Source organism: Pinus tabuliformis, chromosome 5_2, assembly GCF_031772625.1.
Source record: "Pinus tabuliformis cultivar Carrire ecotype Pingquan chromosome 5_2, CPIR1, whole genome shotgun sequence".
NCBI classification, from domain to species: Eukaryota; Viridiplantae; Streptophyta; class Pinopsida; order Pinales; family Pinaceae; genus Pinus; species Pinus tabuliformis.
In genome coordinates this window covers 887125154-887197242 of record NC_142306.1, presented here as the reverse complement: position 1 = coordinate 887197242, position 72089 = coordinate 887125154, and the positions used below count along the sequence as shown (strand labels likewise).

The window sequence follows — 72089 nt, the reverse complement described above, 5'->3', positions numbered from 1 at the left end:
CTAGTGATTCATAGGCTAAACTTTACCAGCAGATTTCCTAAATACATAACTGCAAAAACATATTACCTATATTATAGGACTTTAACAGTGGCTCCAACTAGGGATTATATCTCCCCTATGGGGCAATAAAGAACCGCAGCTCCAGTGCTTGACCACTCAATAGTTCTCACACTGCCGACCTGCAACTTGTGACCTATTTTGAAACTCAAACACTTGTACAAACTGAAAATGATACTGAATACTGTAAATCGTAAAATCTACTACAAACTGAAATTTAAACAATATGACTGAAAAATATGCTAAGAGTACTGAGCCTATTGGTATAAACTTACCTATCCTAAACTGCTAAGAAGCCATTGAATCAAATGACACAAAAATAGCAATGAAGCCAGTTAAGTAGCTGCTAAAATAAGTGGACTGCTTGACTGTGTGTCAACAAAATTAAAGCTCAAAATTGTAATAACAATTGAAACTGACAATGGATCTGGTTCTTATAGTGAAAACATGGTTGAAAAATCAAGCTGAAAAAACCCTTCATGTAGTCTGTTATGGGATCAATAAAGACATAATCTATTAGTTCATCCTCTAGGTATTCAATCACCAATTTAACATGGCTGAGCTTTCCAGTTATACCCACAATGTTAAACCATGATTTTAACTATACAGTGTCAGTCTTGTGTTAAGAAACATAACATTTATCAATCTGAAAATCAAAGGGCAGTGCAATCTCCTCTCGTTTTGGCAAAGGAAGATTTTCAAAGAACTATCTTGGATCTTAGAAACTGTAGGACTGAATCTGAGTATTTAAGAGTTCAATATCCTTATCAAGTCTTTCAGCAAATGACTCAAGAAAACAAACTTTAGTTTCAGAAGAAAATTTGCATGATTTCAAACAATAAAACATGACCGTTGAAAAAGCTTCATCAATTTGATAATCTGCAAACTCATCCCAAATTTATTTTAAAGCTTCAATAGAAAGAGAAACATTTACATATCCTGACATTGAGACTAATGTGACAACTAGCTCTACAATTTAAGCTCTGGATTCTTCAGTTAGTGGAGTCGCCATGAAAGCTTTGAGCTTCGGATTCTTGAACATGGAGTCGTGAGGTCAATGTTTCAACCTTCATATGTCCGAATGATGTCCACCTTTATCAATCAGATTTGAAATTTCATAATATTTCTTGGGGAAGATGAAACCGTTCGTTCCCCAATGTGGTCTCTGGAATGTTAGCTCTGTGTAATTTCTTAAGGATGTGAAAGAAATTGCAAAGGTAACCATAGAACCACTTTAGGAGCTGGGATTTAGCCCTACCAGCTTCAGAGAGGGATCTCTTTATCATATTTAGCTTTGTTTGCTTGGTAGGATTTTAGGCTAGTTATGAGAGTTCAATTTTTGGTTTATGAATTGGTTTGGTTGGAACAAAAGGGAAAAGCCATTGGGAAATTGAGTCAAAGAGACTTGGGGTGATCAATTTGCAGAAGTATCAAGATTAAGTGAAATAGGGCAAGGTAGACATACTACTGGATCCTTGTAGTTTATGAGATGGAGAAGGAAGAACATATTAGGATTCACTTTAAATATGGAGCAATTAATAATTCTATATTTAAAATTTAGAAGAAAATATTGATATTGTTTTAAGACAAAACAAGGTACTTTTCAAACAAATCTTGAATTTAATTTTCTTTAAAACAATAGAGAAGAGAAACACATATTAAAAATAGAGAAAAATGATTAGATTAAAAAGAACTTCAGCACATAGATATGACACAGGAATCCTGAAACAACTTGCTTGTATTAATGCAAATGGCCACTAAATCTCAATGTGAATTGGCTTTACAATTATGGTAGTCTTTCACAATACAAGTCCCAACCCTTTGTCTATTACAAATTAAACAATATATAGAATAAAAATTCTCCTAAACTATTGCAATAATTCTGGAATTTACTCCTCAATAATAACTAAAAATACAATAATACCTCCAATTTAATTGCTGGAAACATTGAAACGTTTGCAAGTATCTTGTACTGAAATATGGAATTGGTTTTATGAATATTGGAAATATGTAAAAAGGTCCTCAATCTACTGATCTTCTACTGCTAGGTGTCATAGACTTATCTTCATGCCCTTGAAGTCTAGAAAAGGTTGAAACTATCTCCACAAAATCACCTAACTACCCTCTTAAATATGATTTCTGCCTTTGAGTTGTATTTCTGTCATTTTTTCTTTTCATCATCTTTTGAATACTTTATTTTGTCATAAAATATTTGGGGAAATATATATTTGAAATAATATTTCCAAATATTTTGATTAAACCCTTAAATGAAATTTATAATTAAAATTTCAATATATTCATTTCAACGATTTAATAAATCATCCTGTTTTGAAATCCATGTGTTGTTTTCCCTTCCCATGGATTTTGAAAAACTGTGTGTTGTTTGGTAAATCCATGGCTAGTAAAGTATTTTTATTTTTCCTTTTACCCCTCTGGAATATTCGAATCGATTTCCAAAACCGTTGTTTCTACTAGCCTTCCTTTTGATTTTCACATGCAAATACAAATTCAAATTCACGTGTACCTAAAAATTATTTTTACATCTGTAACTCTTGTTTTAGTTATCCTCCTATCTGTAAAACTAGTTTACATGAAGCTCATTTTTTCTCACCTGTACATTACTTTTATAAACTTATGATTGCGAAATCTTTCTTTTATTTTAGTTCCTCCTATCCCTAAAACTCGTTTACATGAAGCTCATTTTTTCTCACATGTACATTATTTTTATAAACTTATTATCGCGAAATCTTTCTTTTATTTTCTCTTGTAAATTCATTTTCTTGCACCATGACCTTGTAGCTGTAAATTTCCTTTTACCTTAGTCAATTTTTTCTCATCCTCCTTCATTCGTAACCATATTTCATAGCATATGAAAATTTTCTTTATATACCTTCCCACCATAATTTAAATGTAATAGGAAAAGTGGTTGTTAGAGGGATAGGTGGTGAGAGGTTTTGAGCAGGGGCGGTCCAATTTAACAGGAGGATGACGACTATAAAACTCGGTAAGAATGAAAACAAATATTCGGACCCCCCCTTGGCAAATGTCAGAGGTGTTGGGGTCCAAAACATACTACTAACTGTCAATATATTTATTCACAGATCGCGAGGATTTTACATTTGGGAAATTTAATAGTTAAGTGCGGGGTGGGCCATAAGCCTGGACTTTTTGATTTACAACTTTCGCTGATGTATGATGAATAAATGTGGTTCTCATGTTTTAGAGTTTTGATTTATTTATTATTTTTGAAATAATTCAAAATAAATAATTTCTCACTTAGGAATTCTTTGCTTTCTAGCGTAGACTTCAACTTGCTCTTTCTTTTGATCCCGATGTCAGTTTGAAGCACCAGATATACCGTTGGAAAGTTTCTCCGAAGACCTTTGCGATGACAACACCTGCAACATGATCTCATCTTGAATTTATATGTAAAAAATCTCCCAAACATCCATACTTTGTTATGGCCACCAGACTTCAAGAACTAAATGGCTCCTTGGACAAGAAAACATTTAGGCCATGACACCTAGTGATTCATAGGCTAAACTTTACTAGCAGATTCCCAAAATAGATAAATTCAGAAACAAATTACCTATATTATAGGACCCTAAGAGGCCCATTGATGCCAGTGTATCATGTATTTAGCTCAAAAATCAAATTTCTAATAAATGCTCAAAACCTCGCTGACCACATCCATCTTGGCGATACAATCCCAACACAATTCGTTTCACTCAAAACCAAGTTCGTATGAGGAAGATATTGCATTCTGTCCACTTTGCCAAATAGAGGAATTTTTGCAAAAAAGGTACAGTCACTGCACAATCAGAAATTCATACTATTGACATGGTAGATGACTAGGTAGGTCAAGGTTGTTCAATGTCTAGTGTGGTTTCGCCAAGTGGTGCATTGAAATTGGTCCACAGGTGTGGTGATTTGGCATGTTTTTACTGGTCAGAGGATGGACCAATGAGGAGGTGACAAGTGGCAAGCCTAGAGGCTACCATGTGTCCCTCCCCAAAGGTCAGTTTATCAATGCACTGTGGAAAATTAATGGGCAAGTCCGCAGAGTCGAACCCACCACCTCGCCCAAATAAACTCCAAGTCTTACCGTTATACCACTACTGTGGTTCTTAACATATTATGGTTACAATGCATATATAAACTATAATACATTTGTGGTTGGGGGGAGGAGGGATCTAGCCTGCAGGCCAACCCCCTCCCATGTGAACACCACTGTAATAGCTAACAGCTAACGGTTATGGCTAACCAAAAACTACGAGTGTAATTGTTTTCATTTACTACGACATGTGACCTCTACCACGAAGACTGGAGAACTGATGGTTAGCCTAACCATGCTTAAATGCGCTAACTACGGAAAGTCCATAATTAATACACACTTAACATTTAATTAAACAACAGTTAGTATGGAGGAAAAGTTGGCGGTCCCTCCAAAATAGGTGCTAACTCTAGATTTAGTGGATTTAACTGGAGTTCCTCCAGTTTTATGGGAGGTTTACTACGAGAAACAACGTTTGTCATAACTTTTGCAAAATTTGACCAAATTGGGATTGGGAAAAGGCGTTCCTAGATGATTTTGATTTTCTGGGCACATTGAAGCAAGTTTCAGGAGTATTAAAGCATTGTAAACAACACGTTTTCCATTATTGAGATAATACAGAGGCCCAAGCCATGGAAGCTGGACCAAGGAGATGTAGCCCAGGAGGGGCGAAATCCTTCATCAGAACATTGTGTTAAGTGTTCATTTTGATGGGTTGCTATACATTTGATTATTGTTGTTATTCACTTGTTATTCATGCTATTTTTCCCATGAATTTAACATAAAACTTGATAAATTTACTTGTTATCATTCACATACACCATAAGGAAACTTATGCATATGAAGCAAATGTTAAGCAATTTTTTTTAAATATGAAGTTGAAATTAGCATAGAAAAACTAACATTCAAAAATAGATCAAGTTGGTATCAGAGCAAAGGTTATTTTCTTCGTTCCTTGAGTTTTGTGAAAGTATGGTTTTAATGGTTGCAAATTTGTGATGCTTACAAGGTTAAAGTTGTAGATAGGAAAAGGGAAGCTATTGGTTGCAACTCCGCAGGTAATTCCCAGAAGAAGGAGAGCCACAAGGTCACAATCTCCACCCAAAGTTCCAATCCCAATTGCACTTGAAGCACCTCAAGTTTTACCTCCAATTGAGATTGAGGAGGTAAAAGCAGTACTAGAAGCTGAGCTTGAATCGAAAGCTGTCATGTTTGGAGCAGGAGAGATTGGAGGTCCTTCAGAAGAGGAATCATTCAAGAAATATTTCTATGACTTAACGACATGGTTAGAGTCGTCTATGAAGAAAGGAATACTAGAATGGCTAGAGAGATTTCTAAGCACCCACATGGAGAGGGGAGCACAGGAGATAAAAAAGATGAAAATAAGGATTCAAAGGGTAATGGAGGAAAGCCTCGTCCATCTCCACCATCTTCATCACCCTCCTCATCATCTTCATCATCCTCAATATCTCAAACAACATCATCTTCCACTTCCACCACAAAATCTGTTCATACTCATTCAAAAATCCCAAAGGAAAAAACTCCCTTACTCAAATTGGACATTAAGTTTGAACTTCCCATGTACAATGGTGAGGTGAAGGCAGAAAAGTTAGACAATTCGATTCGACAATTGGAGGTTTATTTCATAATTCAAAACCTTCAAGAAGATGACATAAAGATCCAGTTGGCTTCATTGATGCTAGAAGGAGCAGCACTAGTCTGTTGGGAAGTAAAGACTCAAGAGGAGATGAGAATTTATGGTAAGATATCCATTTCTTGTGTTGAATTTGTTTATGCAATTAAAAGACAATTTTATCCTTTAGCCTATATGCAAAACTCCATTATGAGTTGGAAAAATTTTAGGCAACTCAAGGGCCAAACAATTCAAGAATACACCTAGGATTTTAGGAAGAGGGTTTTGTTGTTAGGAGTAAATTTGATCTCCCAAGATACACTGTTCAAATATATTGGGGGTTTACATTCCTACTTAAAAACAGACTATCCTTATGTTCAATCCAAGAAATTTGGATGAGGTATGTGTACAATCCACACACCTTGAAGCAAGAGGAAAGAACATTTAGGAATAGGGTAGTAAGAAGAAGCCATTCAAGGGTAAGGAAAAAGAGAAGGGTGGAAAATGTAAGGGAAATAAGAATGCAAGTGTGAAGAAAGAAGGGGAGAAATCTATATCCAAACATTGTTCCAAAGCGAGGCATGATGAAACCCATTGTTGGAAATTACATCCCAAACTAAGGCCTAAGAAACCAAATAATAATGGAAAACAAAAGACGACCGCTACCACACAACATGATCTTGGATCAGATTTTGGTGATGAGACTAAGATTTCAGCCATGGTCACAAAAGGAAAAGAAGATATTGTAGGCACTAGTTCCTCACATAGTCACAACAACACTCCAAATGAAGAATCAAGAATAGAGTTGTTCCATGTAAGGATAATTTCAAATCATACAAATATTTATGCATTATTTGATAGTGGGTCACAATCAAACTTAATTTCGGAAGACTTGGTTAAAAATATTAAACTTGAAATTGTACCTCATCACAAGCCATATCCCTTGGGTTGGATAGTCAGTAATGAAAATTTATAGGTTATAAGAAAATGCTTATTCAGGTTTATCATTACTGAAAAATTCATTAATGAAGTTGAGTTGGATGTAGTTCCACCTAACATCTCAGGAATCATTTTGGGAAGCCCATATTTGTATGATAGGAAAGAAGTATTTTATCACCATGAGAACAAATACCTATTGCTTAAGGATGGGGTGGAGTATATTGTGATAGCCCATCACAAAATGTTAAATATTTCTTTGGTTAATGCAGGGCAGATGAAGAGACTCGTAAATGCAAGTAAAAATTTTGTGCTTCTCATGATCAAGAAAAAGAATGATATTGATTATGAATATTTTGAAGGTTGTGATGAAAAAATAAAATCTGATTTATTTGATGTGGTAATCAAGAATGGCGATATGTTTCAGGAACAGAAGGGGTTACCTCCCAAGAGGGGAATTCGGCATGAGATACAGCTAGAGCAGGATGTTCCACTTCCAAACATTGGTATGTATCACATGTCTATTATGGAGAGCATGGAAATGAAGAAGAAAATTCAAGAATTGTTGAACAAAGGTATCATACACCCATCTACTTCACCATGTGGTTCACCCATTGTCTTGGTGCTAAAGAAGGACAAGACTTGGCACATGTGTGTGGATTTCCATGCACTAAACAAAATAATGGTAAAGAATCGTTATCCACTCCCAAGAATTTATGATTTTCGTGTTCAATTGAGGTAAGCAAAGTATTTCGCTAAGTTAGACTTACGAAGTGGTTATCATCAAGTTAGAATAGCTGAAGAGGACATTTGGAAAACCAAATTTAAAACTAAACAAGGATTTCTTGAGTGGCTTGTTATGCCTTTCGATCTTAGAAATGCTCTAGCTACTTTCATGAGAGTTATGAATGATGCATTGAGACCATTTCCAGATGAATTTGTCATTGTTTACTTAGATGATATTCTCGTATTCAGAAAATCCAGAGATGAACATGTCATGCATGTGAACGAATTACTTGATGTCTTGAGAAAATTTTTAAAGATGTCGAAGTGTGAATTTGGAAAGACTTATTTAGTGTATTTTGGACACATTTTTGGAGGAGGTGAGCTGAAGATAGACCCCTCGAAGGTTGAGTTCATTCTGAACTAGCCCAAGCCCAATACAAATACAGAGGTAAGAAGCTTTCTAGGGGCAACACAATATTGGAGGAAATTTATTGCTAATTTTTCTTCCATTGCACATCCACTACATGCAATGACTAGTGTCAAGAAAGTCTTCAATTGGGGATATGTACAATGGAAATCATTTGATGCTTTAAAACAAAAGATTAGTTCAACACTAGTATTGGATCTTCTGGATCTTACATGGCCATTTGAGATTCAAACAGATGCTATTGATTACACCATGGGAGAAGTTTTTATGCAGTATGGTAAGCCCATTTCATTTCATTTTTAAATTTTTAATGGAGTTGTGACTAACTATCCCACTTATGACAAAGAACTTTACTCATTGGTAAAAAGTGTCAAAAAATGGAAACACTACTTGATGGGGAAGGAGACCATTATCCATACTGACCATCAACCATTGTAGTACTTATAGTCATAGTCAAAGTTGCAACAATCACAAAACTTCAGAAAGATGGGTTTTCTACAATAGTTTCATTTGGTTATCAAGTACAAAAAGGGAATCTACAATAAGGTAGATGATATGATTTCTAGGCCTATTGTAAATTCATCTATTTTACTCAAGCAAAATTATGTTTTACATGAAATTTATATTGAGATATATGCATATGATAATGACTTTCAAGATGTTTATGTGTTGACGGTGCTGGACCTGCCAACATGTCAAGGGGATCTCCCCAGTAAGAAGTACCAATTAGACCTCAGACCATTTGGTGTAGGAGTCCCAACAGTGGGTCATAAGGTAATGCCTTGACCGCGATGTCGCACAGAGCCAAGTAAGATAACTTTGTCAGTAGCAATGGTGTGACTGTTGTAGTGAGTCAAGGAAGGTGAATGAGAGGTTTTAATACATGGGGGGTGAGATGAGTGCACCCCTTAGAAACCTGTAGTAGTACTCAGCTGAGAAGGGAACACATGGGTAAAGATGCATCAAAAGATGGAAAGCAGATCAATCGACAATCTAAAGTGATGGTTAAAACAATAGCACATCTTCAACAAGATTCATATAATTGCATATGAAGCAGTTGATACAAAAGTACGTAAGTTAAACAACATATATTTCTAATCAACCAAAGTAGTCCAACTACAATAACAACATATGCTGGAAAATGTGTTGGATCTTATTATATAGAGAAGTGTAAGTACCAATCATACAATACATCCATGTAAACCTGCTAGCCCTAATAGTGAAGCGTTACAGCCACATCCGCCTTCTCCTCCAAAGAGATGAACTAGCTTCGTGCAGTGGAGAAGCCAAGGCGCGTTACAATATTGTCCAAGATTTCTCTAAGATAATCTTATTAGAAGATTGGCTGAGCAAAAGCCTATATAATGAGTTATGAGGGACTATTTACAGCAAAGGGTGCGGTGGTCCTTGACATTCCCCTTTGTGACTATTCAACTACCCTCATGACTCTTCACCTACTCTATGAATGTTACATTCACTTTTGACACTTGACTTACACTTGACATGACTCAACATTACAATGCACATGTACCCATGTGAACACAATGGCTTCACCAAGACAAACTAGACATCACTCTGACTTAGAAAACTATAGAAGTCCAACTGCTCAACATCCTCATGTTGATCAACAGTAACATATTGATGCCAATCTCTGTAGTCTATGATAGTGTTCGTGTGTTCCGCGGTGACATCCATCTGAAACTTGACCTTTCCCTCCATAGCATCTGGGTACACTGCTCGGGCTCCTTTGTCTAACTCATCTAAAAGAATGTGCATCATTGTCTTCACTGTGACTGGACCAGCAACATACTTGTGCACGATCTCTGCATTGATAGGCAAGTGTGGGCTGGTGGCGACACACATCAACTCGTCGAAGTATGAGTCAAGCTCTAGTCAGACCTGCTTCTTGGTCTTCGCCTGGGTGAGAGTCCCAAGTGATGGGATCGCATGTGTGCACACCACAACATACATGCTCTTGAATACTCATGCATGGGAAGCCTACATGCTAGTGATGAGTTGCGAGAGGTCCTCATAGTTCTAGATCTGACTCCGGATACGTGCTTTCAGCTCGACTGCATTTGGCCTCATCATCTTTGGCAAGTGAAGTGCGGCTCCCTTGTACTTCATCGTCCATGTTTTCATGTCATCAACAACAGCCTGTATGTTTGTCAAGATGCGTTCTCTCCTAGCACATCACTACTGCCATCCATTGAGATGGATGACCGCCTTGTGCATGGTACCAAACTTGGCATACACTTGTAATGTGGAATTTTGCATCTACGGATAAATACAATTTCCCTAGGTGGGCAGCTACACCTAGAACAACAGATTTAAAGTGTTTATCCTTTTTATATAGAAGATAAATAAGATAAGGGACCTACTTGTTATCTTTCACTTTCCCTTTGTCTCCTTTGTTTGGCTCCCGTTGCTCCTTCTCGAACTTAATCCGCTCGACCAAGTACTTGCAATCATAAACAAAGGACAAAAACCAATAAAAGCAAGAGATCTATCTACTATAAGCAAATGGAATTGAAAGAATTTACTCATATAATCATCATAGATAAGGACAAGAATATGGGAAAAGGTGTAAACAACTTTATTAAGTAGAAGGAAGAAATACAACCCTGAAGTCTGATCCATTGTCACTCTTCTAGCTTGGGTTCCAACCAACATCACATCAGAAGCACAACACTTCAGTAGCATAAGAACACTTTCTTACAATCTCAAACCTCACACCAATAGTATCTCCTTACAAATTATCAAAGTCCAGCCCCTGATCACTTAGATGAGTGCTCCATTTATGGGAAAATGGAGGAGGTTTGGTCATAAATGAGGGTATTGAATGGCCTTCCAGACTTAGAGTTAGTTTCCATGGAGGAAGGGATGGGAGGATAGGAGGTTACTTAACTCATTCCCTATCTAATTTCAAGCTCATAGGAGATGATAAGTGTGGGAATCTTCTATAAGGCTCTAGAAGATAAGAATATTCCCAAAACCCATGAGGATTTCACTCAATCTCGCCCAACGAAGGTCAAAGTTGGCCTAGGTGCTCTAAAATGCGCCCTAACATGGGCTTACCTACACTGAAGCGCACTGACCCCTGACCAAGACTACGTTGGTCCCTCAAGGAGGAATTTCTGGAGGGACTCAAGCCAAGAAATTCTTAGGGAAGGAGAAATTCAAAGTGATGACTTGTTTATGGCATGTAGCAACTAAATTAGGGTTTGATGAGCCCTAAAGTACTGATTTGAATGATTGGAGCGTTGTGCCCAAATATAACTGTAACAGTTTCCCCCTAAAGCATGAAGTTGAAAATGTTGATGTCGAGTGATATGCTTTATGATGTGATGGTGAGGTTCTGAGGTGGATGGTGACCTGCATCAATTACAATACATAATAACATGATATGTTGATTTTTTTCTCATGAATTGCTGAGGGAAGGCATACCCATGCTCAACATATAAACTTTCAATAAAATTACATAGATAGTCTTCTACAGATATAGACCCATGATGGGATGACCATCATTGTAAAGCCATTGTACAAGTGATTTGGTACTTTCTTGAAATCGCACTCCGAATGGATGAAACTAGATTCGGGGTCTTCTATCTCGTTTAGTCATTCTCTCAAGTACGAGTCTAACCATGTGAATGTGTGATCTAAAGTAGAACATGGGAAGGCACCATCTAATTACCAGCCAATGATGTAAGCCATTAATAAATGTAAGAGAAATCATCGATAATGATAATGATCCTCAAGGTCTCAACTTTTTCCACTTCTACCATGTTTGATGGTGACGGTAGTGAAAAAGTACCCATTAGGGAAGGATCCTTCAAGATAACTACACCAATGTTTTGAAGAGATAACGGGGGTATGTGTACTAATGGAATGCTTCCAGTAGCCTATGAACTAGAGGCGAAGAAGGCGAGTTGGTCAATAACTATGATCCTGCCCTTATGAGGGAATGAAATCGTACAAAAGTATGTTGAAACCACAACAACCATAGCACAAACCCATGGTCTTCCTAGAAAAATGTTGTAGTCAAGGGGTCCATCAAAAATCTCAACTTCAATAGTTATTGTTTTTCCCCCTAGTTCACTTTGCAGATTACTCAATATTCCACAAGGCATATATGTGTGACTATTAAAAGCTTTTAGAGTTGTTGGTGAATGTGACAAAGGCAATGAGCCAAGTGTTTTCCAGAAATTCATAGACATAATGCAAGTAGATGTGCCCTCGTCAATAATGGTTCAATGAATGAGTTTATTCAAGTCATTTACTTGAATCAGAAATGCTAATTGTGCTAGTAATTGCAGTGTATAACCCGCATGGTTGAAAACCACAAGATTGGAATCAGTTGGATCGATTCCAACAATTGGTGACAACAAAGCTTGCTTTTGGGAGGGACAATTTTGAAGCACCTCAAGTGTCGACATAGCAGAAGGTGATTGAGCCAAATCTTCTACTATGTTATAGTTCTATGCAGCTTGAGCTCGAGGGTTAAATGTCAATTTATGTACAACTCTCTTAGGCGATTTTATTATTAAGTCTGGTGCAATAGGTGGTGGAATAGGATTAGATGATGTTGAAGGGTTAGGTTGATTAGCTTGGTTATTCGAAGATGACGGTTGGTTTCCATTATCTTTACTTTGTGTTGACACCAAAACTTCAATTTTAGGCTTAGAGGCAGATAGCACAAACACTTGGGAAGTGGAAGCATGGTTTGTAGCAACCATATTTGTCTCCAGTTTTGGAAAATGGTCAGTTAATACTGCAGATGTACCAGAAGTCTTAAGAAGCTTTGAGACTTCTGAGCAGTGAGGACAATATCGCATAAAATGCTCATTATTATAGATCAAACATGGGTAACAAGGCTTACTAGCCGAAGGAGAGGAATCAAATGATTTCTCTTGAGGGGAATTATTTTGTTTCTTCTTGTTTTTCCCCTTCTTCTTACTTCTTGCTTTCTTTTCTATTCTTGCCTTTGTCAGATGACACAACATTGATTTTGGAAGCAAGAGTGTTGTCAGGTGTATTTGTAGTTTGATTGGAAATGGCAAGTTTTTGAGTAGATGGTCTACCTGTGGTTTGTGTGCTCGAAGAACCAATCACAATGTCACCGGCATGAGAGTCCTTACTTGATGGTGGTGGAGGAACAATGAAAGCTGGTCAGGGTGCATTCGGGATCTTGTTATAGAGTGTGCCAGACTATGTGTAAATCACGTCCAAATATTGGGCACGAGAAATTACATGCACTTCAATGACAATTTTACCCTTCGCCACATCCTCAGTGATAGATGTCAACAAGGATTTTATAAACCACTCAGCAAAAAGCTGATCAGGAACATAAGTTTTAACCATTTGACGATGATGGCACCACTCATGAATATGATTAGAGATATGAGTAGTAGTAGTCTATTTAAATTTGGTTAATAGTTTCGTTCCAGTTTCATATCGTATGGGTAACTAGAAGTGGGTTAAAAACATGGTAGCTAAGGTAGTAAAGTTATCAAAAGAAGCTCGTGGTAACTCAATGTACCACGTAGCAGTCAGACCAGTAAGCATTCTCTGGAAAAGACGTAGTCTAACTGAATCATCATTTAAGGAGTTTGATGAACACCATAAATGAAAATTCATGACATGGTTGGATGTGTCTTCTCTAGGGTTTCCATTGAATTTTGGAATATCGAAAGGTAATTAATGAGGAATCACCAGCCACCAAGGTGCATAAAGAATTTGGTCATTGGTGAGCCGATTTAGATCTGGTAATTTAAGTGTTGCAACAAAAGGCAACTTTCTATTGAGGTTAGGTTGAGCATATCTAGGGTAAGATGGGATTTCCTGGGCAATCGGCCTCTGCATACCAACATAAGGAATCTACTATTGGTAACCTTCATAAGGGTATTTTTTTTGAGAAAATCTAGCGTAAGGTTGTTGTTGAGCACTAGGATACATTTGCTATTGTCCAAACCCAACATAGGCTTGTTGACCAGGACCTGGGTAAACTTGTTGTTGACCAAACCCAGTATAGGCCTGTTGACTAAGTCCAAGATGAGGTTGGTATTGCTGGAATTGTTGTTGTTGATATTGGGGTTGCCAAGGTTGTTGAAGCAATTGTTGTTGTTGTTTATACAACGGTTGTTGATTTAATGGTTGTTGCCCACCAATGTAAGGTTGAACAGGTTGTGAATACACTAAACCAGTGTAAGTCTGAGTCATTCCAGTAAAAGGTAAATTGGCCTGAGGTTGTTGGACTCCAGGCACAAGTGGTTGTTGTAAAAATACCTAATAAGGTTGAATCTGTAAACCTGAAACTTGGGGGTCTGCGGTTGAAGGACCATCTTGCATAGGTTGAGATACAAGAATCTGAGCTTGTGACTGTGGTAATGTTGTAACAACAAGCATTGTAGGTATGGTTGAGACATATTGCATAGGTTGTGATGGATACAGAAGCCTAGGTTGAATGGGCATTGTTGGCTACCACTGACAGACGATCATTCCAGGCTAACCCAAAGACGAAGGCATACCGATATATGGTTGCCCCCCAAGAAAATGGAGGACAAGGATATTGTGCATATTGTTCTCAGTATGGGGGTAGTCCAGTGTAAAGCGGATACATAGGATGGTAAACAGATGAACCAACTTGATATTGAATTGATGGGTCAAGTTGTTTAGTATCCATTAATGAAGAACCAGATAAAATTCTAGTAGAGGATATTGGTGAAGACCAAGGGCTAGAAGAAACACATGAGTGGGTTCCAGATAAAGATTGGTAACCCGATGGGACAGATGGAACACCATACAAGTGTGACTTAGGTGTCGTAGTAAACATCAAAGAGGTTGCAACAAAAGATTCTGCCATAGCTGTAACAGATGGTACAGTCTGGGATGTTGACTCTACCATAGTCAAATGTCCAAATAAATTTCCTAACGAATGAACGGGTGTCTGAAAGTAATCAAGATCAAAAGGAGCAGTAAAATGAGGAGTATGAGGATACATATAAAGTCCAGTTCCAAAAACGAATGGAGTTTTGGGTGTTTCTACCTAAGGTTTCTCTTCTATCGAAATCAAACCAAGTGGAATGATTTCATCGCTAGGTCCGTAATATATTTCCGGTATTTGTTCCTAAGCTAAAGAGGAAGTTTCGATAGTAACAAATGTCTGAGGATGTACCGGTCGATCTTCTTCCGATATGGTAACAACTTCTGATTGTTCAATCTCAACATCCAAGTGTTATGGTAAAAGAACAAATTCTAGTTCAAAAGTAACTTCTGATTGAACAGTGATAGGTTCAGGATCAACTTTTGGGTGAACAAATTCAGGTTTAGAAGTAATTTCTTGTTGAAAAACTTCAGGTTGAGAATCAACTTGTTGTTGAACAACTTGGGTTACTATTTCCCTATATTCAGTTCTAGTTTCCTCAGGTAATTGTGGATATTCCACTTCAGTAACAGAGGTACCAGTAACTATAGGAGTAACTAGGGTCACAGTACTTATTGTCATAGGTGTTTCTGGTAATTCAGATGAAGAACCAGAAGTTTATGAAGTACTAGATTCAGTTAAATGAGACCGCTTCGACCAGATGGGTGTAGCTTTGAGCGGTAAAGGCGGTTTACTTGCTGCTCTACGTGAATGAAAGGGTAAGGGTTGATTTTCCTCCACGATTGTTGATTGATTTTATTACAAAAAGGAAATAGAGAAAAAGGGGTAAACTAGGCAAAAGGTTTATGAAGCAACTATGAACTGAAAAATACCTCCCAACGAACTGAGAAGTATGGGCATGCAATCTCCCTGAATTCTGTGTTCAGTGTTTCATAGTGTAGAAGGCGACCGACTCAGTTACCTAAGGATGGATAGAAACCTAGTGTTGTCCTCCTATCTATACCTGAAAGTACATGGAGGCCCAATCTATATTAGTGTTGTCTAATGTGAAACTGCATAATGAGAGCATTCCCTTATACTTTACGTACTATAATACCACCCTATATACCTGAAGGTATGTGGACGAGCTATGATATACTCACTTACATGGAATGAGGTATCACACTCAGAATGTATCGCAGAAAAGTTAGCAACAAATGCTATGCTTTATGATGCCATAACATGTCTCTAGCCTAGAACCTCTAAATGTTTTTCATTAGGTGACAATGCTCCATTAGGTTATTTGAGGTTAATTTTAAGTTGATCTTGATTAAGAATTTTCCTTTCAAGGTTCACCACGTGATGTCTTTGAAATTCCTAGAATGCAACTAATATGATAAGCATCCTTTTCATTCAATTTTAACAATGAAAACCTTATATAGTAGGGATAGAGCAATCAAATTCTTTTAATCAAAGAACAAAGAACACATCTAATGCAATTTCCCTAAACTATTCCTATGAGCACACACAAACTTTTTCAATGCACAATGCAATTTTTTCTTTTCAATTCCCTTAACGTTGAGATGAACAAAAGGAAACTAATGAACATACAATCAATAATTTTTTTGGAAAAGACGAAGACTTTACGACAGTGCCTTTTCAAAAGAAATGAATACTTTTACAACACTTTATTTTTAACAAAGATTAATCGACCATAAACTAACTTTGACAAAGACTTGATAGTGATGAATAAATCATTTAAGAAACACTAAAAAATCAAGGCCAAAGTAGGGCTAGCAAAGGAAATACAAATTGATTTCAGAGAGATAACAATCATTGATCTTTCAACAAGCACAAACAGAAGGAAATTTGGGAAAAATCAAGTAAAAGGAGGGACTTTTTCCCTAAGGAGGATTAGCGTAGCCTTGAATTGGAGACAGTGCACTTCAGAGCACTTTCCTCAAGCCAAGGGTGCTCTTCAGTGCTCTGTCTCTTGACCAAACTTGTGTTGGTGCCAGAGAGGCCATCTAGGGGTTTTCAAGCACAATGTTTACCAAAAAACACTTCAAAAAGGCTGAAAAAGGATTAATGGAAGCAAGTAATGTCTACTAGGGTGTGCTAGGATGAAGGTAAACTACCCGAAATGATGATCATTCCCTAGTAGAGTCGCTAATTTTTTATGTGGAATTTTTCATCTACGGATAAATACACTTTCCCTAGGTGGGTAGCTACACCTAGAACAACAAATTTAAACTATTTTATCATTTCTCTATAGAAGATAAATAAGACAAGGGGCCTACTTTTTATCTTTCTCTTTCCCTTTGTCTCCCGTCACTCCTTCTCGAATATGATCTTCTCGACTAGTAATTGCAATCATAAATAGAGGACAAAAAGCAATCAAAGCAAGAGATCTATCTACTATAAGCAAATGGAATCAAAAAGCATTTACTTATATAATCATCATACATAAAGACAACAATATGGGAAAAGGTGTAAACAAATTTATTAATTAGAAGGAAGAATTACAACCATGAATTCTGATCCATTCTCACTCTTCCAGCTTGGGTTCCAACCAACATCACATCAAAATCACAACACTTCGACAGCATAACAATACTTGCTTACAATCTCAAACCTCACACCAATAGTATCTCCTTAGAAATTCTCAAAGTTTAGCCCCTGATCACTTAGATGAGTGCTCAATTTATAGGAAAATGGAGGAGGTTTGGTCATAAATGAGGGTATTGAATGGCCTTCCAAACTTAGAGTTAGTTTCCATGGAGGAAGGGATGAGAGGATAGGAGGTTACTTAACTCATTCCCTATCCAATTTAGAGCTCATAGGAGATGATAAGTGTGGGAATATTCTAGAAGGTTCTAGAAGATAAGAATATTCCCATAACCCTATGTGGATTTCACTCAATCTCGCCCAGTGTAGGTCAAAGTGGGCCTAGGCGCTTTGAAATGCACCCTGATATAAGCCTACCTGCATTGAAATGCACTTACCCCTGACCAAGGCTGCGCTGGTCCCTCAAGTAAACATTTCTGGAGGGACTCAGGCCAAGAAACTCTCAGGGAAGGAGGCATTCAAAGTGATGACTTGTCTGGGGCACGTAGCAACTAAATTAGGGTTTGATGAGCCCTAAAAGTACTGATTTGAATGATGGGAGTGATGTGCCCTGTTAGCACTCAGAATTAACCTCAAGGCTGAGAAAAGGAAACTCTGAGGTAACCACAGACCAAGCTTTAGGTCTAGCATCTAGCCCTTCTAGATCAAAGAGGGCTCTCTCTTTCCCAACAAAGTGTGGCTGCAATAAATAGAATTTTAGGCTAGCTATGGAGTGAAAAGACTGAAAAGTTTTGGGTCGAAACAACAAGAGAAAGGATGGTTTGGACTATGGAGTCGATGCCAGTTTCTGCCAGCAAACTTGGGGAAAATTAAGTGCCATGTTCAGCCAGATAAAGTTTGTGAATGTGAGAAGAATAGGGGAGAAAGCCCGCTGCTCAGCAGGCATCAAACAGGGGATGGATCTGCAACAACAACTTTAGATGAACGAGAATCACGAGGTTTCTCAACAGAGCATCTAGCAAAGGATGAATTTTGCAAAGAAAACCATTACATCTAACGACAAAATCATCATGAAAGGAGCATCATTACAGATGAATTCCTAACATATCTCTTAGATAACGATGAAACAAGGCAGAAAAACCAAATATGTAAGTGAATTATAGAGAAAAACATACTAAACATCAACACTGTGATGAATCCCAAGTCCAAAGGGTAGGAAACTGTTTTATTAAAATGATATTCAGGAAAACCTTACACAGTGCCAAGCAGACTCTCTACTGCCAAAATCGAACCCTTACATCTTAAAACTAATCCTATTTATAATATTACAAAATCATTTAAAATTTACTCAATATAGGAAATAAAAAATAGAAATTAAAATTAATCCTAAAAACCCTATCATAAAACAATATTATAAACTAAACAATCCTATTTTAAAACAATACTATAACTAGACAAATTAATTTGCTACTAAAACCCCAAATTGTCTCAAGAACCATGAGAAATAGTTTTTTAAAAACCCAACTTAAATGAAGGTTTTCCAAGTGGATTAATATCACGGGATCTGCTCCTTTAAGTGTGGGACCATATTCCACAAAATATGCCCTTTTACCACTGTTTCAATCTTTGACTACTGATGTTAAGCCTTAAAATATAAGATTTTCCTCAACCACTGCTAGATTTGTGCCTGGCAACTTTGACACTTCAATTTTCACCATTACTTTTCCTCGTTCAAAAGATGACCTCCATTTTTTCGAATCTGGGACTTGATCATTCGATGATTTTGATCCTAAAATATCTCACTTGTTACCAAATCTTCCACAGTCTTGAAAACAACAAATGTTGTACAATATTTGTTCTTCACAGGAGAGAATGCCTGAAATTCAACTGACAATTTCTTTGGAAAAAGATTCTGCAGTTTATCCTCAGAGGTACCAATGAGTATCTTATGAATATAAAGTTTTGAGAAGTCTGCTTCATTTACTTCAAGACATATGGTTCGCACATACTGATGCAAAGGAGGCCGAACTTTAGAAACCTTGGAAGATTTTTCAGGAGGCTTACAAAGATAATAAGCATTCTCAATTAATGTACTGTGTCGAGCATCAAGATTTTTCACATTTTTCAGTCGCATCATTATTTCTAACATGTTTTCCATGCGTATGATTGTTTCAAGTGAACGATGCAAGAAATGCCCACAGGTTTCGAGCAAATTGCTTGCAACATCAATATTGTGATGAGTGAAGTCCTATCTACGAAGGGAAACATCACCATAGTCAACCTCTCTTTGCACAAGGCCCGTTAATCTAATCGAGATAATTCTTCTCTAGAACATGTTTTCTTGTTCTCTTTCAAGCCCTGGATCTACCCACGATGATAACAACCCATTCCTATACGCGTAGTGATGAACCCAGGAGTGCGGTACCTTAGCCCCAGGAGCACTGCACCTCGCCAGGAGCGCAGTGCCACGCTTCCAGAAGCACAATGCTGCATACCAAAAAACATCTCCAACTACTTTTGTCTTTTTAAAGGGTTATTTTGCTTTTGTGAAAAAAAAATGCCAGCTCCCTAAATTATGGAGCACAAAATCATATACAAAAAATATTCACTGTCAGAAGCCAAGATGACATCATCTATTCAACTCATCAATAGATAGTCGGCATACTTGCATGGAAAACTGGAATTCCATAACAACAACTACTACATGCCAGTTTTATCCAGGAGGGCATGCTAATAATTTTCTAATTGTTCAGGCATTCAATTCACATGTACACATTTAACTTTTGGCTCATAGTGCCTTCACAAACTTGAGAAATCCCCATTCTATACGAATGCATCCAAGGGTTTAAGAATTTGCATAATTATTACAAGGATTATACAACTAAAGTGCAAACTGCAAATGCAGTTTGATATATTATTAACTGCCATATCTAATACAAATGAGGAACGATGCACTCCAATCATGTCCAAATTCTAATAAAGAGTGACCATCATTTTCCTACTGCACCGTAACCCGCACTGGCACTACATGTAAGTAATGGCCACTTAATTGTCAAATTTGTCATTTATCATATTTTAGATCATTAAAGGGCACATAAATTTTCAAATATTCTTCCTTTGCAAACCAATTAGGTATCAGCCTTGCTACATGAGGATGCAAATCCTTATAGGAGCTCCTGATTATACCCTCTGCCACTCCTGTAGCTGATGAAATGTCTCTGAGAAGCTTCTTTTCCTCTAAAAGTTGTGATATCATGCAGATTGCTGCTGCTGTCAAGCTCCTCTGATTTCTTGACAGCTTCAATGTCTACTTTAACAGCCTGGTGGCCCATACAAAGATTTGAACAAAAGCGCCTAAGGAAATCCCTTGCATGGATGGTTCCCATTTCCATGGATTTTCACATTTCCTCTTCTAGCTATTTCACATTGAACTCCTTTGCTCAACCAACTTCCTTTTTGAAGCTCCATTTGCAACTGAGCAAATCTCTTTCACTGTATGAGGTTTATCCTCTTGTCTACATACAATATAGAGGGAAGCAGCCAAGATTGCATCTTGATTTTTGCCTCTAATTGACTTTGAATCTTCAACCTTCTTATAAATTTCATTTTCTTGGTCCACCTGTACTTTATGTATAGAAGAACCCTGCCTTTTCATTGTAGCTAGAATTTGGTGCACATGCCACTGATATCGAATCTGTTTTGCAATATTTCCAGTCGCACAGTGTCCTTTCCAGACCCAGTGTACATGGAATAAGATAAAGCAATGTTAGTTGGCCATGCCCACCCATTAGGTACAAGGCAACATAAATCAGTCAGAGTCCAACTCCGTTGATTGGTCATATCTAGCAGCAACCTTTAGTCATAGCCCTTTGAAATAATGGAGATGATCTTCAAATATTTCAGCTTGTCTTATCTTTTTAACTGATCCATCATTTTCTACCCAGTATTCTGGTGGTTGTGATTTCAGGTTATAACATGATGCCATACTCATACAGTATGCTCTTGCATCATGAATTACTAATACTGCTCCTTTCACTGGAGTTGGCAGTTCACTATCCTTTCCTAAAAATCCACAGACTCGCAAACAGGGCCAACAAAATCAAAAGTTGAAATTTATGAATCCGACAAAAGCAGAGAAATGAGCTCACCATATTTTGAGATGAGGATTAGCAGCACGGTAATAAACCCCAAATGCTATTCTCTCTTCTTCTCCATCACAGTCTAGCCACAATACCAGCCACTAACATCTCCTAGCTTCTTTTGGATCATTCAATACGTGAACTGCTGCACGGGAGGGTCTTTGAGCCAATCACTCATTCGGTCATATCTTTTGATATGGAAGCTGGTTTTTGGAGTGTAATATACTGTTGGAAAGCTCTTTCCGAGCATCTCCTGATGAGTAGACTTATGAAATGTTTCGTGCTGAATATCATGTGAAAAAAATCTAACCAAACCAAACATAGTAAGAGCTCATGTTGATCCCTGGTGACAGGCTGCAAAGATTGACTCTACCATTGGCTCCATTGGGGATGGAAGCTCCTTGGAGGTGTCAAGAACACCACAGACCAAGTGCCTCATCCATTAGGCAATACGATCAAGCTGCTGCAAACTCAAAACAACTCATACCAATCCAAACATACACATACTGGAACATGTACATAACAAATACCAAAAATTGAAATGCTGCCTTTGGCAGCTTATTTATTTACAAATCTACCCTACTCGGATGCAAAACGAATAGATAAAGTAATTCTATAGTGCCAGAAGAACCAATCAAGCAACTGTGAGAATGATTTTGTTGTTTGATAGCGTTTGAACCAGAACATAGTTTGAAATCCTACCAGCAATATATACCCATAATACCTCTGGCTCTCTAAAAGGCAACTTAGTTTTTCTTTCAACTTAAAAATATATTCCATATATTTTGCTATAGGATCATAGAAACCATATTCTATCTGCTGCCCCAACTCATTAACATATGCTCTTGGCTAGAGATTGTCACATCCTCGCTATAAATCATAACATCCTTCCATCCAACCATCTATGGGCAGCCTTACCTTTTTGTCTTTGGGAGGAGGGAGAGTTTCCAAGAGCTATTTAGGGTCTTGGAATTCATGTGACATAATTTGAAGATCCAATAACTCAATTTAATTTTCCAATCTTTCAACAACTAAGCCAGGAAAACATTATTTATTCTCAGGTGTGAGTCGACTAGATTTCAAGATAAGAAGAAATGATGTTAAAAAACTCTAATCAATCTGGAATTTGGCTAACTCATCCCTTAAAATCAATAAAATTTCACTAGATAACAGATTTGCCACATACCTTGTCATCGGTGATTACCATCAACGTTTCTAAAATCTGGATTTCTTTGGAAATGAAGTCGAAGCTCAGGATATTTAACATCAGAGTCATCAGGTAGATGATTTCAGCCTTCATATGTGTCTGACTGCTGTCCACCATCAGCAATTAGATTTGTAACTTGAATGATCTTTCCTAGAGAAGATCTGTCACCTCGTCCCCGACAACGGTGCCAATATGTTAGCACTCAGAATTAACCTCAAGGCTGAGAAAAGGAAACTCTGAGGTAACCACAGACCTAGCTTTAGGTTTGGCATCTAGCCCTGCCAGACCAGAGAGGGCTCTCTCTTTGCCAACAAAGTGTGGCTGCAATAATAGAATTTTAGGCTAGCTATGGAGTGCAGGGATTGAAAAGTTTTGGGTCGAAACTACAAGAGAAAGGATGATTTGGACTATGGAGTCGATGCCAGTTTCTGCCGGCAAACCTGAGGAAAATTAAGTGCCATGTTCAGCCAAATAAAGATTGTGAATGTGAGAAGAATAGGGGAGAAATCCCACTGCTTGGCAGGCATCAAATAGTGGATAGATCTACAGCAGTGACTTTAGATGAACGAGAATCACGAGGTTTCTCAATAGAGCATCTAGCAAAGGATGAATTCTGCAAAGGAAACCATTACATCTAATAGCAAAATCATCATGAAAGGAGCATCATTATAGATGAACTCCTAACAGATCTCTTAGATAACGCTGAAACAAGGCTGAAAAACCAAATATGTAAGTGAATTACAGAGAAAAACATACTAAACATCAACACCGTGATTAATCCTAGGTCCAAAGGGCAGAAAACTGTTTTATTAAAATGATATTTAGGAAAACCTTACATAGTGCCAAGCAACCTCTCTGCTGCCAAAATCGAACCCTTACATCTTAAAACTAATCCTATTTATAATATTACAAAATCATTTAAAATTTCCTCAATATAGGAAATAAAAAATAGAAATTAAAATTAATCCTAAAATCCCTATCATAAAACAATATTATAAACTAAACAATCCTATACTAAAACAATATTAGAACTAGACAAATTAATTTGCCACTAAAACCCCAAATTGTCTCGAGAACCATGAGAAATAGACTTTTTAAAACCCAACTTAAATGAAGGTTTGCCAAGTGGATTAATATCAAGGGATCTATTCCTTTAAGTGTGGAACCATATTCCACAAAATATGCCCTTTTACTATTGTTTCAATCTTTGACTGCTGATATTAAGCCTTAAAATCTGAGATTTTCCTCAACCACTGCTGGATTTGTGCCTGGCAACTTTGACACTTCAGTTTTCACCATTACTTTTCCTCATTCAAAAGATGACCTCCATTTTTTCAAATCTGGGACTTCATCATTCGATGATTTTGATCCTAAAATATCTCACTTGTTACCAAATCTTCCATAGTCTTGAAAACAATAAATGTTGTACAATATTTGTTCTTCACAGGAGAGAATGCCTGAAATTCAACTGACAATTTCTTTGGAAAAGATTCTGCAGTTTATCTTTAGAGGTACCAACAAGTATCTTATGAATATAAAGTTTTTAGAAGTCTGCTTCATTTAATTCAAGACATATGGTTCGCACACACTGATGCAAACAAGGCCAAACTTTAGAAACCCTGGAAATTTTTTTAGGAGGCTTACAAAGATAATAAGCATTCTCAATTAATGTACTGTGTCAAGCATCAAGATTTTTCACATTTTTCAGTCGCATCATTATTTCTAACATGTTTGCCATGCATATGATTGTTTCAGGTGAACAATGCAAGGTGAACAATGCAAGAGATGCCCACAGGTTTCAAGCAAATTGCTTGCAATAGCAATATTGTGATGAGTGAAGTCCTCTCTACGAAGGGTAGCATCAATGTAGTCAACCTCTCTTTGCACAAGGCCTATTAATCTCATCAAGATAATTCTACTCTAGAACATGTTTTCTTGTTCTCTTTCAAGCCCTGGATCTACCCACGATGATAGCAACCCATTCCTCTACATGTTGTGCTGAACCCAGGAGTGTAGCACCTCAACCCCAAGAGCAAGTGGCTTAGCCAGGAGCGTAGCGCCATGCTCCCAGAAGCACAATGCCGCATACCCAAAAAACATCTCCAACTGATTTTGTCTTTCTAAAGGGTTATTTTGCTTTTGTGAAAAATAAATGCCATCTCCCTAAATTATGGAGCACAAAATCATATACAAAAAATATTCACCGTCAGAAGCCAGGATGACATCATCTATTCAACTCATCAACAGACAGTAGACATACTTGCACGGAAAACTGGAATTCCATAACAACAACTACTACATGCTAGTTTTATCCAGGAGGGCATGCTAATAATATTTTGATTGTTCAGGCATCCAATTCACATGTACACATTTAACTTTTGGCTCATAGTGCCTTCACAAATTTGAGAAAACCCCATTCTATACGAATGCATCCCAGGGTTTAAGAATTTGCAGAATTATTGCAAGGATTATACAATTAAAGTGCAAACTGCAAATACAATTTGATATTTTATTAACTGCCATCTCTGATACAAACAGACAACCATGCACTCCAATCATGTCCAAATTCTAATAAAGAGTGACCATCCTTTTCCTACTATATCATAACCCACACTAGCACTACACGTAAGTAATGGCCACTTAATTGTCGAATTTGTCATTTATCATATTTTAGATCATCAAGGGGTGCATAAATTTTCAAATCTTCTTCCTTTGCAAACCAATCAGGTATTAGTCTTGCTGCATGAGGATGCAAATCCTTATAGGAGATCTTGATTATACCCTCTGTCACTCCTGTAGCTTGTGAAATATCTCTAAGAAGCTTCTTTTCCTCTAAAAGCTGTGATATCATGTAGATTGCCGCTGCTGTCATGCTCCTCTAATATCTTGATAGCTTCAATGGATACTTTAATAGCCTGGTAGCCCATACCAAGATGTGAACAAAAGCACCTTAGGAAATCCCTTGCATGGATGGTTCCCATTTCCATGGATTTTCCCATTTCCTCTTCTAGCTATTTCAGAATGAACTCCTTTGCTCAACCAACTTCTTTTTCGAAGCTCCATTTGCAAATGAGCAAATCTCTTTCATTGTATGAGGCTTATCCTCTTATCTGCATGCAATATAGAGGCAAGCAGCCAAGATTGCATCTTGATTTCTTCATCTAATTGATTTTTAATCTTCAAACTTCTTGTAAATTTCATTTTCTCGGTCCACCTGTACTTTATGTACAGAAGAATCCTCCTTTTTCACTGTAGCTAGAATTTGGTGCAAATGCCACTGATATCGAATCCGTTTTGCAATATTTCCAGTCGCACAGTCTCCTTTCCAGACCCAGTGTACATGGAATAAGATAAAGCAATGTTAGTTGGCCATGCCCACCCATTAGGTACAAGGCAACATAAATCAGTCAGAGACCAACTCTGTTGACCGGTCATATCTAGTAGCAACCTTTAGTCATAGCCCTTTGAAATAATGGAGATGATCTTCAAATATTTCAGCTTGTCTTATCTTTTTAACTGATCCATCATTTTCTACCCAGTATTCTGGTGGTTGTGATTTCAGGTTATAACATGATGCCATACTCATACAGTATGCTCCTGCATCATGAATTACTAATCCTTCTCCTTTCAATAGAGTTGGAAGTTACCTATCCTTTCCAAAAAATCCACAAACTCGCAAATAGGGCCAAAAAAATCAAAAGTTGAAATTTGTGAATCCGGAAAAAGAAGAGAAATGAGCTCACCATATGTTGAGATGAGGATTAGCAGCATGGTAATAAACCTTAAATTCTATGTTCTCCTCTTTTCTATCACAGTCCAGCCACAAGATTAGCCACTGACATTTCCTAGCTTCCTCTCGATCTTTGAATACCTGAACTACTGCATAGGAGGGTCTTTGAGTCAATCACTCATTCGGTTATATGTTTTGATTTGGGAGCCGGTTTTTGGAGCATAATATACCATTGGAAAGCTCCTTCCAAGCTGCTCTTGATGAACAGACTTATGACATGTTTTGTGTTGAATATCATGTGCAAAAAATCTAACCAAACCAAACATAGTAAGAGCTCATGTTGATCCCTAGTGACAGGCTATGAAGACTGACTGTAACATGCCCAAATATACCTATAACAGTTGCTCCCTAAAGCATGAAGTCGAAAATGTTAATGTCGAGTGATATGCTTTACGATGCGATGTGGAGGTTCTAAAGTAGATGGTGACCTGCATCAATTACAATACATAATATCATGATATTTTGATTTTTTCTCATGAATTGCGGAGGGAAGGCATACCCATGCTCAACATATAAAATTTCATTACAAGTACATAGATATTCGTCTACAGATATAGAACCATGATGGGATGACCATCACTGTAAAGCCATTGTATGGATGATTTGGTACTTTCCTAAAATCGCAGCCTAGATGGATGAAAGTAGATCTAGGGTCTTCTATCTTGTTCAATCATTCTGTCAAGTACAAGTCTAACCATTGGAATGTGTGATCTAAAGTCAAACATGGGAAGACACTGTCTGATTACCAGCCAATGATGTAAGCCATTAACAGACGTGAGAGAAATCACCGATAATGATAATGATCCTCAAGGTACTGCATACATTTTGCATGGTGTGAATAGATGTTTTGATGTCGAACACCATACAAAGTTTTTCAGTCGAAGGTCAGTGATGTGAACCTATCATTGGAAGTGAGAAACTTGCCATTGATGTATGCAAGCCTCAAGGTACTGAAAGGGTGTTTCTAAGTCAACTTCTTGGATATTGTGTTGATGTCAACAAGAAGTGACTCGTCGCAGGAGGGCCTTGATGTATCCCAAATCAATGACACGAAACAAGTGTAATGATTTTTGGAGACAGAATGTGACCGACGACACAACGTTCAGGAATGGCAGTCATGAAAATGAAGGTTTATGAGTATTGCAAAGGATGAATTTTGACTGGGTCACTTCTCTTGAACATGTCAATGACATTGAATGCATTGGCAGCATTGACCCAAAACCAAAGCAATGGATGGTATGATAGACCAAGGTATGATGACCATCAAGCAGATTACCCAACCCAAGTAGTCACAATGATGAAGGGAAAGTGTCATGTTCAATAGCGACTTGCTGCCATAAAGTGGTTGACCCCATGTTGTACTATGAAACAACTCCCCTCCCCATTTTTAACTAACAATAGCTAGCATTTGAGTTATAAATAGGGACCCTTTTTAAGTTTTTAAGCCTAGGATAATAATGCCTAACTCTAAAGAAAAACTTAGCAAAACCTTGCAAAATGAGCTAAGGAGGAAACCTATATTGCAAATTTCATATCACACTTTTCCACATCATAATTTTATAAAACCTTTACGAAATTGTAATATGAAAAAAGATGTCCCGTTGTGATAACCTCATCTTTCCATTACGCATTTGCATTTCACAATTCACAAAAAACTTGAACATGCCTTAGGACAAACGTTAACGATTTTGCAAAATGCGATATTGCAATTTTCGCAATCACATTTTGCTTGATATATCTGATAAGAATTATACGGTACCCCCTTAAAGACCACGATCTTCGATTAAGGAGGTAAAGCATGTGAAATAATTATGTTTTAAATAATAAGAACAAATGAGTTGACATGTTATTAAATGTTTAGCAGCCTGAGGGAAGATAATCATTTTCTAGGTTATGGGTAGTTATAATTGAATATCTCATAAAAACCTTTCTCATGATCCAAAGTCATTTCACATAGGATTTCAATCTTAATTACTTGATATCGTCTACACTTATATATCTTCTCTGTTTCAAGCAAGCGACAAGAGACATGTCCTTAAGAAAGGTGATGTAGAAGAAAACTAAGAAGATTTTTGTTGAAACAGAGGATACACATATGAATCCTATCTTTGCTAATACAGTTTGTGATGTATTTGGAGTTGCAATAGCTTGGGAAGTAATTTGCAATAGACTGGAGGACGAGCATCCTAAAATCACTATTATAATAGCAACCACTGGGTCAACAAAGCCTTTAGGACCTCAATGCAGGGAAGCCTCATATTCTTTTCTTCATAAGATAGGAGCAAGAGTCAAAATCCTCCCCTACACAGACATGCTCAGATGGGTGGTTGAAAACCTTATCATTGAAGATAGGCAGTTCAAGAATTCAAGGATGGAGCTCGTAGGATCGTTCAGGGCAGAAGACTTGAAGGCAATGTATCACATACCTAACTCGCAGGAAATATGCGACAACACATTTGTGGCTAACTTCGCAAAGAATAATCCAGACCCCTTCAAGTTAATTCAGACTTGGAGAATGTTAGAAAACAAATTCAAGTATGAAAAATCAGGTATGTATGCAATAGCCTCTTTGGTGAACCCCTACAATTATGCAACAACAATGTTATGTAGACTGTATGCACTACCAAATAACACTAGGTTTTCAATAGAATGGATTCCCTTGATCAATGCTTGTGTTAATTCCTATATCATGAATTGGCCATATATCCTATCTGACAACTTAGCCACCTCCATTACTGAATATCTACAAAAGAAAAACTCCTCTTCAGATAACCTCCCTCCCTTCTATTTCTGTGCTTATATTGTGGATGCTATCTGTTTTTGTATGACATTTCCAACCATGGGTTGGAAATGGACCATACAAGATCCTTACCCAATCCATCTCATTCATAAACAAATATGGGAATCACGTTACATACCTCACTTTTATAAGATATTTCATTCTATCATGTTGCCCTTACACCAAATGATTTTCAATAAGAAAGCCCCTAGGTTTTCCCAAGAAGTTGTAGCAGACTTGCTTATTGTAGGCAAGTATTTAATTGAAGAATGGTTCACCTACATTAGGGTTTTTGGTAGCACTGCTTATCCACATGTCCTTCCTTTCTATGTTTCTGATAAGCTACTAGCAAGGGAGATTGCCTACTAGACTGTAGGAAAGGGCCTGACTAAAGTTCTTAAAGATGTTAAGAAGTCATTATGGCCTACTTTCCCTATCAAATGAACTCTTTTACTTTAGCTAATTTTGTTCATTGTACTAAGGAGTCAGTATAAATGGAAGCCCTCAAGCTTCATACATTTCCTACAAGGCAATTCGACCCAAACAAAGTGGCATACAATGTCACTACAGGACTAAAACTCAAGGCATAAAATCATGGAGATAATTAGTTTGAGGATTTGTTACAGTCAGTAGTTTCTTTCAAACAAGCACTTGAACAGGAAAAGGCGAACCTGAAACCTGAAGATTTTCAAAGATTTCAGGAATTTAGGAATGAGAGGCTTCGAGTCATTCCAATGCATCTATTAAAGCCCGAAGATAAGCCTACCCCAAGTAACACTATTGATAGCGCAGCCCCTAGCTCCCAAAAGGACTCTCAGGTAAACACTGAGAATACACCAGACATAGGGAAAATTTAGGATATAGACAACATGGCTGAGTCCAGCAGGAAGCCAACCGAAAAACAGGTAATGGATACCCTGACCATAGAGACAAGTTTAAAGGCCCAAGGCACTAGTTTGGGGCAGGAGTGGGATCAATTCAATAAGAAATTACAAGACACTCCCAAAGCTCCAAATACTCAAGAAACAAAGGAATTAAAAACTCCTCTGAACATTCATCAAGATACAGAGCCCAAGTTTGTCGATGAATAGTCTACACCTATGGATCAAGAAATAACAACATCCTAGCATGTTGAAATTATCCCTGCTTTTCCCACATCAGAAATTATTCTGAAAGTGATGGAGATACCTCCAATTGATGTATTCTATATACCTCTCCACAAGGCCTTGTGGAGAGGTATATACAATACATCAATCTCGCCGAGAACTTTGTTGGCATTATGACACAGGTTTGGCGCTATGGCATAGGTGTGGCACAGGTGTTTTCCTTGATGGAAACTCACTCTGGTGACAGATCTCAGTTCAAGCTCTTAGAATGAAAAATATATATACGCAGGTTGGTCGTGACCAAGCTGCGTATACACGCGGGTTAGACGTTCCAAATACGCGTATGCATATACACGAACTTTCATGCAAGGAAAAGCGCGTACATGTGGGAGAATTTATGTTTGGTCCATGGTATTTAGTCCTTGGTATTTGAACCTATGGTTTTGGACCATGGTATCTCGTCCGAAGTGTTGATCCCAAGTATTGGGTCCATGGTATTGATTTTTTATGGTTTTGGACTGTGGTATTGTGAAAGGCCTAAGACTATAAAAGAGGAAGGAGATCATTAGGCAAGGCAATGATTTGAATTATTGAATATCTGATAAAGTGCTAGATTTGGAATACTGGTGATTGGGGTTATGGTGCAGAGCTGGATTTGAACGAAGGAGGAACCTAAGCAAAAAGAAAAGGATAATTTATACTGATGGGTCAAAGTCTTAAGGCTTGAGTAATAGTATCTTTGTATGATTTTGATCTGTTATATGTGGCGCATGCTTAATCTATAAATATGATAATCTGGGTTAACTAATGTCTGAATATTTGAAGGAGTGAATTATCTTTATAGATATGTATGCAGGTTCAGTGAAGCAAAAGTGCATATACACGTTATTTCTGTAAGTCAAAAGTGTGTATACACAGGTTGGTCTTAACACAGAAGCGTATGCACATGGGCTTCTGAATATTGAAGTAGCGTATGTCTCTTAAATTATGTTCTAGCTGCTTCTGTTGATTACTGCAATGATCTATGTTCGTAATTGGTGTATGGTTACTGTTACTGTGTTCTGGGTGCAGCTGTCAGAGAAGTGTCTATTTGATTCAGTTTAGATTGGTGAAAAGGAGATTGCTTGATGTAGAGATTCTTGATGTTTGATTGATGTTATTCATGGATCCAGTCTAAAAATTTATGAAACGTTGTCCCTGGAAGAAAGAGAAGGTTTTAGCCTTCTGTAGGTTAGCACCTACGTACTAGTACCTCAGCTAGTACAAGAGCTAAGGGGGTTGTAGCTCCCATCCAGGAGAGGCTGGAGAATGAGAGAAGGTTGTAGCCTTCTGCAAGTTGAAGCCTGCATACTGGTATAAGTCTGCACCAGTACAGAAACATTTTAAAAATAAGTTTCTAATTAAAAGAAGATAGAGACAAATTGCAGCAGGTGGTTTTCACCCACATTGGGTTTCCACCTTATATCTTGTGTTCTTGTGTGTGATTGTTTTCTGATTTGTTTTACTCTTCCTGGTTACTGTCTATATGATTCTGATGCACAGATTAATGATCAAAATCTGTAGAATAAATTAAATTATAAGTGTGCATGATTTACGCTGGTTTCCTTGTCTGTAGTTGTGTATATACGTGGTTTTCACTAACTGAAGTAGCGTATATGATCTGTGTGTGAAAGGAAAAATAATTGACTTAATAATATTGATTCACCCCCCCCTCAGTATTATTTCCAACAATTGGAATCAGAGCAGGTCCTTCAGAAGAAGCTTGATCACTTGAAGGAAGATCTATCATCATGAGCAAATACGAGAGAGAAGAATCGATCAGGCCACCAATTTTTTATGGGACCAACTTTGTCTATTGGAAGGTAAGAATCACAGCCTACCTTCAATCTCTTGGTACAGAAGTCTGGGATATCATAGATACAGGGTACACATTTCCTTCAACAACTCCTACAGATCCGGCTGGGAAGAAGCAGTATGAAACAAATGCAAAGGCTGTCAATACTCTATTAGGGAGTCTATCTCAAACAGAATTCGTCAAGGTTATGCAGCTCAAAACTACAAAAGAAATATGGGACAAGATCATTCTGAGCTATCAAGGAGATGAACAGGTAAAACGGGCAAAACTTCAAACCCTCAGAATTCAGTATGAAAATCTCAGAATGCACAATGATGAAAGTGTGGCTAACTATTTCCTACGTATAGATGAGATTGTTAATTGTATGAAAAACTTGGGTGAAGAAATAAAAGAGGTTGTTTTGGCCGAAAAGGTTCTAAGGTCTTTGTCTTCTAAGTTTGAATCAAAAGTTTCTGCAATAGAAGAAGAACAAAATCTACAGAGCCTTACGATGTCGCAGCTACATGGAATTCTAACCACTTATGAAATGAGGAAAGGGGGACCATGAGACAGAAGAGAAGTCACATTCAAGGCCTCAGGAAAAGGAGATTCCTATGACTCAGAGCATATGTCAGAAGAAGAGGAAGAATTGAATTTTGTCAAAAACCTTCAACGGGGTGCTGGAAGATTCAGAGGTAAGTTACCTTTCAAATGTTTTGCTTGTGGAAGAGTCGGTCACTATGCTGCCAAGTGTCCTCATAAAGATAAGCTTGACAAAGGCAAGGAACCAGTTAGATGGAGCAGAAAACAGAATGTAAATAAGAAAATCTATTACACTCATGAAGACAGTGATGGACTTTCAAATAGTGATGAAGATGAACAAGGTAATAATTATAGACTTTTAATGGCTTTTGAAGATGATGATTTTTTGGATGCTATAGATGAAGAAGGTCTTTATGAAGAGATTTCTAAACTCAAAATTTGTTTAGAAGAGAAAAATATGATTATTGATACTCTGCAATTCCAACTGGCTGAAAGGGAAAAACATCATGAAAAGTTAGAATGTGAAATTGTGGGACTTAGAAAAGAGATTGAGAAAACAAAAGCTCTTAATCTTAGATTTGTTAAAGGGTATGAAACTTTAGATGAGATTATCAAAGTGCAGCATTCTCCACTAATCAAGACAGGTATGGGATATAATGAAGAAGCATCTCAAGTATAGAAACCATCCACCTCCAAAAGTTATCTTGATGCAGTGAGGAGAAGTGAGCAAAGTCCCAATGGAGATCACCAGGTAAATCAGGGACAATTTACCTCAAGAATGAATAAAGACTACCAGGTAAATCGGGGGCAATCTACTTTAAGGATGAACATAAACTACAACTAGTCACAGGTAAAACCTTCTCAATTCGCCTCAAGAATGGATGTCAATAGAAACTACAATCATTTGGTTAATCACAAGAGTTTCTTCAATTGCCAATGTTTCTCTTTTCATAACTTTGGTCACAAATCAGCTCAATGTGTTGCCTATAAGACAATCATGACTAGAGAAGCTCAAAAACAAAGAAGTATGACTGGGATCATGAAAAGGACCTAAAATAACTTTTCTGCTCTTGAAAATGAAATAGAATGTTCTATTTTTAACAACTTCGGTCATGAAGATTCTGAATGCAGAAGCAGGTTTCGCCAAACAGCTCAGAAGGAACAAGCCTCAAGTGCCAAAACATGGAGAATGAAAGAACCGCAACCAGAAAGATGTGGTATAGCCTTATATGCGGAAGGGCAGGAAAATCAATGGTACATCAACAGTGGATGTTCGAAACATATGATAGGTGATAAAGAAAAACTTCAGTCATATAGTGCCTTAGAAAAGGAGAAGAAGGTCTCATTTGGAAATGACACCCCGACACCCATAAAAGGTAAAGGTTCTATTCTTTTAAAAGAAAAGGTCAAAGCAGGAAATGTTATGTATGTTGATGGCTTAAAGCATAATCTATTGAGTGTCAGTCAAATGTGTGATCAAGGAAATGAGGTGATATTTTGATCAAATGGATGTATTGTTCGTGAGCTTGATACAGGAGAAATAGTAATCAAAGGCATAAGGACTCCAAATAATCTATACATTCTCAAGGGAGGACAACAGCAATGCTATCTGAGGAAGAATGATGAACACTGGCTATGGCACAGAAGATTAGGGCATCTAAGCTTCTCTCAGATAAGGAAAGTATGCAAATATCAGGCAGTTCGTGGTCTTCCAGACATTAGAATTCCAGAAAATACAATATGCAAATCATGTCAGTTTGACAAGAAAACCAGAACTAACTTCCCTGAGAAGGAAGGATCAGCTAGCAAGCCACTTGAACTTGTCCATATTGATGTCTGTGGTCCATCTAGGAAAAGATCACCTTGAGGAGAAGAATATTTTATATTATTCATTGACGATTTTTCAAGAATGTCTTGGATAGGACTTATGAAGCACAAAGACGAAGCCTTTGAAAAGTTCAAATCATTCAAAGCCTTGGTGGAGAACGAATCATATCATAGAATCAAATGCCTCAGCTTTGATCGAGGAGGAGAATTTACCTCGAATGAATTTTTTGATTTTTGTGAAGAACATGGAATAATAAGGGAATTCTCTACAGCTAGGACTCCTCAACAAAATGGAGTAGTGGAAAGGATGAATAGAACAGTTCAACAAATGGCTCGTGCTATGCTTGATGAGTCTGGAACTCCCGCAATCTTCTGGGGTGAAGCCTCATTTGCAGCAGTTACTATTCTCAACAAGACAAACGTCTGGGTAAACAACACTCAGACTCCTCACGAACTATGGTATGGTAAGACTCCCACAGTAAAATACTTCAAAATTTTTGGGAGCAAATGCTACATCAAAAGTACTGATGAAAATCTTGGCAAGTTTGAACCTAGAGCAGATGAAGGAATTATCCTTGGTTACTCTCCCCACAACAAATCATATAAGTGTTACAATAAAAGGCTTGGAAAAATTGTTGAAGGTATTGATGTAGTGGTTGATGAAGAAGAAAGCACTCCTAGGCAGGTAAGATCTGAAGACTTTGAAGATGATGAGGACTATCCATCAACATCAAATCAGATTCATGATGAAGAAGAAATCCATGAGGCACCAAGAGAATAGATAAGGATAGAAGAAAAGACTCCATCCAGGTATGTTCAGAAGAATCATCCAGAATCTCAAATTTTGGGGCAGAAAGAGGCAGGTATACAAACAAGAAGAACAATTGCAGAAGCTTCAATCTATTTGGCATTGCTCTCCTCCACTGAACCAAAAAATGTAAGAGAGGCATACAAAGACGAATGCTGGGTCAAGGCAATGGATGAAGAACTTGAGCAGATTGAAAAGAATAACACTTGGGAGTTGGTTCCTAGACCTAAAGATAAGAATGTCATAAGGACAAAATGGATATTCAAAAACAAGTTGAATGAAAATGGGGAAGTTATTAGAAATAAAGCTAGACTTGTTTGTAAAGGGTATGCTCAACAAGAAGGAATCGAATTTGAAGAAAATTTTGCTCCCGATGCTAGACTTGAGGCCATCAGAATGTTCCTTGCTCTCTCTAGTTTTCAGAACTTCAAAGTATTTCAAATGGATGTGAAATCTGCTTTTCTAAATGGAGACTTGAATGAAGAAGTGTATATTGAGCAACCAGATGGGTTTATCCTTGGAAATGATCCAAAGCTTGTATGCAAACTCAAAAAGACTCTCTATGGCCTTAAACAAGCTCCAAGGGCTTGGTATTATCGCTTAGATAAATACCTCCATCAACAAGGTTTTATAAAAGGATCAACTGACAACAATCCTTATATAAAATTTGACAATGATAAGTTGCTAATACTTGTTGTGTATGTTGATGATATCATCTTCGTAGCAATGAAGAAGACATGAGTCAAAATTTTTCCTTAGTAATGCAGAAAGAGTTTGAAATATCTATGCTTGGTGAGTTCACATATTTTCATGGTTTAAAAGTCCAACAAAACAAAGATGGCATCTTTTTATCACCAACCAAGTATCTCAAGCAGATCTTGAAGAAATATGGGATGGAGGATTTGAAACCAGTATGTACTCCTATGGTGATAGGATGCAGCCTCAGTGCAAATGATGAATCGGTAGCAGTACATCAACCAACCTATAGATCCATGATTGGTAGTCTACTCTATCTAACAGGTACCCGACCAGACATTATGCATGCGATGGGAATAGTTGGAAGGTTTTAGGAAAATCCAAAGGAAACTCATCTTTAGGCAGTTAAAATAATTTTCAAGTATCTTCAAGGAACTCAAAACTATGGCTTATGGTATCCTAGAGATACAGATCTCACACTTCATGCATATATAGATGCGAATTGGGTAGGAAGCGTGGATGACAGAAAAAGCACTAGTGGTGGTGCATTCTTCATGGGTCCTAGATTAGTATCTTGGTTCAGCAAGAAACAAAGTTCTATTGCTTTATCTACAGCTGAAGCAGAATATGTAGCTATTGCATCTTGCTGCACACAGCTCCTTTGGATGATTCAAACATTGCAAGATCTTCAAATCACTTGTACTCCACCTATCTCCATTTTTTTGTGATAATACAAGTGCTATCAGTATCTCAAAGAATCCTGTCATGAATTCAAAGACTAAGCACATACCGATCAAGTATCATTTTCTCCGGGAATAAGTGATGGAACAAAAGGTCAAATTGGAGTATGTTCCCTCTAAGGAACAAGTTGCTAATATTCTCACCAAACCACTGCCCAGGGAAACTTTTGAATACCTTAGACAGAAGCTGGGAGTAGTTGATGCGTCATCTTGCTGTTGAAACCTGTCTGTTTCAGAGAAAAGTGGTTGTACACAATTTGCATGAGGAGGATCTGCATACGTACGTAGTTTTATGTAGATACAGTCGCGTATATGTTGGTTTGAAGGAAATCAATGGGGACAGACTCTGGTTGAAGAGAGTCTGATATGGGTCTGACAAAGACCATCTGGCATAGGTTCAGGGGGAGCAGATATGTTTCTAATAATGCATTGTTGGCATTACATTAGAAACTATTGGTTTGTTTACATAAGCTGTTTTTGGTTTTAGGTGGATCAGGTGCAAAAGAAGAACATGGTTGCTGATTTGAATAATGATGTTGCTGATATTTGTTTCATAGTCTTGCTCTAAATTTTTCATCTCTATGTCATGTATATATTTTATTGTCAAGGTCATGTAACAGCCTATTTTGGTTTCCCCACTATGCCTGGGATGAATAATGTAATGTAATTGGTTGTCATATGTAAACTTCTGATGTATCCCCACTTGTTTGGGTGGATTATCCCCACTTGGTTGGGTGATGGATGTTTGTATAGAGTCTTTTGGTGATAGGAAGGTATTCTATGATGTATAAGTCATGGTTCTTCTTGAAGAACATCTTTTTGCAGATCTTGCCTATAGTCAGGGGGAGCATGGTCAGCACAGTAGAGCATAGATTCCAGCATGTACTCTGGGGGAGCATAACCCTTTGCCCTTGATGACAAAGGGGCAAAATGACTTTGAGGTTGCCATCAAGTCCAAAGGGGGAGATTGTTGGCATTATGACATAGGTTTGGCGCTATGGCATAGGTGTGGCACAGGTGTTGTCCTTGATGGTAACTCACTCTGGTGACAGATCTCAGTTCAGGCTCTCAGAATGAAGGAAAAATATATATACGCAGGTTCGTCATGACCAAGCCGTGTATACACGCGGGTTAGACGTTCCAAATACGCGTATGCATATACACGCACTTTCACGCAAGGAAAAGCGCGTACATGTGGGAGAACTTATGTTTGGTCCGTGGTATTTAGTCCTTGGTATTTGAACCTATGGTTTTGGACCATGGTATCTCGTCCAAAGTGTTGATCCCAAGTATTGGGTCCATGGTATTGATTTGTTATGGTTTTGGACCGTGGTATCGTGAAAGGCCTAAGACTATAAAAGAGGAAGGAGATCATTAGGTAAGGCAATGATCTGAATTATTGAATATCTGCTGAAGTGCTAGATCTGGAATACTGGTGATTGGGGTTATGGTGTAGAGCTGGATCTGAACGAAGGAGGAACCTAAGCGCAAAGAAAAGGATAAGTTCTATTAATGGGTCAAAGTCTTAAGGCTTGAATAATAGTATCTTTATATGATTTTGATATGTTATATGTGGTGCACGCTTGATCTATAAATCTGATAATCTGGGTTAACTAATGTTTGAATATTTGAAGGAGTGAATTATCTTTATAGATCTGTATGCAGGTTCAGTGAAGCAAAAACGCGTATACACGCCGTTTCTATAAGTAAAAAGTGCGTATACACAGGTTGGTCTTAACACAGAAGCGTATGCATGCGGGTTTCTAAATACTGAAGTAGCGTACATCTCTTAAATTATGTTCTAGCTGCTTCTATTGATTACTGTAGTGATTTGGGTTCGGAATTGGTGTATGGTTACTGTTACTGTGTTCTGGGTACAGCTGTCAGAGAAGTGTCTATTTGATTCAGTTTAGATTGGTGAAAAGGAGATTTCTTGATGTAGAGATTCTTGATGTTTGATTGATGTTATTCATGGATCCAGTCTGAAAATTTATGAAACGTGGTCCTTGGAAGAAAGAGAAGGTTGTAGCCTTCTATAGGTCAGCACCTACATACTAGTACCTCGGCTAGTACAAGAGCTAAGGGGGTTGTAGCTCCCTTCCAGGAGAGGCTGGAGAACGAGAGAAGGTTGTAGCCTTCTGCAGGTTGAAGCCTGCGTACTGGTATAAGTCTACACTAGTATAGAAACATTGTAAAAATAAGTTTCTAATTAAAAGAAGATAGAGATGAATTGCAGCAGGTGGTTTTCACCCACATTGGGTTTCCACGTTATATCTTGTGTTCTTGTGTGTGATTGTCTTCTGATTTGTTTTACTGTTCCTGGTTACTGTCTATATGATTCTGATGCACAAATTAATGATCAACATCTGTAGAATAAATTAAATTATAATTCTACATGATATACGCTAGTTTCCTTGTCTGTAGTTTCATATATACGCGGTTTTCACTAACTGAAGTAGCGTATATGATCTGGGTGTGAAAGGAAAAATAATTGACTTAATAATACTAATTCACCCCCCCTCTCAGTATTATTTCCAACAAACTTTACTAGATTATCACAGTTTAGAGGAGCATACGTATCAGTGACTATGGATAAGGCTACTGAGGTGTCTACTTTTCTAAAGGAAAAGGAGGAAATAATTGTGCAACTTGAACAAAAGCTCGAGATAGAAAAAGCAAGCGCAAATAAGCAGGAAGCCGAGCAGTGCACACAATTGTAGTAGGACATGGAAGTCTTAAAAATAAGCCATGAAGCTGACTTATCATCCAAAAACATGCAGCTCTAGGAATTACAAAAATATATGGACAAGTACAAGGATGTTCTCACTACTGAGGAATTCATTAAAGAGGATCTAAAACTAAATTATCTTCTAGTCAAGTAGCAAGAGTATTTTTTCCAGAAGTTGTCACACATCACTCCCTACTTGATTACCAGCAACCAGCTCACAAATAAAGCCATTGATTGAAGAATAGAGTTTAATGATTTAAACACCAAAATCTCTGATTTCATTGAATGGAAGGAATCAAAATAGGGAAAGGAGGTCAATCTACTCTAGATTGAGGAAACTCACAAAGACATCCTCTTCACTAATTGGGATGCTGGGATCAAACAAGCCAAGCTGGTAGTCACAAGGGTAGCTGGAGTATCGAAGAACATCATTAAGGTAGTAAATCATACCGTATTTGCTACCAATCTCATGAAGGAGGGTAATACAAAAGAAATTCCTGACTTAACTTCTCTAAGTAAAGGCTAGCAAGAAAAAGTAGGGAATCAGAGAGATGCAATTACAAAACTGACTACGACTGACTGGGAGTCGTATTGGCAGTATTTGATCAAGCCACATAGCCATATTATGACCCTCAATTGTTCCCTTCATGTGACTCAAAGGATGCTACCACCTCTTGTCGATGTAATCTTTACAGGACAACTCAAATCTCATTTTGAGCCACCTCCTCAAATTCAATCGATGATTGATATTTGCGATTTAAAGGATAAGCTGGTGGACAGCAAGTCATCCTCTTAATTATGTTTAGTTGATATCTATTTATTTTTGGAGTTAGTTACCTATGTAGGAGGAAGGTTGTTTGAAACCTCCTCGAATTTTGCATAATCTATTTTTTCACACTTAGCTAGAATAGTATTTATACCCTTCTCATGCATTTAGAGAAGGGTCCAAAATTTTATCAAAAATATTTGCAAAGAATGCACTATTGTATGTTTGTGAATTCTTTGGTGAAATGATGGAACATGATATTTTCTTTTAGATATTAGACTGCTTTCTTTTGTTGATGCACTTCTGTATTCTTGGGAGACAATTTGATTTGAAGGAAGAAGTTGGTCTATGTCATATGTCAAATGAACAAGACTTCATACATCTGGTACTATTATCATGTATGCATAATTCTGTCTACATTTAATTAGTGGAAAAACTTTATTTTCATGAATTATATGTGAGATTTATTGTTTTTGTCAAGCATTAATTGCACTTTTGTATGATTCCATAACTGAAGTTTTGAGTTTCATATATGACTCATTAAACATGCGATATATTTTATAAATTTCTTTGACCAACTATTTAGTCAAAGGAATTATCTTTTATGTTATCATCTCCATTTAATTGTGTTCAATCTTTATTATCACATCTTAAACGGATATCTTTGTAGATCACATACCATGCAAAAACACCCGGGTTTATATTAGAATAAGTTAAGTTAGAGAAATTACATCATAGAATAAGTCACTTAGATTATCATTATTCTATTGCAAAACACTCATGAACCACCCACTCTCATTGTAGAACCCATATTGAGAAATTGGTCCCATTATCCCCAGTCGGAGCCACCACTTTAAACGGAAAAGGAGTTGTCTTAAGGTCTGGACTAGGTGGTTATCCACCACGTTTCGGTTGTAGAATTATGTGGCCGCAAAATTTTGGTGCTAGAAGGAGGGCCTTCAACTGTGAATGGAATATAAACCTAAAGATCATTCGGAAAGCATTCACAAGAGTCAAATCTCCTCCATCACTCGTATACCTTCTAGATCTCATTCAGAATCCCCTGACCAGAAATCTGAAGTTGTAAAAACATCTCCATCGTCTCCTGAAGTAGTAAGGCAACCACCATCTACAGATTATATTCCCGAATCTCCTGAAGTTCATTCTTTGATATAGAAATTGGAACAAATTTCCATATATGCTGAGAATCTAGAGAGAGCTGAATTATCTGAAGAAAGAGTTACCTCCTTATTACAACAAACTAGTGTATTGACTAGACTACAAAGTGAGAAACTTGGGGTCACTCCTTTCGAGTTCCCTATCCCTCCATGACATAGGAAAGTCACTTCATCAGTATCTAAATTAGATACTAGTGAGATCACATCACCTTTCCACCTATCTATTCATTCATCCACTTCTACTCAATCCACTACTTCTCAAATATCCACTTCCCCTGTTAGTACTACAATTATCTGTACTAGTCCAGTAGTGAGTTCATCGCCATCTATACCTACTTTTGGATTGACCTTCCCATTTTCTCAGTCCTCAACTCAATTTATAGCCAATCAACCTGCCCAACTGTGGACAAATCCTGGCACTATCCTGGTTGAAAATCCAAATGCAGTTCCAGCAAACCCAGAAAAATGGTTGCCTAAGTATAATCCTGACGATTCTATCCTGATCGAAGAACATCTGAAATTTTTTATTTTGCCATGAATCTCAATGGGGTCGCTCATGAAGATGTTGTAATCAGACTGTTTCCTTATACTTTCCAAGGATCTACTGGATCTTGGTATTTTTCCCTTCCAACGGGTTCAATTAGAGACTAGGATACTTTTCAAGAAGTATTTCTTGCAAAATTTGGTGATGACAGAGCTATAGCATCCTTGATCAATGATCTTTCTAATTTAAAAGCTAATATAGATGAAAATATCAAAGATTTCAACTCCAAATTTAACAAATTACTAAAAAAAATCCCAGCTGCCTCTAAACTTGTTGTAGATGTACAAATAGAATGGTATATATCACCTCTTCCTTCTAATATTGCAATATTTTTAGATAGAGCCAATAAGGCTACCCTTGTAGAAAAAAATGAAAGAAGCCCTGTCCGTAGAAAGAAAAATCATAGCTTTGGAAAAAAGATCACAAACAGATGAGAGGAAGACCAAGAAAGTTACGTTTAAAGATGACTTTAAGAAGAAAACTTCAAAGGACCCTTTTAATCTCGAAGGCCTTTAGAAAGTGCTAAAAACAATGTCTAATGAAATGGTAGAAATTAAAAAATAGGTTGTAGAATCATATGCTCCTAAAAAACCTTTCTGATCATTCAAAAAGAACTCCTCTTTTGCATCACAACCTCCAAACACCATTTCAAATGCTAAATCTGACCAAGAATCAGGAGAAGATTCACCAAACGATGAAGAAGTTGAAACATAAGAAGAAATTGAACTAAATGGGATGTGGGATTCTATTCTCCCAACTGAAGAAAAGGGATAAGCAATGCGAGTAACTACCAGAAGAAAAAATTCTCCTCACACATCTACCTAAAATCAAAAGCAAAAAGATGCTACTCTTGCAAAAGAGGAAATAGTAAATAAGAAATCTAAGACCAGCCAAACCAACCCTATTCCTCCAGACTCCCCTAATGCCTCAAAAACATTGGTAATCTCAGATACGGTCAAATATAATATAGCAGAAGAAATGAAAAAGACCAGAGCTAATATCACGTTGCATGAGCTTACTAAACTCAAACAACAACAAAAAATCCTGTTAAGAGATTTGAAATCAGTTCCAGTATCCCCCCTACCATCTGTTGTAGTTACTCAAGCTACCTACAATATGGGAAGACCTCCTTCTTCCTTAAATAAAGTAGATCCCTCAGATCTAGTTCTGATTGGTGATAGGTCTATTTCTCATGTTCCTCCCTTTCTGCTTACTTATGAAAGTTTCAACAAGAATGTTCATAATTGCCTTGTTGAATCAGGAGCCTCCTCAAACATAATGCCAAGGGCTGTGTGTACTAAATTGAACATTACAACTCAAAAATTTGTAGTACACATAGTTCAGTTAGACAAGACGAAAGTAGAGGTACTTGGAGAAATAACATCAGTTTCAATTAGGCTTTCCTCTAATCCAACAGTTTCACAAATAATTGATATATTGGTGGCTAATATCCATAAATTTTATGGTTTGATTCTTAGCAGGGATTGGTCTGAAATGTTGCCTTATTTTGCAACAAACTAGTCTCACATGTGGTTGCCACACAATGGTAAACCAAACCAAATTAGGGTAGACCAAGAAAAATTCATGAAATATATAGTCATAGACCTTGAGGGAAGCAATGAACCTGTTGCCTTCACTAATAAAATCATTGGAAACTACTCAGCTGAGTTCTCATTAGGATCTTTTAGTGCTCAGAAGTCTCCCTTTTTAGATAATGTTGTAGTTTCTCAAATTGAGAATTTCTCACAAACAGATGCTTCCAGGTGTTTAAATTTAGTTGATAAATTTCATAATGACTCTTTGTTCCAAAATATTTATTTTGATGGTTCTAAATCAAAAGATGGTGCAGGTATAGCATGCATTTTGATCAATCCACAAGGAGAGAAAATTATGCTGGCCTGCATACTTAAATTTCAGTGTACTAATAATATCACTAAATATGAAGCATTGATCCAAGGACTGTATATATCCATTGGTATTAATGTCAAATAACTTCGAGTCTATGGTGACTCTGAAATAATTATGAAATGGGTGAGAAATACAATTCACTGTGTTTCTGGGAATCTTAAACACTATCAATATTTAGCTCAAAAAATGACTTCTCATTTTTCTGCTTTCAACATTTCTTCAATCCCTAGACTCCAGAATGCAAGTGCTGACTTACTTGCCAATGTGGAATCTAGACTTATACCTTTAGAGGACTTTAGTCCAAACATATTTTCAATAGAATTAATATTTAGGCCATCTATTCCCGACAATATAACAAATTGGAGAATATTTAATAATGATGTAGATATAGTAAATTTCCTTACATCAGAAGGATCATATGAAGAACAGATCATAGACAAGCATGAACATGATGTATAAATAAAAAATAATCTTGATCTAAACCCAATTAATAATTATGTGGTTAAGATGGAAGATCTTTATGATTTGAAGGATAGATTTAAGAAAATTAGTAACTCTAAAACTCAAAGTTCTACCCTGAGATTTGAAGTAGTAAACCTAGGATCAAATGAGAAACCTCAAAATATCAACCCAGGTCTTGACCTAAGATCTCAAGAAAGAGTACCATTCATCAGGTTATTGAAAACATATAAAGGTGTCTTCTCTTGGGATTATGCAGATCCCAAAACCTATGATACCTCTATAATTCAACATACCATACCCATGACTTCGAATGAAAAACCAGTTCGGCAGAAGCTTCGAAAAATTCACCCGAACATTGAAAGTCAAAATAAATAAGAATTGAACAAGCTTCTAAAGGTCAAGATAATTTTCCCTGTCAGACATTCTAAATGGGTATTGAATATGGTACTTGTGAGGAAAAATAATGGTGATATTAGGATTTGCATTGATTTTAGAAACCTAAACAAAGCTTGCCAAAAGGATAATTTTCCTTTGCCTACTATGGAACATGTACTGCAATCAGTTGCAAGTTCTGAATTAATGTCTTTTCTAGATGGATTCTCAAGATACAATCAAATCCTTGTGCATCTAATGACAAATTAAAGACAACATTTAGGACCAACTGGGGAACATATGCCTATAAGAAAATGCCTTTTGGACTAATAAATGCTGGTGCCACATTTCAATGTGCTATGGACATTTCCTTTAGAGATATAATCATTAAATCGATTGTTATTTACTTGGATGATGTCACAGTCTATTCCAGGGATAGGAACAATAATTTAAGTGACCTCAAGCACATCTTTGAAACATGCATGAAATATGGCAATTCCTTAAACCCCAAAAAATCTTATTTTCCTTTACCAGCAGGTAAACTCCTTGGGTTTATAGTATGCAAGAAAGGAATTTACATCGATCTTGATAGAGTCCAAGAAATAGAAAAATTCCCCTCCCACAGAATAAAAAAACCATCCAATCATTCCTAGGCCAAATAAATTATGTTAAACGATTCATCCCAGATTTTTCAAAAATAGTTTGACCCATTCAAGTGATGATAAGAAAAAATGTAGTTTTCAGATGGAGCAACGATTACAGAGAATCATTTGAGTTGATAAAGAAAGCCATTATTAATGCCCCTTCATTAACAACTCCTGACTTTGTCAAACCCTTTGTATTATATACTTTTTCATCTGATACTTTGTATGTTGTAGGTTTGACACAGTTGAACGATGAAAATGTTGAGGCACCCATCTCCTTTTTTAGTTCTAACTTGCAAGTCACTGAATTAAATTATTCATCTGTAGAGAAACAAGCATTTGCTATCTTTAAAACTTTGAAGAATTTCAGACCTTTTATTCTTAAAACCCACACAAAGAGAGTTATACCCTACCCTGCAGTAAGACAACTACTGGTCCAAAGAGAAGTAGGGGAGAAAAGAGCTAGTTGGGTGATTGCACTCCAAGAATATAATGTAGAAATCCAGCCAGCTAGAATTGTCAGGGGCCAAGGTTTTTGCAGGATGTTAACAGGAGCTTCGCAGTTTCCATCAGAAGAAGATCAAGGTAATGAAGTACAAATATCAGAGTTAAGCCTCAACGATATGCAATCACAATATGATGATTTGAAATTTTATCTTAAAAGCAGATATGTGCCTATGCACCTTAATTATAAAACAAAGTGAGGTTTAAGATTAAAGTAAAATCAATATGAGCTAGTCAATGACGTATTGTTTAGGAATAATTATGATTCAGTATTACTAAGATGCTTAGAGAAACCTGAAGCTGAGAAGGTCATGCAGGAATTACATGATGGACCAGCTGGAGGACATTTTGGAGGAAATACCATTGCTCACAAAATCCTACATGTAGAATATTACTAGCCAACAATATTTAAAGATGCACATGAATATGCAAAGAAGTGCAAAACTTTTCAAACTATGGTTGGAAGAGAAAGAAAGCCAACATTCCCTTTACAACCAGTTAACATCCAACAACCATTCAAACAGTGGGGATTAGATATAATTGGTGAGATTATTCCTAACTCTTCCAAGCAGCATAGGTACATCCTTACAACTACTGATTACTTTAATAAGTGGGTAGAATTTGTCCCATTAGAGATAACTAATATAGAAAACATCACAGATTTCATTGATTAATACATAATTACCTAGTTTGGATTACCCTCTGTTAGATACCTATACCAATAGGTTTCATATTTCATGATTGGCAAAGAAAGTTCCAAATATGCTCTGCTTTGGTGATGCAAAGATCCCATATTTCCAAGGGAATGCAATATGTGTACATAGCTTGATGTTAACTGAATTTGGATGGATGGTCCAACAGCCTAATCTGGATCATGCCATGTTTCAATTTTCTGTTGTAGATTAGAGAAAGAAATCTGTCCAAACAGTTCAATCTTGGCAGATAAAGTAGTTAGGTAGAGAATGAAGGTTCCCAACTGTTTAATCTGGGGCCTTCGAAGCAATAAGGATAGGCTTAGATAGAGAAATCAAAAGAAAAAAGCCAAAGGAAAAGAAAAGGCACATAAGGGTTTGCAAGTCTAAGTGCGCCCTCCTTGGAGTAACAAAAAATGCTAGGCAGTGGATGGGTAGGTAGATGGGGTTACAGAAGCATAGTTCCTTTGTCACTGGCTCAAGCAAAGGAAAAACATGGTGCCAGTGCAGGTCTCTTATTCAGCAATTTTGCAACAGTACAATGAAGCATGTCTAACTCCCTGATTACCCCCATTATACTCATTACTAACATCCCAATACTACCTATGTTCATGGAAGAAGTCAAAGTCTTGTGTTGGTTCTTGTTTCTTTAAAAGCCACATTTCTTGTGTAAAATTCTTTTCATTTTGATCTACTTCCTAAACTAAGTTGATTTCATATAAACTTAGTGGTTTTTCCCCCTTATCCACCTCCTCCACTCATATTAACTCCTAACTTCTTATTATCTAAATCCCCTATGTTCCCCTTTTCCCCTACTATTATAAACACTATGGTGTATAAACCCCAAGCAATGTATAAATATTCCCTCCCCCTGGCAATTATAGCCATATGCCCAAAAACAGGGATTAAATTGACCTCTGGTCAGTCTAATAACCTAAGCCCTACCCCTTTTTCCCTTCACAACCCTCTGTAAAGATTTACTTACTTTACTTGCAAAAGGCCTTGTAAAAACCCACTATTACCCCTAACCCGCACTATTACACTAAAAAACCCATTTTTCCGCTTTATCCAAAGTCTTGTTGCCATGCGCATTTCCACAAAAAACATTGGAAAAACCCGCAAATCCGCCAAAACCCAAAGTTCCGCCCGGGCGCGCATTTCAAAAAATATATTAAAATATTCCCCGCCCGCTGCCATATCGCCCTGACAACTTGCCCTCCCGCCAGCCGTCGGATCTGGGCTTTCCCATCTGACGGCCCTTATCAATTTCGGAGCAGCCCCGATGTACTGCCGTTAACTTCCGAAAAATGACGTCCGCTGACATATACACGGGGGCACGCGTCGCCATACTACTGGATCGGGCCAGCCTCTGACAATCCCGCTTCCGTATGAATAGCGGTCCGATATCATACCACTTACCACTTCTGGTTTTCCGCTGACCGGTCATGCCAACGTCACGCCACCTCACCGCCGCATCAGCACCCCCGCCCGACATCGCTCCGAGCTGTCACGCCACCTATGCAGTCCCCGTGGACCACTCACAGGCTGCCACGTCAACCGATGACGTCACGCTGACGTCACCCGACCCTGACCCCACCTGATGACGTCATGCTGACGTCATCCAAATTTTCGCGCCAACGCCCAAAAGTCCATATTTGGCCGAATTTTGCCATTTTTGCGCATTTTTATATGTTTTTCTGCTCTGCCTCCTGCATATATTTTCACGACCTTTGCTGCCACACCTTACCAAGACCATTCGGAGCTGCTGTTACACAGAATTCGACTGTAACCAAGCTCAAATACCGCCATTAAACCAGGTATTTGTCAATTCCCCAACTGCGCGCTCTGTTTCATCCTGCATTGTTAAGAAACCATTAAAAATTGACCATTTTCCTTGGAGAAATAGGTTTGCTACGCCTTAAAACCAATTCCATCACTTTCTAACCGGCCAATTGTGCCCAATTACACCCCTGTTGCTTTGAAACAGGTTGCAATTCAACAAATTACCTAACCTACCGCGCAGGACGGTATTTCTTCCAGAAATAGTCAAAATCCAACCCAAATTCACTTGTAAAACATGGATACACCAGTAGCACCTATTGCCCTGAATGTTGCTCCATTGAATGCCCCTCAGAGAGAGTTGGAGTGGAAACCATTAGCAGATCAAGATTACCAAATATCAGAGGAAATGCTAATGCATAGCAAGTATCACATTCACTTGCTAAATGAATTGAAATTCAAGCATGATAGTGGAATGGATATATTGGGCATTTGGGACTCTTTCCTCCCCATCTTCAAGCTCCCTCAGGTCAACCAGTTCCCTGACCTAATCCACCGATGTGCTGACTGCTATGACCCCACTCAGAGGGCTGTGGTTGACCCTTCAAGCGCAGTTGTTTTTTATGTCACCCCTGCAGTGATCAGAGAGATGCTGAACTTCAAGACTGATAAGAAATTAGTTCCTTTGTCACTAATGGATCTGATAAAACAAGGAGCTAAACTGACAGATGCTCAAATCACTAAGATAAATCAATTGTTCATTGATTCAACCTCTGAGACCATGAGGTACCCTCCCATTCACCATGTATACCTGAATCAGTTGGGCAGAGACCTTGCAGATATGATTAGTCCCATACTGGGCTATAATTCAATAGAATTTGTTGATGAAATTGTGCTGGTGATGATGGCCATGTTTTCCCCTGGTAAGCCCCCAATCTGTTATGACTATGCCACTTACATCTCCAATAAAATACATGAGCAATTGATAGACTTGGCAAGAGAAAGGGTGTTCAGATACACCTCCTATATCTACCATTTAATCCTACACTATCAGCATGAGAAATTTCCTTTTCCTGTGAAAAGAGTGGATTCACAAGGCAATCCAAGGTCAGTGGTCTATTGGTCCTCTGCTTTCCACTACAGATCTTATTCCCCATACACTTATTGTGAGTTTATAGACTTCTTCATCCACCCAGCCATGTCTCTACTTCTGAGCTCACCTCCTCCAAGACTAACTAATGAGATGCAGAGGATTCTTCAGTTTTCCAAAGTATACAACATTGGGGATTGGTATTTTTACCAAAACCACACAGTTATTAGAATATATGGGTGTGAGTTGCCCCCATACAGATTGCCCAGATATGTGCCTATGAGATTGTTTGCCCTCGAGTATTTCAGGCAATTTGGGAATGCTGATGTACTCCATTTTTCAAGCAGGGGCAAGAAAGCACAGCTTAAAGTTAGAAACCAATTAGGCCACTTCATTTACAATAAAAGGGAGGAAGGTTGGCAAGAGGCAGATAGAATGCTGGAAAGCCTTGGCTTACAGACCAGTTTCCTTTGGAAACCATACGACCCCACTCATTTCATAAGCTTAAGAAGGATCAGATATAGGCTGGCCAGTTATGGTCACTTAAGGTTGCCTCACATAGAAAAATATGCAAATCAACTAGAATGGAGGGAAGGCACCTTAGAAGAAGCTACTACACAAGAAGAACTAGCTCAAAGAGGAATAAGAAATCTCCAAAAGTTGGCTGACTTGGAGCTTTGTTCACAGGTATTTTCTCTTCCAGGCACTCAAGTGGGAGCAGCTGCCTCATCATCTACAGCTCCACAAAAGACAGTCCTGTTGTGGGGAAAAATGCCTATGCAGGACGATCCTATCCACCTACGGTGTGACAGTGCCTTAGCAACAAACAGAGACAGCTATTCTGGTTTCTTCCTTTATGAAATGTGAAAGAAGAGAGATCAATAGACTTACCAGTGTCTTCCGTTTGTCCCTCGATCCGGTCTCTCTTCTCTTTTGGAGTTCACAGCTACTTGCCTTCTTGCTTATCCAGCTTCAACGGGTTCCTGCAAGATCACAAGAGAACAGCTACTTGCGACAAGAGAAGAACATTACACAAAGACAGATATTCACATTCATAACTAGTTTAGGATTAGAAATAAACTAAACATACTAATGCATTCATACATCAAAAATACATCAGCATATAGGAGAAACCAAGATAGCTTTATTGATGAATAACAAGGTTCAGGAAGAGATACAACCCAGAGGGCTCCAATCCAGCATCTCCTTCCCAGCAAATGGAATTCGTATCTTCACCCCTTTCAAAGCATTAAGCACCCAATGATTCCAGTCTCAAACCAACAACAATTCTTTGCAATAACAAAATTCCAGCCTCTAGATCTCATGGAGGAGAGATCCATATATAGATGTTTGGAGAGAGGATGAGTCAACTTGAGATCTGACTAGTGTCCTCTCCCTCTGTCAGTTCTTGAGTCCACTTGGAGGTTCTTGCTTCCACTTGGAGATTTGGAACCTCTTACTCATCACCAGTCGAATTCCCTGAGGCAAGTGTCATTTTGGAAGCTTCCTGGGTTTTGACACCTTGAGAAATGAGCCTGCCACATGTCCATTCTCGTTCAGCGCAGGTAGCCAGTGTTCCAGTTGACATTCAACGCAGGTAGCCAGTGTTGGCTTTGACATTCAGCGCAAATAGCTAGTGTAGCCACTGAAATGATCCTGAATTGACTTGTTTTTGAGAAGTTTCAGGTGGAGAACTTCTGTGAATTGCTGTGGTTTGTTAGCCTTGTTCCTCTAGGGGTAGGAACAACATGTTTAGGGACTTTGGATCCCTTAGATTATGGACATCTCATGCTCAATGCTGTAAGGCACAAAAATGTCTATAACAGTTGCCCCCTAAAGTATGAGGCTGTTTATCGGGTGAAATGCTTTATCAGGGGGATCCGAAGTTCATCCAATGCTGGGAGGAGACCTGTAATAAGATACAATACAATACATTATTTTTCATACTACTTTCATGATCTAGCTGAGGCGGGCATTCCCATGCTCAGCTTTATAAATTCATTTTTCTGTACATAGAACAGACAATCGTCTAATGGTAGACTGATAATTTTGATGAAATTATCATCCTTTGAGTAGGATGATTATCTGCTGCAATGATGTACATGTCAATGTCTTTATCTTTCCTGAATATATATCGCAGCCTGGATGGATGAAACTAGATCTGGGGTCTTCAAACTTGTTCGATCTTCACTCTAAAGTACAAGTCGATCCATGTGAGAAATGTTCTAAAGTCGAACATGGAAAGACATCGCTTGATTACCGGTCAATGATGTAAACCGTTAACAAGCGCGAGAGGAATCACCGATAATGATAATGACCCTCAAGGTAATGCAGTACAATTCACGTGGTGTGAATAAAGGACTCGGCGTCGAACACCACGCAAAATCTTTCGGTCGAAGGTCATTGATGTATACCTGTCGCCGGAAGTGAGAAACTTGCCATTGAGGCATGCAAGCTTCAAAGTACTGAAGGGGGTGTTCCTAGATCAACTTCTTGGATAATGAGCTGATGTCGACAAGAAGCGATCCGTCAAAGGAGGGCCTTAATGAATCCCACATCAGTGACACGGAATGGAGCTAATGATTTTAATGGAGGTGAAAACGATCTGTGACATATGATTCAGGGTGGCGGTCATGAAAGGATGAAGGATAATGTATGGCAGTGGATGGGACACGGTTGACTTTTCTGAACGACTTCTCTTGACCATATGGCGACACTGATGCGATGGATTGGTAGCATTACCCCAAATATGGATGGTACGGCGAGACCATGGATGTGACCGGTGAATGAAACAACCCAACCCGATTGTGGTACGGAGGAAAAGTGTCATGTTCAAGAGCGACTTGCTACCATCAAAGTTTTCTTTAGTTTCTCCCAATTTTTCCCCAGTCATTGCTAACCAGTACCTCTTTATTTTTGTCAAGCTTGAGGAGGATAACATATGCTTGTTCTATAACCTGCCCTTCGGGCAAGCCCATCGCTATGTTTTAACGAGCCTAGCGATAGTGAAACTCGTTCTCGTCTAAAGACAAGTTTGTCGCTATTTAATGATTTTGACGAGTCTAACGACAAGGATAACTCGGTCCTTTTCATTTTTAGAGAGTTTGAAAAGGTACATAAAGTTAACTCCAAAAGTCCTTTTTCGTCATCTAATCCCTTAAGTCCGAAAAAGTATAAAACAATACAGAAGGGATGAGTTTTTGATAGTTTTAACGAGCCGAATAAAACAAGCGCTCGATCTTTTTGTGCAATAATCCCTCAGGTCCAAAAAGATTAAAATCTAGAGGAGGGATAGCTCTTCCTGTCCCTTTAACGAGCTGGAAGGCCAAGGACTCGGCAATCTTTTCATATTTTACAAGTCAGTTGAAAAGAGCTTAAAGAAGACTCGTCTTTTGAGGAACGAGTGATAAATAGGGTTAGCAGCTGATTCCAGGTACAGGTTGGAATTTTCCAATCACGGCAGTGTCACAAGGATGGCTAGGTGAAATCACTCTTCGCAGCTGTTCCTCAAAATGGGTAAACAATCATATGGAGGTGAACGATCGGCCAATGGAAAAGTGGAGGTGACGGTGCAAACACGACCAAGGTTTTAATGGCTGATGATATTACATTCACAGTGGTTATTTACCGGGATAGTTCATTTTTTAACGAGCTTAAACGCGGGTGGAAACATTTGCTCGATTTTACGTTTATTTTTTAACGAGCATGAATTACGTGCTAAAATTGCTCGGATCTTGCGTTTATTTTTGAACGAGCATGAAATTTGTGCTGAAACTGCTCGATATAACCCAGTCATATGATAAGAATGTCTCATGTAAGATTCCATTTTTTATGGAGCTTGCGCCTTACCAAAGCTATGCCCCGCATCCTTTCTTTATGCAAGTTAGGAAACGGCTAACCCAAAAAACAGATAAATAACCGCTCTTTGCTTGCACTCCAAAAGGTTTGCATGCCCCCAGGTATAAAGTATGATTTCAAGGTTACCCCTCAATTTGCAGATAAAACATTTGTTTTATCGGGAGAGGCCTACCTCTTTCAAGCTACCCAAAGATTGTTCTGTTATTCTTTCAACAAAACACTTCTTCGGCGATGTCTACCGAGATAAACAAAGGTGAGTGATGAGACCCGCCCTCTCACATAACTTTGACAAGAGAATCCTATTCTAGAACAACCCCTCTTCCAACCACGGACGGGGTACGGACTAGTCATATTTTCCCGCGGAAACCTACCTTATACCCAAAGTTTTCCTGCCGAAGCAAACCAGGATGCATGCCCCCTGGGTTCCGGTCATATCCTCCCGGATTACTCGCGCTCATCAGGAGGACGGACCGTGGGTTGAGACATTTCTTGAGTGAATAGACCATTTAGGGATGGTAAATGACTATTTGCGATGCGTGATCCGGGAAACGAAAGTTGGTCTACGAGCTTGACCACTCTTCCTTCATGCGGGAAACACATTACTCTAAAGAGTGAGGAGACAATAGCTCCCATGCAATATATATAGTCTCGTCCAAGGAGTAGGTTATAATCCAAGGGTCCTTGAACTACCATCACGTTCATTTGAACGGTCTTCCCTTTCAATGTAATAGGCACATTGGGGAGGATCCCTAAAGGTCGACTGGTTCCTTTATCAAATCCTGATAGATTTCTCATTTCAGGCAAAAGCGCTGGCGAACCAAGCACTTTCCAAGAAATAGAGGAAAGAATACTCACAGATGCCCCCTCATCAATGATAGTGCCAGCCATCACCATTCTGTATATTTGAATGATAATTCTGAATGGTATGCTTGCTGGCAACCGGGGTCTGCCTAGTTGATTCCAATCAAAGGACACAACCAGGTTGCTTGGTGGTGGGACCGAATAAACGACTGGATATCGCTCTGACGAGCTTCCTTCCTGCGATAAAGGAATGGGGGAATTTCCTCCTTGTTCATCAGAGTCAGTGTTGATGAAGAGAATTTGGACGGTGTCGTCTTTATTCTCCTCTGTGATGGTATCATTCGAAGATAGAGCCTCTGAAGGCAAAACCGGGTCAACTGCCGTCTCAACCTTTTGACTTTCGTCAGGCATGGATCCAGACGGTTCATCTTCAATGATAGGTGCTTCGGCTGACCACCTGGGCGGGCCAGCCGGGTTCTCAACTAGTGAAGGACTTGGCAGGAGTTTTTGATATCCAGGAGGAAGTTGCGCTCGTAAAATCGGGCGATCTTCCAGAACTCTTTTAGCCTCGTCTAAGAAGGGACAACGGTGGATGGCGTGATCGCCTTCACACAGTTTGCAGGGAAATCTAGCTTTCCCTCTCTGTCTTGGGACTTCAATTTCACTAGTCGACGGTGAGCTGTCAACATGGCTATCAGAGGTCGACGCTACCGAATTGTGCAAACGGGGAGACCAGTCCCTTAGTATCGGAGGGATGCAGGGACAATCTCTGTGGAAGTGGTCTCCCTTGCATATGACACATGGCGATTTAGGCCTGGTCAGTGCTGTGTGTGGATTTTTGTCAGACGACACTTGTTTGCCCCCAGTTGCTTTTGGCTCCTTCTTCTTCTTCTCTTTCTTCTTCTTTTCCTTCTTCTCCTTAGGAACTTGGTTTTTTGTTTTACCAGTTTCGTCAAGCGAAGAGGAAGGAGGAGAGGAAGAGTTAGATGAGGTAGAAGGCTGGTTGGCAACTCTGGTCTGGTCTAACTGTTGACTCGACTGTTCAGGAATGGTGGTGTTCTGAATGACATTGGTTGAAAAGAGCCAGACTGGCAGGCCAATTGTCAGTCCTGGAAGCGACAATGTGGCCATGTGGGGTGCACCAACATCTCCCCAAGAGGAGAAAGGACTAGGATTTCCACCAAGGGGAATTCCTTGGTTGGTGTGCTCCATTTTTTCAACCTAAAGATCAACGCAGGAATAGGGGTGATTGTTCCGTTTAAAATAAATTTTAACGACGCTTTAGACACAACTTGATTTTTCAATTTTAAAGAGTTGAGAAAAAGCTAAAGATGACTCTAGTCTCCTTCGATGTTTTAACGAGCCCGAAGTGACAAATGCTCGGATGGAATTTTTCCATTATATAGTCTGAAAAAGGCCAAAAGGAACTGCTCTGGAGTTCTAGGCAGAGGGTGTGCCAAACTTTTCGCCAAACCGCAGAATACTTTTTAGGGTACGGGCGGTCGATCTTCCTGAATGTTGTGTTTAGTGCATTGCGATCAGTAGGGCGGCCGACACGGCTTCCTAAGGATAAAGGTTTTATGCCTATAGGGGTCTCCCAATATATACGCGACGGTACATGGCAGCACAATCCGTACTGGCGCTATCGCCCCTCAGGAGGAATCACCCACCATCCATGAGATCGACAGTCACCAGGCTTAACGACGTCGGAACACGTCTCTAGCCTAGACCTCTATGTTGTGCGTTATGTTGCAAAGCGTTGTTAAGTTCATTCAATTTATTTTAGGTTGATCTTTTTAGAAGTTTGCCTTTCAAGGTTCACCACGAGATGTATGATACAATTCCTAAATGCAGTCTAAAGATGATAAGCAAGCTTTATATCTTTTCAACTTTGAAAATCCTAGCTACTAAGGGAAAAGAAAGACACCATCTTTTCTCAAAGAGCAATCAACACACTCTAATGCACTTTTCCTAAATCCAACATGCAAACTATCAAATGCAAATGCACAATGTAGGTGTTTGTTTTCCGCTTTCTTAGTATTGATGCCTACAAAGAAAGCTTTTTGTACAACTTTGAATTTGCTTGTAAATGATCAATACAAACAGGTTTACTTTTTCGAAATCAGAGAATATAGAAGAGATTACAACACTTAACGATTTTCGAAATGAAGACTCGTTTCGACACTTAAAAGAGACAAATTCAAACCAATAAGCAAAATTAAATATATAATTAATCTGCAAACAGCCAATGAACTCTCTTCTAAGATCACAATCAACAGATCTGAATCAAGGGCTACAGGATGACTATTTCACTCATGCAAAGGAAAACTGTAAATGACGCCACAAACACATAAAAACACTCACAGTATTTTTGTACAAAAGGAGGTGGAATCTAAGCAGAGAAAAGGAGTTATCAGACTAGTACCTATGCTGGTTACAGGCTGCAAAAAATCAGAGATCAAAACAAGGCAAAACAGAGCAGAGAACCCCAGCTGCACAATGGCAAACTGGTTCAGCGCAACCTCAACACAGGGGTTTTGATATTCAGCGCAGGTAGCCTTCACGGGAACTGCGTTGAAATGCAGAATCCCTTCACTGAGTCTGCGCTGAAGGAGAAACTCTCGTTTCCCACAGGTTCTGGGTCACAGATTGCTATTTAATTCACTGTTTTAGGCCAAATAAAAGCAACAAGCAAGTGTAATCAAAGGGATGCTTTGAAGGGGTACTAAGATCTATCACAAGGATCATCAAATCATTTGTGAATCCATTGTTAAGATCATAGACAAGTCCAGAAATTGGATCAAAGTAGCAACTGTTTACTTTTCATCCCAGAAAGATGCAGTTCGATTGTTGCTGTCAAGTCTATGAAACAAACAATGATAGAAACACAAATAAAATGACTAAAAAAATCTCCCCAGCGGAGTCGCCAATTTGTTGTGGGGAAAAATTCCTATGCAGGACGATCCTATCCACCTAAGGTGTGACAGTGCCTTAGCAACAAACAGAGACAGCTATTCTGGTTTCTTCCTTTACGAAATGTGAAAGAAGAGAGATCAATAGACTTACCGGTGTCTTCCGTTTGTCCCTCGATCCGGTCTCTCTTCTCTTTGGGAGTTCACAGCTACTTGCCTTCTTGCTTATCCAGCTTCAACGGGTTCCTGCAAGATCACAAGAGAACAGCTACTTGCGACAAGAGAACAGCTACTTGCGACAAGAGAAGAACATTACACAAAGACAGATATTCACATTCATAACTAGTTTAGGATTAGAAATAAACTAAACATACTAATGCATTCATACATCAAAAATACATCAGCATATAGGAGAAACCAAGATAGCTTTATTGATGAATAACAAGGTTCAAGAAGAGATACAACCCAGAGGGCTCCAATCCAGCATCTTCTTCCCAGCAAATGGAATTCGTATCTTCACCCCTTTCAAAGCATTAAGCACCCAATGATTCCAGTCTCAAACCAACAGCAATTCTTTGCAATAAAAAAATTCCAGCCTCTAGATCTCATGGAGGAGAGATCCATATATAGATGTTTGGAGAGAGGATGAGTCAGCTTGAGATCTGACTAGTGTCCTCTCCCTCTGTCAGTTCTTGAGTCCACTTGGAGGTTCTTGCTTCCACTTGGAGATTTGGAACCTCTTACTCATCACCAGTCGAATTCCCTGAGGCAAGTGTCATTTTGGAAGCTTCCTGGGTTTTGACACCTTGAGAAATGAGCCTGCCACATGTCCATTCTCGTTCAGCGCAGGTAGACAGTGTTCCAGTTGACATTCAACGTAGGTAGCTAGTGTTGGCTTTGACATTCAGCGCAAACAGCTAGTGTGGCCACTGAAATGATCCTGAATTGACTTGTTTTTGAGCAGTTTCAGGTGGAGAACTTCTGTGAATTGCTGTGGTTTGTTAGCCTTGTTCCTCTAGGGGTAGGAACAACATGTTTAGGGACTTTGGATCCCTTAGATTATGGACATCTCATGCTCAATGCTGTAAGGCACAAAAAGGAACAGACTCCCCTTAGCACCGCAACATCACAGCAAGGGGAAAAGAGACAAAGGCTCGATCCTTTCTCAGAGGAGGAGATGCCTTTTGGTCAAACACAGATGGGTCCCCCCAGCATAGAGGTATCAGCTAGCTCATTACAGCAAGAGTAGCAAAGAACACTTGGAGGAGAGGTCAGCTCCTCAGAGCAACAAAGAAAGGGTGAGTCTAGCATAAAGAAACAATTCATAGACATCAAGACCAGAAATGAGCCATTGAGGTTACAACTATACAACCACTTGTTGAAAATGGCTCCTACAAACTAGCAGAGGTTGATGTCTGCATATGATGTGCAAGAGGGCAAAATGATAATGAGCCATTTCAAGCCCACAGCGCTGCAGCCACAGTCTGCAACTGATTATATAAGAACAAACTTGGAAATCTTGTCCAAGGAAATCCACCCAATGGATCAAATTGAATTGCATAAACAGACGGGTGAGATGGTGTATGCTACCCTAGCAGATAATACATTGGTAAATTATAGATTGCAGAATTCTTTGAATAATACCACTGCACAATTGGAGTTAGAAAAGGCATCCTCCCAGGCTAAAGACAACAAGATCAGGTCTCTGGAGGAAATAATTATAGAGCTCGAGCATGACCCAAAGGATCCCAAAGCTGTGCAAGCACTGCTAAAAGAAAGAGATGCAGACATTGCAACTCTAAGGAAGATGATAAAGATCCCAGCAACTCTTCACCCTCAAACAGAAGAGGTTGCTCAGCAGAGGAAGGACTAGGATGCTGCAACATTGCTGGTAACATTGCACAAACAGTTGGTGCAGACTGAAGAAAAATTAGTAGAGACAGAGGCTGCATTGCAGGCAGCCCTATAGCAGAAAGAAGGAGGCCAAACATCTCATCTCCCTCCACAAGTAATCAACGTTGAGGAACCCCCTCAAATTGTCATTCCTCCTACAGAGCCGACAGTTGAGACAGCTCCATCAACATCAACACCAACACCAACATCAGAGCAGGCTCCAAGCCTTGATATGCAGAAGTTGATGAATGAAATTAAAGTCCTAGAAGCCCAGATGGCAGAGCTGAATGAAGCCAAGGCAAAATTAGCCACACTCAATGAGAAACATGATAAATCTAAGCAACAGGTGGCAGAAAAGACAAGGGAAGTAAGAACCTTGGAAAGAAAAATCAAAGAGCTAGAGAAAGACATGGCCATGGGCAAAGCAATAACGGAGCTCAAGAAAATAATATGGGAAAAGATTGGTCAATCAATCATAGACCAATGGCAATATATAGAGACCATCCATGAGCAAATGGATTTGCTGGGCAAGGCTTATACAGAAAATCAAAAAGCCAGAGCTGCTCTAGGAAGTATGCCAGATATAGCTACTAGAATGATCAATGTGTTGAACAACAGAACTGGCATACAGTTAGCAAACTTGGGTATCAGAGATAGAACTGATACAATTTTGATGATCAAAAGGGTACTCACCCTCAGAAACTATGTTCAGGCTCTAGAAAGAAAGTGTCAGGATATTCAAGCAGAGGTAAATGCTTTTGGTGCCAAGATCACGGCATTATATGACAGGGGACTCCCCATGTTACTAAACAGCGCAGGAAGGCTATCTTCGCATGAGAAATATGCAAAAAGAGTCAACAACTACATCACAGATCAGTTGACTCCCTCATCTAGCACTTCGGAAGAAACTGGGCTGCCCACAGGACAAGAGCTGTATGATAAACTAGAAAATATGTTTTATATAGAACATGAAATCAATCATCTGTTGATAGCCCCCCCTAATTACTACAAATATACAGATGCAGATGAGACACTCCATAAAATACAAAGGCATCAGTTGCCCACTGATCAATGGTGGACAGATATGATAAGGATTTTGCTGTGATTTGATAAAATAAATTAATCAAATGCGTTTTACAGCAAGCAGAGAATGAATAAAGAAGTCACAGATCAGCAGCCACAAGTCAACGATTGCAGGTTGGCATCCCAAAGGCATCAGGGCCTCAACGTGTCATCTACAGCAGCCGTCGTCAGCAGAAGCCATCCAAGAATTAACGCAGCCGGCCCTTGGGCCCAAAAGTCATCATCAACTGACAAACAGCAAACAACTGTTATATGCCTTTACTACAGGCTTTTATTTTTGTAATAACTTCACTGTACAAAGTTGGTAGAGACAGTTATTGCTCAATAACTTTCGTTCTAGATATTTTACTTGATATTTTTGTATAAAATCTCCCCCACGCAGTTGATTCAAGGGTTGTTGTTTCTTGTTAAAAAAGGAGAACTCGGCTGTAATCTCTGGAGGAATAATACAAAGAAAGCTTGGAGTTTACAGAAATTTGGTCTTACTGATGCATGCTATCTTGGAACCATTGAATGCTACAGGATTCTAGTGCTATGGCTTAATATAATAAGTTTTCTCTATCTCTGTTCATGTTTTATTATCTGTTTAACTCATATCTCTCATATGTTGTTCTAAATTTAGGAAGAAAGAAAAAGAATAGCTCAGGATTTGTCCATGGAGACACCCTGATTTCAATCTTTCTTTACTATATATGTTTTCTACAGGCTCAGCCGTTTTATTGGAATTCTTAAATGCTCCAATAAACCCTAGGTCTTTCGCAGTTCCTATTTAGTAATTCATGTATGCTACTAAGTAGAAATTTGCTGCTCAAATTGTTACCACACTGTCTGTAATCCCATCTCCCACTGTTTCACTCATTAATCAGAAATTATATTAAGAATAGTCATCTAGCCTTGCAGTAAAACTTTCTCCATCACAGGTACCAGGACTGCCTCAGATTTCTGACTCCAAATGCCCAATGGACTAACATCTTCCAAACATTCATGCCCTTCTCACAACAACAGTTCACAACCAAAACTTCAAACAAAAAACTGAAACTTAAAACTAGCCTAAAATCTTCACAAAACAGAGCTAAAACTTAAAGAGAGAGCCCTCTCTGATTATAGGTAGGCTAGGACCTATAATCCAAAGCTTGGTTAGTGGTTACCCCGGCCAAATTCCCTTGGGAGTCATAGGGAACAACCTGGGTGATAACACCCTCAACTTTAATGTTTGACAATGCATCTTACTTTTCTGGAAATACCATGGTAGAATTTTCTCTTAAGAGAGGTTTCAAGTTAAAATATTCAGCTAATTATTATCCTCAAGGTAATGGATTAGCAGAATCAACAAACAAAAACCTCATCAGAATTATCAAAAGAATTGTTGATCAAAATCACATGAATTGGCATAAAGCATTAACATTGCTCTATGGGCAGACATGATTACTCAGAAAACCTCGATTGGTTCTTCTCCTTTTTCTTTAGTTTATGGAAAAGAAGTTGTTATTCCCACAAATGTAGCAATCCCATCTCTTGCCCTAGTACAATTTATCAATGAAATCCCTTCATCTTCTCTCCATGCTAGACAATTTCAAATTCTCAAACTCAAAGAAGAAAGAGAAAAGGCTAAAGCAACCCACTTCCATCATCAACAATTAGTCAAAGCTTCTTTTGATGCAACTTATTCCAGTCAAAAATCCCTTGAAGTAGGTGACTTAGTTTTGAAATGGTACAAGGCACATGAGGAAAAAGGTAGACATACCAAATTCCAAAAACTATGGCTTGGCCCTTTTCAAATTATTGAAAAAATTGTACAATCAATGTTTCTTTTACAAGACTTGTCTAGTAGGAAAGATTCTTTGCCCATTAATGGGAAAATATTGAAAATGTACTTTTCTTAGGAGATAACCTCTTCCAATTTTGTAATATATTTCTTTTTAGGAAAATAATGGTTAACTAGTATTTACTTTTGGCTTTTCAAAATAAGCCTTTGATAACATTTCTGATTTTTCACTTTTATAAGAAAATAGGAGTTAAAAGGAACAATTAGGACATTTGAGTAATAGAATAAACTTCATCTCTTTGAAAAAGCTTGATCTTGCTTAAAAAAAATTATTTTACAAAAAAAATCGTATCTTTATAAGATATGAAGGATTTTTTTATCAGTCAAGAAAATAATATTGAACCTAGCAAGGACTTCCTGCAGATCAATATCTTAAAAACTCTATCATTATCACCCAAAACCATTAGAAAGGCCAATGGCCCTCCCCATCTATTAAAATTTTCCTTTTTCAGAGTGTAATTCTAAAATATAAAAAAAGTTAAAAGATAAAGTGTCTCATTACGAGCTTGTTTACCATGTTCATAGGGAAGTAATTGAAACTGATATTACCAATACTACATATCAGGGTAATAGCTAATGATCTTCTTGATCAGAAGACAAGGGGTCTCATCAAGAGCCAACTTGTTCATTTTATTTACAACTGGCGAATGGCATTGTCATTAGTAGGTTACCACGCCTAGACAATGTCTTTTAAGGAAAAAGATTACACTCAAAATGTAAAAAAAATAAAAATGGGACAAAGTCCAAGAGAGATTCAATTCAAACGAATATCATTTTGAAATCTGAAAATTCATATAGGTGGGATAATGGATCATTGTTGGTTAAAAGGTAACCTTGTTGAGGCTATGAATTCCTGCCAGCAGTAGAGGCTCTATCTGTGATAAATGAGTAAAAAACCAAAAAACTAATCTACAGGAGGCACCTACTATATTATTTTAAACCTTATTATTGATTGATGCTAACATTTATATTTGTATCATTACAAGGATGAATTAATTAAGCAGATGGGCCTAAGCAAGTAATGGTGGTTCAAGAGAAATATTGTTTACCTTATAACTCATGAAACCACTATTCTTATAGCTCCAATTACTTTGAAAGTTTTTAGAAATTTAAGAAAATTACTCAGAGATAACTGGTTCTCCCTAGTGAATTGCCAATTATTGTACTACAGAACAACCCCCCCATTATTAACTAACAATAGTTGGCATTTGAGTTATAATTGGGGACCCTTTTAAAATTTTTAATCCTAGGATAATAATGCCTAACTATAAAGAAAAACTTATCAAAACCTTTCAAAATGAGCTAAGGAGGAAACCTATATCGCAAATCGCATATTGCGCTTTTCCACATCACTATTTTATAAAACCTTTACGAAATAGCGATATGCAAAAATATCTCCCGCTGTGATAAACTCATCTTGCCATTATGTAATCGCATTTCGCAATTCACAAAAAACATGAACATGCCTTAGGACAAATGTTAACGATTTTTCGAAATGCGATATTGCAATTTTTGCAATCACATTTTGTTCGATATATATGATAAGCGTTATACGATACCACTTTAAAGACCACAATCTATGATTAAGGAGGTAAAGCATGTGAAATAATTGCATTTTAAATAATAAGAAGAAATGATTTGTGTTGACTTATGGGGGCCTAACCCAGGTTCAACGTTAGTTAGCCAAACAAATCCCTACACTATTGGCCCTTTCAGCATCATCCTGCGGAGCATGGATTGAAGTCTCACCCGAAGCAGTATGGGGGGAAGCTGGAACCAAGCTTTTGCACACTTGAGATGGTTATGATGTTAGTTTATTCCAACTATACCTGCCTTCGTGCTCTGTTCCACTCTTTAGTACCTTCGCGAAGTGTTACAATTAGCTTTCATGCAACCATAACCAGGGGATGAGATGCTTTCACGCTGCTAGGGCAGCGAACTGTGATATTTCCAAACTATGCTAAATATATTACTTATCTTATTAACAGATATTAGTTAGCTTCGCATAAATAAATTTTCTTACTTTCTTTCACTTAACCAATACAATTATACACATTTGCGCATCATATAAGCATTAGAAGTGAAATTCATACCCGATATAATAGATGCATGAACAGGAAATTAATATGCAGAAATGATAGAAAACTTCTCTTTGTTAATGCTCCCAAATGATTATAGACTCGACTCACCCTACGCACTCAGCTGCAGACTACTAGGCCTCTGTGCACTTAGCTACAGAGCCTCTACCTATGCTACGATCCAAAACTTAGACTTTTACTTAGGGCTTTCTCTCATACATCATATCTTCTTCCTTGATTCCATTTTTATGCTACCAAACTACTTAGAGCTTAGCTCTATTTATACAATGCCATGGTCCACGGACCATGGGTAGATAATTTACAGCCGAAAATATATTATCAAAATAAGGGTGGACAATCGTATGACTATTTAACAATTACGCACTTCACACCCATAAAATGCAGAGTTTTTACAATGGAATTACAAAATTAGACCAGAATCTGGGCTCTAAGCCCCAAAACTGCCCTTGGGGGATCCTGCCCCCAACAGAAACATCGTGACTCTCTCTCGAGTAACTCTGCAAGTGTGGAGATCTTAGCGCAAAGACCCCCGAGCTTTGTTTGGATCGCTGCAAGTTCAACATCGCACTGAGCGGCTACCTCCTGAACCTCCTCCACATGTTGTTCGGTGACTGCTGCTATTGAACTACTGCCGTGAATCCTTTCTTGAGTTGCTTGCATATGCGTGAGCTTTGCCTCAATGGAGGTTGTAATTGGATAAGCCTTTTCAATCCATCGCTATAGGCATGCTTTCAAGACTGACTCCTTATGCCAAGTGACATCCACCTGTTCCTTGAGCACCTTTGCCTGCTGCATCAGTGCAAGCTTTTGTGTAAGGAAAACTATATGTGCGGTCCCTTTTACCACATCGTATTTCTGTTGTAGCTCGCATGCTTCTGTCTCTAGGTGCTCCACATTCGGGTCCTCCTGCAGGGTGCTGAGGACCTCGAATGACTGTTCAAACAAGTTCATGCAGTCTGTCACTGCACTATCAACCGCCACCATTGTTGTTGTGACAATGGTGGTACACTGTTCTCTGACCTCTGGCGGAGTGGAAGGTTGAGCCTTCAACTGTAGTTTTGTTATTTGAAGGTTCAACTCTAGCTAAACCCTGGGCATTTTTGCTCTTGCTTCATGCACCCCTATGGCTAACTTACAGACACACGCCTCCACTGGTTCCTCTACTTGAATGGCCAACTCTGGGACCATTTGGGAGGCTTCCTCCACAACCTACATTATCTGTTTGTTCTGCTCCACTCCCTCGTTATGTTGCAGGCTCAGCTGCTCAATGTTGATGCGTTTCTCGCTCATTACCTGTAGAGCGTGACTCTCCGTGGCTCGGAGTTCTGCAGTGGCTCCATCCTGCAATAGATAGAGCGTCTCCTAAGGGAGCACAACCATGTTTAATTTGACCCCTTTCAAACTGCTGACCATAGGCCTGTCGGCCTGATTCTCATAATGAGTGCTCCATCTAGTAGCACTATTATGTTGGTCACCTTGGCACGCAACATTTCCTCGGTAGCTGAAGTTCTGGCTATGAGGCTGGTGGACACTATGCCAGCCTGTAGAATGCGCACTTGCAACTCCTGTATTTCTATCCGGAGAGCCCCCAATGCCGACTGGTGTTGTTCCTCAAACTTCTAGAGGGCCTCCATGGTGACATCCCTCACCGTTTCGTCGATATCATGTAATTCCCCTTCAGTGAGGGTGATAGGGTTGAAAGATGTCTTCAAGGCCTTTGTTTTCTTTTGTGGCCCTACCTACTCTCGTGGTCGTAGATGTTTAAGCTGGGTGGACGTTGCATGTGGGTTCAAGCCACCTTGTTTTGTGTTTATCTCTGGTTTGGGTGAAGGTGACTTCTGTCCTTTGCACTCCTCGTTTGTCATTTTCTTTTGCTTTGCCAACGTCGCAATGCCGCGTGCCACTTGGGCCTTAGCTGCTGCTTCTTCTTTCCTACCCTTTTCTGCCAGCTGTGCCATCTGAAGTTTTGTCTCTTCCCTCTTCTGCTACGCAGCAGAATTCTCTGCTTCCACTGCGGAGTCAGCTGGAGCATGCCACTCCGGTGGCCAAGACTCAAGGACTGTGAATATGACATCATCAGTCACCAAGTACGATAAATCATGCCACGTCTTTGTAGGTTCCTTCCATGCCCTGATGAAGACATGGTGGAAATCGGCTTTGAAGTCCGCAAAGCTCTAAAAAATGTTTTAAACTATGGGTGATAACCACGGCTTGCGATTGATCCCCATATGCATGTTCATTTCCATTAGAACCCAACATATATTACTTTCTCTAATATGATGTGTGTCCTTGGTCACCCACGTCGATGCGTACTTTACTGACTCAGGAAGGTTCGGTGTGACTGAAGGGAACTGACTATCTTTGGGCAGCTCCCACGCCACCAATATGATCAACAATAGGAGCCATGCATAATGAAACATTTTTCCGTGCTCCTGTGCCTCGCAACAGTTCGCAAGGAACTGACGCATAGATAGTTCACCCAGTTGAGTTGGACCCCTTCTACACATTGCACCGCTAGTGCAACCACAGGCATAGGCACCTCATCTGTTCGACACTTCCACATCACCTTCCCTGCCAATATCTGTATTGTGACCTTGATTGCAGGGTTGATGACGCTGGAGATGGCATACCCTCACTTCTTCTTCTCCAACTTAAACTTCTTTTTCATGGCCTCCATGAGGGCCAACTCGCCACCTTTTCCCTCTGAAATGGTTGCTGGATCCTCTATTGAGTAAGGGAGCCGTGTAATTCGGTGAATAAGATGGTCTATGATGTTGATGGGATCTTCCAGCCATGAGCACCCATCATGCACTAAGAAGAGTAGCTGCTTGATGATGAAAATGGTCACTAGGGTGCGATGGTAATGCGGCACCTAGAGCATGTTTAGCAACCCTACTTTCTCAGCACCTCTGAGCCATTTGCGTGGGTCCAACTCAATCATTCTAGCCGGTGCATCTATCTTCTAGTGCATTAGCTTCGTAGTTGCTAAATGCGGGAACTTCTCGTCATCTACGAGGTTCCAATATTTAAATTTCAACATGGGAACGCATCGCAAGTGTGCTCCCTCAAACACAATATTGTCTGGGAGCAGCAGAGTTTGCAGAGAGCTCTTGCTCTCATCTATATCCTTGGGCACCCTAGCTTTACCCTTGCATGGAGGAACATATTCCGGCAGCCTGGTGATAGGGTCCACACTCTGGGTTTCAACGTCCATCTCTACATCCTCCTCTTGCACCAAGATTTCTTCAAACTCTTCCTCCTCATCAACCTCCAGATTAATGGCCTTTCCCTTTTCCTCCAATGTGAGCTTGGTCCTTAGTCGATTTCAGGGTGAGAAGCACACCGGTATCATGGCCTGGTTATCCTTCTTAGGTCTCAGTGGTTGTAGTGATTTAGGGACATCAATGATTATTCCAGCGCTCTTTGGGGCTTCCACTTCCGCAATTTCTTACGCGGCTTCTTCGGCTGTCACTACTCCTGTGGCCATGGCTTCTTCGGGTGCTGACATAGTGCTATTCCACAGTTATTTCAATGTCTTTGGTAGCTTCTCAAACAACGAATTCACTTTCAGAGTCTCGAATAAGTCTCGGTTCATGAATACTTGAGCACGCAACAACTTACTTCTCAAAATGCCAAATGTTGTTTGTTGGACAGCCACTTGTAATTTATAGTACCTTTTGAATTTGAATTCGACCATTCCCCCCATATTCAGTCCATTAATGCTAGACTGACGGTAGATTTTCAAGAATCTAACCCATAAAGTTTGCCTTCAATGCATGCTGCCTGCTCCATTTGGCCTCAAACCAAGCATCAAATCGTGAATAGTTACTTTAACGGTCACTTTTCATCCGATATGTACACCAGTGCAGCTCTCTTTGCGCTATCCTAGACCCTGTGACACTTCGCTACTGCGCGTAGTCCTCACATTGCGTAGTTCCTGGATAGAGTAGTTTATAGTCCCGCGCCTTCTTTCAGCTCCCTGTAGTGCTAAGACTATGCTTTTGTCAGCTAGTCAGATGGTCAAGCCACCTTTGTATGGCTTCAAACAACTGCCATTCACTTTTCCTGGGAAGGGATCTCCATTTAACTTAACCAGTTGGACCGCGCCACCATTTGTAATCTCCTTACTAACATATGGTGCTAGCCAATGCATTCTGAGTTTCACTAGAAATTTATCAAACTTACTATCATACAACAGCACCAAGTTATTCACCTTAAAGGTGCGTGGCTTAATATGTCGATCGTGCCATGCCTTTTCACGCTACTTTTGGACTTGCTGGTGATATCCAGCCAAAAATAATTTTTCTTCGAGCTCATCCAGTTGTGCGAGCCTCTCTTCTAGGGCTTCATGATCCGTCATATCTATGATTGTTGCTATGCATAGACTAGGCATGATATGCTCCATAGGAATTACGGCTTCAACTCCATAGAAAATCCTAAAAGGTGTCTGTCCCATCAGTTTCTTACATATCGTTTGATAAGCCCATAACACTGTAGGTATGTGTAGGTCCCAATCACTTCACTGCACATCGTATACCTTGGTCAGCATGTTTTCAAGCACTTTGTTGAATTCCTCCACTATCCCATTAGCCTGTGGGTGATACGATGTGCTATTCTAGTGATACACCTGAAATTCCTCCATTAGCGCGCTGATCATTTCATTCAGGAAGTGTGTACCGTGATCACTCATAAAGATCTTCAGACATCTAAATCACGTCAGTACATGTTCAAACAAAAACTTTGTGATAGTCATGCCCATGCAATCCTTCACTGGCTACACTTCTACCCAACGAGTAAAGTACTCCATCGTAGTGATAATATACCTCGCGCCTGTCTCTCCTTGAGGTTTGATGGGTCCTACAAAATCTATTGCCAATTTTTCGAAAGGTTTCAATGCCATTTGTGGATTCAAAGGTGTTTCATCCCTCAATGATGGCCTGCCTGTTCTTTGACATACATCACATGCCTTGCAATATGATTTTGAATCCTAATGAAGGGTTGGCCACCACAACCCTGCACATAGAATCTTTTTGCGTGGTTGCTCTCCCTACGTAATATCCTCCCTCAACACCCCCATGACAATCCATGAGGATGTTGCTTCGTTCAAATTCAGGTACATACCTTCGCAGTATTTCATCATTCCCCATCTTATATAGATGCCCATCAATGACAGAGAAATATGCCACATGCACCACTAATTCCTTCTCTTGCTAGATAGAGTATCCTTCTAGTGCATTTCCCGTTGTTAGAAAGTGTATTATATATTCAAAATGTCCATCCACTACGTGCATAGCAAAGAGCTGTGCATCAAGTAATCCTTCCTCCAAACTAGTAGGTTCCTCCCTTCTCTCGAGGCGCGACAAGTGATCTGGTCCCGAGTTCAATTGTCTAGGCTTCACAACAACTTCAAAATCGTATTATTGGAACAATAAAAGCCATCTACAGATGCTTCCCCCCAACACAGGCTTATTGACCAGGTATTTTAGTGCGGAGTGCACGTGCATCTGCACAGGTTGGGGCTCTTCTCCATAGGCCTATGTCCACTTGGCCAGATGCAAGCACATATCATCTTGTCCATCATACTTGTCTGTTAGTCACATATTAGGCTTCCCAAATCATACTCTCATCATTCTCCTGCATTTGCGCCAATCTTCAAAGCTTCCTTTCTGCGTACCCCACCATCTTGCGGGTGTAGCGTGTAGTTCCCAGTCCAAGGCCTGGAAACATTGTTTTTCTGGAACATTCCATTCAAATGCATCCAAGAATACATTGACCTCATTCATTCCATCATAAGTAGGTAGATCTCTTGCTTCTGTCAACACGCAGTGCAGCGACTGGGTCATCATATTGCAATTCAATGTCGTTACTTCGTGTAACCAATTTTGCCATCATTCTATGTCTTTGTCGGAATCCTAAGTGTAGGAACTCTCGTTCTCCCATGTGATCCATCCATTCATGGTGGGATTCACCCAGTCTTGGTTTCGTGCTATTATCTTATAAATACAGTCCAAATCATCATCACTCTCATAGTGGCAGACTGGTTCCGTATAGCGTGATCCTTTAGCAAGGTCCAAGGGTATAATTACATGTAGTGATTTCTTCTCAAAGATAATTTTTTGCTTCTTCATATTAATTACCTCATTCATATCAGTGGTCCAGTCAATTCCTAGGAGCATGGGGTAGGGATTGTTTTCATCAACAATATTTATGACTTCAAAATCTCCCGGCGTGCTTGCTCCTTCAATATCCATAGTTATTCCTTGCAACCGCCCCATGGGTATTATTTTCTGTTGATTCGCGATCCTTAGCTGAATCGGAGACCATTGCAGCATATGTCTCCTAATTCTCTCCCATGTATGTTTTGGTAGAAAATTCACATTTGATGCCAAGTCTAGGATGACTTGATCCATTTCGTATTCTCCGATCTGCGCAGTGAGTCTCATTTCTCATCTTGTCCTTCTCTTATGCTTTTCGATCTTGCGAACTACGTGTGGTTCACCTGGCATGGTCCCAACACATCTATTGATGATCTCCTGTAACCCTTTGATAGCCTTACTATTGTGCAGTAACTTCATACAGGTTTCCAGGAAAGTTGTGAACATATATGGGTCCATCTCTGTCTCCGATTTATCTTTGCTTCCTGAAGTGGAGGATTCAACGAAGCTCTTCTTAGCTTCCATGAAGGTTTCCTGAACATGCTCCAAATCAAACTAGGCTTCTTTCATCAGGGCTTTATGAATCAAAGTACCATCTTATGGTTGTTTCCCCTTGTCATCTCTTATCGTGATTCCACTTTGGAGCACTATGTTTACATTCGGATCTTCCTCACGTGGCTCAGACCTCATCATCTGTAGGTTCTAGGTCGAGGGAGGTGGTAGCACTCCTTTGTCATTTATCCTAGCTATTAGTGTAGGACAATCTTCTATCTCATGATGAAACAACATGCAATACTTGCACGATGGGTGCGTTGGATTAGTGCAATTGTGGGCATAGTGTCCTGGCCCTTCGCAATTGTAGTAAATCAACTGTGTGTGACCTCTACCAGGTCCTCCTCCACCTCGGCCTCGTCCACACCCCTGAAATCCTATCCACACCATTCCTCCATTCTGGTCAAGGGGTTGTGTTTCATCCTGAACTATGTAGGTGGGAATCCTATCCATCATCAATTCATAGCTTCTGCAAGTACACTCTTCATGTCCCACTGACGTACAAAAGTTGCAAAAAAGTTGTTGCGAAGTTTGTATATACTTATGTCACAGGTGGTAGTTATTCATGGCATATTTTCTAGCTATTTGACAAATTATGCACCACAAAGCAGTTGTCTACTAGGTCCTGCTTGAGCTTCCAGCCTTAAAGGCATTGGTCCTCCTCCTACGAGGTAATTTTTAAAAACTGGGTAGTGGTCTTTGTCATGACCCTAACTCTTGCATTTCACACACCATAATTCTTCACACACTTCTGGTCGAACCGTCCTGTCCTGTTTTAGACTCTGCATCTCAAAGCATAGATTCCTCAGCTGTGCATGGATCTGTTGAACTCCTAGGTTAGGATCCTTAATCAAGGTCTCATGAAGCCTCATGGCAATCTCCAAAGCCTCTGCTTGAGCTGTTATCTTCTGCTGCAATACCACACTCCTTAAGCATGGTAGTAGTGAGGCTACAAACCACTTGCGATGTTTTCCATCTGTCAGATTCATATTCGCTTCGCGGATCATACATTTCAGTCTTTGATCTAGTTCCCAAGGCGTCTTTCCTAGTAGCATCGTGATCTCTTTAAATCCCACAATCGATTGTGCTTCGGATTTAGGCTTGCTAAATTCCCTATTTAGCGTTGTTTGGACATCCTCGACTCTCGCATTAGGGTTATCCTTGGAGTACTTAATATACCAGGTCAGTGCATGATCCTGCAGGGTGCTAACCAACGTCGTTTTCTTTACATGGTCATCTGAAACACCTTGCACTTCCCATACATCCCTTATAACGAATCAGAATTGGTCTGGATCCTCATTTTCCAAACCTTTGAACATAGGAAACTGCACTGTGTTTGCCATACTAAATCGTGGTGGTGGTGTGGGCAGAGGTGGGATTCGCAGAATTCTTTGTCTTATTAGATGGATAGCACTTCACAGAGAGAGCTTCGCGAGCTCTTCCTTGTCCCCTCGCAGAGGTGTAATCAAGGGGATATTTTCTAGACCTTTATTTCCTTCGTTCCTGTAAAAC

At 38.9% G+C, this 72089-nt stretch overlaps 2 pseudogenes; both read right to left on the bottom strand.

Moving 5' to 3' along the window:
* Positions 1-20324: 20324 nt before the first annotated feature.
* LOC149162146 (transcription initiation factor IIB pseudogene) lies at positions 20325-20918 on the bottom strand (annotated as a pseudogene).
* A 4347-nt stretch (positions 20919-25265) lies between these two features.
* On the bottom strand, positions 25266-48025 carry LOC149162145 (transcription initiation factor IIB pseudogene; annotated as a pseudogene).
* Between the last annotated feature and the right edge of the window lie 24064 nt (positions 48026-72089).